The 67,193-nt window shown below is 60.9% G+C and overlaps 3 protein-coding genes across 4 annotated transcripts; 2 read left to right on the top strand and 1 right to left on the bottom strand.

The window, feature by feature from the left end:
- Positions 1-18,217: 18,217 nt before the first annotated feature.
- On the bottom strand, positions 18,218-28,610 carry TACC3 (transforming acidic coiled-coil containing protein 3). Of its 2 annotated transcripts, none has more exons than XM_086404479.1 (16): positions 27,425-28,610; positions 25,747-25,909; positions 25,437-25,579; positions 23,367-24,257; positions 22,839-22,905; positions 22,554-22,707; positions 21,369-21,421; positions 21,051-21,139; positions 20,768-20,960; positions 20,476-20,580; positions 20,056-20,132; positions 19,939-19,982; positions 19,440-19,600; positions 18,845-18,951; positions 18,580-18,700; positions 18,218-18,457 (listed from the first exon to the last, which is right to left on the bottom strand). In XM_086404479.1, the coding sequence occupies exons 2-16, from the start codon at positions 25,906-25,908 to the stop codon at positions 18,392-18,394; spliced, it is 2,433 nt and encodes an 810-aa protein (XP_086260605.1). In that variant the 5' UTR covers position 25,909; positions 27,425-28,610; the 3' UTR covers positions 18,218-18,391. The 2 variants fall into 2 exon arrangements, with proteins under 2 accessions (XP_086260605.1, XP_086260606.1); XM_086404480.1 differs by having other exon boundaries at positions 19,461-19,600; positions 27,425-27,938.
- On the top strand, positions 28,060-32,477 carry TMEM129 (transmembrane protein 129, E3 ubiquitin ligase). Its single transcript, XM_086404489.1, has 4 exons — positions 28,060-28,363; positions 29,701-30,175; positions 30,660-30,819; positions 30,952-32,477. The coding sequence occupies exons 1-4, from the start codon at positions 28,159-28,161 to the stop codon at positions 31,198-31,200; spliced, it is 1,089 nt and encodes a 362-aa protein (XP_086260615.1). The 5' UTR covers positions 28,060-28,158; the 3' UTR covers positions 31,201-32,477.
- A 1,854-nt stretch (positions 32,478-34,331) lies between these two features.
- On the top strand, positions 34,332-49,849 carry SLBP (stem-loop histone mRNA binding protein). The gene is made up of 8 exons (XM_086404490.1): positions 34,332-34,470; positions 34,589-34,705; positions 39,007-39,111; positions 41,555-41,614; positions 41,916-42,053; positions 42,569-42,718; positions 44,126-44,207; positions 48,952-49,849. The coding sequence occupies exons 1-8, from the start codon at positions 34,412-34,414 to the stop codon at positions 49,066-49,068; spliced, it is 828 nt and encodes a 275-aa protein (XP_086260616.1). The 5' UTR covers positions 34,332-34,411; the 3' UTR covers positions 49,069-49,849.
- The last annotated feature ends 17,344 nt before the right edge of the window (positions 49,850-67,193 follow it).

Here is a 67,193-nt window from a genome sequence, read left to right as displayed (position 1 = left end):
GCCCTCACAGGGGGTCTTTTTCACATGCTGTGGTCTGTCGTCACTGGGAGGCTGGCCCCACCCCAGCCCATCCCATTCTTGGGACCCCACTCTAAGTTGCAGGGCAGGTGTGATGAGCGGTCGATGCCCCATGGGGTTGCCATCTGCAAAGGGCTGTGTGACCCCCGGGGAGCCCGTTTCTCCAGCTGGGAACCACCCCCCACCCCACTTCCAGATCCCCAGAGAGGACAGGTGATGCCTGAGTGAGCCCGGCACACAGGTGCTCGCTCAGACTGCCCCGTGCGGGCCTAGGCCTGGACCCCAGGGGCTACACTGTGAGGACCCCACCCAGGCCCACTGTGGGGCATGACTGCGAGGGACCTCCCCTCTGCTGCTGCCCAGAAGGACGGCAGGGGGGCAGGACCCGGAGGGGGACTGTGCTCGGTCTGAGCCTTGGTGACCCATTTCAGCCTAGTCAGTTCCAGGGGGCGTCCTCTGGGCTGGGTGTGAGGCTGGGAGGAGGGAGCAATGTGAACCAAGCCTGGCAGGTGGGCTTGGGGACCCTGGTTGTCCCTGGAGCTTTGCCAGGGCTCCCAGAGACGAGGAGCTGCCTGGGCACAAGTCTGGGTCTCGGCAGGGCACCTTCTTCCAGCTCTTTGTGCCCCTGAGAACCTGCACTCACCTCAGCGCGGGGCTGGGGTCAGGAGGGCGGCAGCTGCCAGGACTGGAGGGGGCGGGGGGCCGGACGGGACCCGGGAGGGGACAGCCCTGGGCCAGTCCGATGGGCATTCTGGAGCGAGGGGGGTGCCAGCTCACAAGGAAGCCCACCGGGCCCTGTGTCCAGCCGAGGTGCCTGGAAAGCCCAGAGGAGCCTTTGCCCCGCTCCAGAGACGAGCCAGGTGCTGTCCTGTGGGCGGCTGTCACCCGGCAGCGTGCAGGCAACGCAGGAGCTCCAGCTGCGGTACCCGCTGTGCCTTTGTGGGGGTCGGAGTGATGAGGGGGGTGCTCTGGAAGAGCTGGGGGGCCCAGGAGCCCGCTCAGGGAGCCCCAGCCGGGTCAAGCAGCTGGGGCGGCAGGGCTAGAGACCGTGAAGGGCCACCCTGGAGGGGTGACTCGTGGGAGCAGCCCGCCCACCGCCCCAGGGTCGCCTCTCGCCCAGCAAGCCTGGGTCTGCAGGGAATGGAGAGGAGCCCACTCACTTCCAGTTAAACCGTCTAAATATTATCCCAGGCCACTCTGCAGCTCTCTCCCCAGAGCTAGAGCAGCCAGGAGCGGGTGGAGGCCTGGCTGGGGTAGGGGACCCCTGAGGGCAGCCCGAGGCTGTGGCCCCGGGTGCCGCTGCTCTGAGGGGTTAGAGGGGTCCGCCCGGGGCAGGAGCCTCCCCGCTCGGCTCTGGGCGCAGACCCCCACGCGCTCTGGGAGCAGCGGGGACCTGGCCGAGTCTCAGGCTCTGGGGGGCTCGGGCGAGGCCTTTGCGTGCCCCCTGGGCTAAGGGCCGGTCCCTCTTGAAGGGGCCTTTCTCCCGGCCCGAGTGCGGCGGAGCCCCCCGCCCGCCCGGTGCCCAGGCTGGCTGCCGGCGCCTCGCGGCCGGCCGGCCACAGCCCTGATGTTGCTTTAATAAAACAAAGTTTTTCTTTCGTGCGCGGCCTCCAGTGGTGAAAGGGCCGATTTACGGAGCGCCGCGCCCCCCTGCCCCTCCCGCGCGGTGGCGCGGCCCGGCCGGGTAATTTATAGCTTCTCCTCCGCGCGCTCGCCGCGGCCGCATGACTGGGGCCATTTATCCCGGCCCCCCCGCCGGCGGCCGCGCGCACGCCCTCCCGCCCGCCCCGGCGCCTTCCCTGTGAGGACGCGTGGAAACCCCGCGGAACCCCGGGTGGAAACAGGCCGCCCGCTGGCGCCCCGGCGGCCCGCGGCCACCGCCCAATGGCCAGCCCTGACAGCTCCATCCCGTCAGCCGGACGTCACGTTCCCCGGCGAGTACCGCCCGCCTGGAGGAGGGGGCCTTGATCACATCCCGGTAACGACGTCCTGCTCCGAGGCTTCTAGGTCCAGGGCGGGCCTGCAGCCAGGACGTGGCTTCACTCATTGAAACCGCCGGTGTGTGCGGGGTGCCCTGCCCACCCGCGGACCCCCAGCCGGAGGACGACGGGGTGAGGGTGCCCGTTCGGGGCCAGGCCTTCTCCAAAAGGCACTGGGGGCCCTGGAGAGAGGCTGAGGCTTAGGACCCCAGGCAGGGGACATGCTATTATGGGCAGGACTCAGGGGGTTCCCGAGGAGGCCCCGGGCTGTGGCCAGTCCTCTTAGAGGGGGCTGCCACACCCGTGTCCGTGGGCGTTTGTAGACCCAGGCCCTGCTCCGGGTCGGCACAGGCAGGTCTGCTGGCGTGAGAGGCGTGAGCGCGGAGGAGCACAGACGGGACATGGGGACGCAGGGACGCACAGGAGCGCGGACACGGACGGCGTGCTCCCTGCGCGTCCGCACGGTGATGGACATCCTGGTTGGTGCCCAGAGACTGCGAGGGTCATGCCGGCTCCTGGTGCCAGCCCCTGGCCCTGCTCTCAGGCCCACCCCCGGAGTCCTCCTTGAGTCTGGTCACCCTGTAAACATCAGGACACCCCCGGATGGACCTCAGCCTCTTCCCCACACTTCTGGGCCGTCACAGGGGCCCCTCACTGGCCTCCTTGCATCCACCTGGCCCCCGTAGTCCATTCAGTGGCCGAGCCCCTGGCAGATGTGGGCAGCACCTCTGCCAAACTCCAGGCCCCACTGGGCAGGACCACACGCAGGATGCTCAGGGTGCCACGAGACCACCCCCCATCGCTCACCGAGCGTGGGAGACACCCACCCACACCTGGCCTCTCCCCCGGGTGCGCCCGTCTTGGAGAGACAGAGGCGAGGTGGTGAAAAGGCCGCTGAATCGTGTGGCGGGAGGCGGCCACTGGCCTTCCGACTGGCTCACACTGTTTCTTGGGCCCACAAGGGCTCCGGTTTCCCTCTGCCTGGGCGTGCCGTGGGGGCCTTGTGTAGGAGGGGGTGGTCCCCCCTCTGTAGGTGACACTCGGCGGGCAGGGTTGCAGGCCAGGCAGTGGGGAAGACCGTCCACAGCGCTGGGCGGACAGGGTCAGGGTCTTGCAGGCGGGGGTCTGGGGCTGTCCAGGCCCTCCGTCTCACCCAGCGCTGCGGGCGGGGAACTGGACATGGGCTGCCCAGGCTAGGGGCATCTGAGACCTGGGTCTCTTTGGAGGAGAGAGTTTGCCCTTCCCTCCCAGCCTGTTGGGGTCAGTGGTGGGGCCTGGCAGCGTGGGCAGCCCCGGGCGAGGGCCCGACGGGGTTAAGCGGCTGCCTGCGGCCCCACCGTTACAGTCAGTCATTAAAACCCCATCTCCTGCCTGTGTCCCAGCCCTCCTGGGGCCTCCCGGGCCTTTGTCTCACTTTCTAAGAGTCTGACAGGACCGGCCGGGTAGGGGCCCAGGAAGTGAGGGGCACGGCACACAAAGCCCCCCAGCCCTGGCGCCTCCTCTGCCAGGGTGCCAGCCCAGAGCCGCTCCCAGGACGCCCTCCCTGGGGGCTGGCACGGGCCAGGCCAGGCGGGCGGCCCCCAGGCCCAGCCTGGGACGGATCCACCCTGGCCGCACCCCCAGGCCACCCCTGGGCTGTTCCCAGGCCCATGGCGGCGAGCCCCCAGCCCCCCGCATTTGCCCACGCTCCACTGAAGGTTGCTAGGAGCCAGGCGGGGGTGGGGGCGTGCGGCGGGCGGAGGACCCAGACAGGGGGCGGACGCCCAGGGACAAAGCCAGCCTGTGATTAAGTCATCTGTCCGTTGGCGCCCCACGCATCCCCCTGGCCAACAGAGGGCCACTCCCGCCACGCCCTGCGGTCACTGTGAACCACCCCCCCTCCGGCCCTGTGCCCCCTGGCCAGGCTCAAAGCCCCCCGCTGAGGTCCAGGGGTCTGCCCCTGCCCACCCTCCCCTGCCGTGGAGCCTCCAGTGCCCAGGTACCCCTGGCACCCTCCTGAGGACGACTGCAGCCAGGACACCCGGCCTGGGGCCTCCAGCGGTTCTGCAGGCAGAAGGCCCCAGGTCGGGGCTGCCCTGGCCCGCTTACCCCCAGCCCTCTTCCAGCCCCACAGTCAGCTCCGCTGTGAGCTGGGGGTGCTGTCACAGGGCCCGAGGAGCTGGCCGGTGTGGGCGGAGGGCCCCTTCACTTAGCGAAGGCCGTGGGGGTCGGTCCACGAGCCCCTCGCTGACCTTTCTGCTGCTCCCAGTGTCTCCCCGCCCCCCACCCCAGGGGCCTCGCCCTCCTCTCGACCTCCTGGGGGGGGGCTGGTCTCTGTCCCACCTCCAGGGAGGGGGCTCTGCCTTCAGGGCCCCGCGCTCTCTCTGCATAGCCCCCCACCACTTCAAAGGAGGAGTCCAGCCTTGGGGAGACCCTGGGAGGGCACCAGGGCAGAGGGGACACAGGAAACCATAAATCAGCATCTTCACTGCCCCTCACCACTGGGCACCTGTGGGGCGCTGACCCTCACCACTGGGCCCCTGTGAGGCACTGACCCTCACCACTGGGCACCTGTGGGGCGCTGACCCTCACCACTGAGCACCTACGGGGTGCTGACCCTCACCACCGGGCACCTGTGGGGTGTTGACCCTCACCGCTGGGCACTTATAGGGCAGTGATCTCTCACCACTGGGCACCTGTGGGGTGCTGACCCTCACCACTGGGCACCTGTGGGACACTGACCTCTCACCACTGGGCACCTATGGGACGCTGACCCTCACCACCAGGCACCTGTGGGGCACTTACGCTCACCACCGGGCACCTGTGGGGTGCTGATCTCTCACCACTGGGCACCTACAGGGCACTGACCTCTCACAACTGGGCACCTATGGGGTGCTGACCTCTCACCACTGGGCACCTATGGGGTGCTGACCTCTCACCACTGGGCACTTACGGGGCACTGACCTCTCACCACTGGGCACCTGTGGGGCACTGCTCCAGCCACATCAGGACCTGGGATCCCCCTTTGGTCTCCAGTTAGCGGGTGCCCCCAGGGAAGCTTTTGCTTTTCCAGAGCCAACTCGGAGTGGGGGTGCCATGGGCTCTGCAGGCACCGCACCCCTGAAGTGGGCACCGTTCCCTCTGGGCCTGCCCCGGATGGGTGGGATCTCCGCCTGGGCTGAGCCTGGTCAGATGGGGTTTCAGGATGGGGCGGGGACTTCCTGGGATTTGCTGCTAATCAGGGCCTTGGGCGGGGAAGCTCATGTGTGGCTCCAACAGGTTATCTCTCCCTGTTGTCAGATGGGGAAGGGGCGGGGGAGGGTGCAGGGGCCAGGAAGGTGGGCACCCAGGGCCTCCGGTGGCCTGCGGGTGAAAAGGCTGGTGGGGTGGGCTCCACAGGTCAGGGACCCCTGGAGGGCCTGCCAGCAGGGAGGGCTCCCGTGTGTGACCCCTTCTCCCCAGGGAGACCCCTGTGCCTGGGGGACGTGTGAGGGTGGGGGCAGGCCTCCTGGCCCTCCTGCCAGTGCTCATGGGGAGACATGGGGCTGGGCTACAGCTGCGCCCCGGGTCTCGCCAGGACCCCACTTCCCATCCCGGGACTCCGGTCGCTCTGCGCTCAGTCCCATCTCTGGCAAAGGTGTGTTTTGGGGTCGGCCTCCTCAGTCCTGGCCTCTTTTTCTGGCTCCATCTTGTGCAGGCCGGGGGTCAGGGAGGCCGAGAAGAGCCTGCCCACCCTGCCTGCCCCCGGCCCAGCACGTGTCCACTCTGCAGCCCCCAGGGTGCCCCGCGGTCCGGGACGGGCGGCCCCTGCCCAGGTGCGCCCTGGGCGGCGGGGGGTGGGGACCCCAGGTGTCCGGCCCTCTCCTGGGCCTCCGAGCGCTCCCGAGAGGAGGGGAGGAGGCAGCCGCCCTCAGCCAGCCCCCTCACAATCCATCTGGGAGGGACACCTTCAAATTGACTCTCTCTCACGGCCTGGCTGGAGCCGGGCGGCAGTGGCGGAGGCCGGAGGCCTGCGGTGCAGGGGGAGCAGGCTGCGGGTGGACGTGTCAGCCCTCAAGCCCCCGGGGTGGGCGGAGCGGGTGGGGGGGGTGCTCTCGAGACGCTCAGCCCGCGCCTGCTGCTGCCTCCATCCTGCCGAGGCCTGTCCCAGCCCGGCCTTCCCGGAACCCCAGGCTGCAGGGCTAGGTGGGGGGGTCTGTGCCCCCTTTATCCTGGCTGGAGCCTTCTGTGAGGTTCCCCCACCCCATGGCCCTGAGGCAGGCCTAGGCCGGATGGGTTCGTTCAGGCCTGCCCCGGGGCCCTGTGACAGAGAGGGATGCGTCTCCATCCCTGACCCAGCCCAGCCGTCCCGAGGCAAGTCTCCCTCCCTCAGCTTCTTCCTCGGGGTCCCAGGCTTTCCCCGTGTGTGTGTGCGTCCCAGGACTGGCTCTCACCACGTTCCCCCCTGGTCTTGGCCCCCAAAATCTGGCCCGACACCTGCCGTCTGCCTGGGGAAGCCCACCGCCCACCTCCCCCCAGGGCTGAAGCGCTGGTCCCCAGCCATGCCTGTGACCCTGTGGTGCAAGGTCAGAGGATGAAAGTGCAAGTCGCTCCATCGTGTCAGCTCCTCCCAGCCCCAGGGACAGCGCAGCGTGCGGTCAGCAGGTGTTTGTCACGTGGACGGAGGGCCCCGGGAAGCCTTCGATGGATGTTGCGTCCCGTGGTGAGGTGGGGTATGGCTGGCAGAGGAGCGGGTGGGGAGCCGGGGGACTCGGTAGGTCCGCGAGGCCACAGTAGGGGCGCAGGGGGGCGGGTGCAGGCGGCTGAGCATGCACTGCAGGCGAGGAGGCAGGAGCGGCTGGTGGGCACTCGGTGCGGCGGGTGGACGGCGGGTGGAGGGCTGAGTCCCTGGAGGACGAGCCCAGAAATGGAAGCGTGTCTCCCAGAATCCTGGAGTCCCACATGGGGCGAGTGCGCTGTTCGGAGCCGCCAGGAAGGCGGCAGGAGTCCCAGGGGAGAGAGCGCTTGGCCTGATCCACCCGCCTGCGGAGAGGGTGGCTGGGCACCTGCCTGGGCCTGGCAGCCTTGGCAGTGGAGCGTGGGGGTCTCGGAGAGGGAAACGCTGGGAGGGGAGAGTTTCCGCGTGCCTGGGGCTTCCGGCCCCGGGATCCTGGAGCAGAGTTGGGGCCATCAGTGGGCAAGCAGCAGGTGGGGAGCGCCTTGCCTGCCTCAGTGGGCCCCGAGGAACCCTCCCCGCTGCCGCTGCTCCCAGCGGGCACAGGGCCGAAGGATGATGTCACGTCTGCGGCAGGGGCCCCAGAGCCTGGCACGGGCCCCCGCCTCAACCTTGCCAGCCTCCGCTCCCCCAGCTCACCCCGAGGTCACTGAGCGGGCGGGCACCATCTCCTGGGCAGCCTCACGTGGTCTTCCTGAGTCCCTGGCCTCCTTACTGGGCAGTGGAGCCTGGCCGGGGCCAAGCCCGCCCACCCTCTGGGGTTTGGGGCAGTTTGTGAGGAGATGGGCCAGGCTAGGGGGCAGAAAGTGGGGGTCAGGGCAGCGCTTCCCCCGGCAGCTGGAGCAGGGGAGGCCGAGGCAGAAGCCCAGGATGCCAGGGTCCCCCGGGACGCCACCAGCCCTCCAAGCCCTGGACGCTCCGGAGGGGACCCTCTGCCTGGTGCCCACCTTGCCGGCAGGCAGGCCACTGAGGCCGGGCGCTGGCAGGGCCAGGGAAGACCTGCGGCACTGGCTCCAGGCCCCCAGGTTTGATGGCCGGCTTGCCTCCTGGCGCCGGCCAGCCTGGCCGTCACCAACGCCCCGGAGGCACAGGGCTGCCCCTCACACCCTCCTCCCACCATCTCCTCCTCAGAGGTGATGGGGTCCCCAGGCGGACACAGAGGCAAACGTGAGATTGTGGCCCCTCAAGGCCCCTTGCCGTCTGGCCCATCCCCGCCTCACCACGCGGGGGCCTGTGGCCGCCCTGCCCTCTGAGCAGGGCTGAGGTGGGTGATGTGCGAGAGGGCAGAGGGGGGTCCCAGGCAGACAGGACTGCTGCATCCGTGGGCAGAGCCAGGGAGGCTGAGCAGGCACACCTCATCAGGGGTGGACTTTGGAAACCACGTTACTGACCGCCCACTGACCTTCCTCATCCGTGGTCCACCCCACGCGTGTGCTGCTCCTGGGGGCTGGGTCTGTGTGTGTGTGTGTAGAGGGGAAACCAGGGCCTCCAGCTGCCCATCAGTGTCCTCGGCCAGGTCCTGACCACCCCAGGCCTTGTCCAGCCCCTGCTGGGTGCGTCCCTGCCTGGCAGGGGCCGGACAGGGTCTGGGAGACGGCTCTCTCCTGGACAGCGTGGTCCAGGCCCCTCCTGATCTGGGCCCTTGGCGAGTGGGCCCCCGGCCCTGACACACGGGCTCCTGCTCGCCCCCTCTGGGGCCTGGGCCAGCCGCCCTCACAGCTTGGAAGGGCCCCCAGGTCAGGTAACTGGCTGTCGTGTCAGGCTTTGCGGCCCAGCAGGTCCAAGCCCCAGCCTCCCCGTCTGCAGAACGGAAGTCATGACCAACGATGGCTGCTCCCAGCTGGGCGGGGAGTGGGCAGCGAGCCCTGGGCTGCAGGGGCCACTGTCACCCAGAGGGGCCTGGCCCCCACCCCCCACCCCAGGCCCAGCGCAGAGCGGCCATCAGCGGGGTCCCCATCTGGAAACGATTGCGCCCGTGGCCCTCAAAGATATAATTAAAATATATTGGGTTTTTCTGCTCCTTCCTTGACTGGGGAGGAATCCAGGCTGGTTATGAAACCAGATTGCTCTGACGTGGGTCCGGGGCATCGCACGCACGGAGGGCAGCTCTGAGCCCGCTGGGTCGCGGCTGCCCCGGGCTGCTGCCCCCGGCCAGAGGGGCCCTGTCCTCCCTGGGGAGGGTGGCCTGCTGAGTGGTGGACATGAGACCCCAACTTCATCCTCCCCAGGAGCACCCCTTCCCTTCTGCTTTTTCATCCTCCAGGCCTCATTCCCCCACCCCGGGGAGCCTCCCTGGCGGGATGGGGCCCTTCTTCCCCAAGTAGCCCACCTGGGAGGTTCTAGGGGCATCTTGGCCCCCAGGGAGGGTGTATGGCCCAGGGTGGGTCTGGGGTGCATGGTGCAGCCCAGGTGCCTCCGCAAACCACAGATTCCAGGCGTCCAGGGCCTGAGACCTGCCCAGCAAAGCCCCCAGAGACGGCGGCCCCTGCTGGTGGAGCCCATGGGGCAGGTGTGCGCTGGGCGAGCCCTGGGGGCCCTTCCTTCTCCAAGGAGCCTCTCTGACCCTCCCTCTGCTGTTCCCCTCGGTGCTGCAAGGGAGCCACAGGTCCCTGCCCCCACTCCCCATCACAGCCCCTCAAGGAGAGGAAGGGGCAGCAGGCTGGCCCCCCAGACCCGACCCAGGACCCCAGGACAGGCCCCAGGCCGGGTGGGCCCCAGAGTGCACCACAGGCTCTGGCCCAAGGGGGCCCCTGCCTGCCCTCCCTGAGGCTGCTCTTCCGTCGGGAGGAGCCCGTGTCCCAGTGGGGCAGGCTGGATGCGAGTGGGACAGTCTGTCCGGGTCTGGCGGGGCCGTGTCACCCCGCTCCTAACCCAGGGCCGTGGGGGTCAGGGGCCCTAGCCCCTGGTATCCACCTTGCGGCCGCCGCCCCTCCCAGCCCAGCGCGGTCACCCGGGGCCTCCCCGCAGGGTCCCCGCAGCCCTGACCTCGTCTTGTGTGGCCTGGCCCGGGGGTCAGCGTCCTGACCAGCACCTGCTGAGAAGTCTCTGCTTCCCCCCACCCCGAGGCTCCCCAGAAAGTGCAGCTGTGGGGGCAGCACTCGGGGGCAGGCTCCCCTGAGAACCACAGCCCTGGGGCAGCGAGGCCTCTGAGCGCTGGGGTCCAGGTTTGAGGGGGTCCACGGCCCGCGTGGCGGAGGGGCCGGCTGGGGAAGCCCTACCCTGGGCCCTGGCACCCTGTCCCCCGCTCCTGCCCCAGCTCAGCCCCAGCGTGGCCTCAGCCCGGCCCTAGCGCGGCCCCCCGCGTGTCCTGGCCCCAGGCCTCCCCCAGGTCTGGCTACCGGCAAGGCCCAAGACGACTTCCTCCAGAAGCTGCCTCCCCAGGCCGTCCCTGGCCGGGGAGGGTGTGTCAGGCTCCGGTGGGGCACCGGGGGGCCAGACAAGCCTGGGCCAGGGCGAGGGTACATTCCTGCTCCCCGAGCCTGCGGGGAGGGGGTTCCCAGAAGCGCGGGGAGGCCTGGCCAGCAGCCCGCGGGGAGAGCCCCCGGCACTTCCTGCTTGGCAAGAGGGCGCAAGGCAGCAACAACTGTGTGTGCCCGCCCTCCTGGGCACCCCCCGACTCCCCCTCCTGGCTCCCCCTCCTGGCTCCCTCTCCTGGCCTCGCTCTGCCCAGGCCCCGCAGCCTCCCCTCCGGGATTCAGACTGGACAAGACCGGTCCCTCCACTCGCCGGCCCTGGCACCACTGGGTGCCCCATCTCTGCTGCCCGCTATGTCCACCCTGGGCTCCCCCGTCGGGCCGGCCTGGTGGTCGCCGTCTGCGTGAGGACACGTGGGCTCGGAGCCCACCCCCCAGGAAGTGGAGGAGGGCGTGTGACCAGCGCGGGTTGGGGCGTGACCGTGAGTGAGTCTCCTCGCCATGGGGTGGGCCCTGTGCAGCCCGCCCTGCAGGGTGGGGGGGGGGGTGAGATCATGCTCCCTGCAGGCGGCTGCGCCAGCACCTGGAGTGGGGAGCACGGTGGGCACGTTGGGACAGGTACCCGGCCTCACCCGCCCGGCCCCGAGGCACTCACCCGGCACGCTGAGACCCTCCTGGCAGGGGCAGGTGGGGCTTCAGGTGCCGCCTTCAGGAGAGAGGCCCCCTCCCGGCACACCCGCTCCTCTAGGAAGCCTGGACCCCCAGGCCGGCCCACGGCGGGGCCCTCACAGAGCGGAGGGGAGAGCAGCCCGAGGATTGGATGCAGGACATAGGAGCACAGGGACACTGAGTTGGCCGGACATGTGTTTCTGGTTCCTTGATGCCTGCCCAGCGTGGAGCTCGTGTGAGAGGCCGCCCTTCTTCGGGGCAGGAGGACCCACTTGGTGATCCCGGCCCATGGCGTGGGGATGGATTATGGTGGGAGGCTGTCTGCCAGGCTCAGAGGAGCCTGTGGGTCGTTGGCCCATGACCTCCCACGGCTGGGAGAGGCTGAGGGACCTGCCTGTGCTTCAAGAAGGGGCAGAGCCTGGCCAGGGTATGGGGCACCAAGGACCCTCTACCCAGCAGGCCTGCATGGACAGTGGGCACCCCAGGCCGGGAAGCCTGGTGGGTGGGGAGCCAGCATGGTGTGCAGGGGTGGGCAGGTCGCTGGGAGGAAGTGGCTGGACCTTGCTGGCTGGAGGGGCCCCGGGAGCCCCCACAGGCAGCTGCAGCCCTGCCTCCCTGCCCACCCCCTGCCGCAGTCACCCCCACCGACGAGCTCTGCGTTTGCCCCTTCATTCCTTCATTCTCCGCTCCCCTACCTGACCCCCAGCCAGAAGGCTGACTCCACCAGGGCAGTGACTAGACGGGTCTGTCCCTGCTGAGCCCAGGGCCAGGAAGAGCGTGTGGAGCCGGGAAGGTGCTCGTGAACTGAAGAGCCAATGGCTGAGCGTGTGGCGCCGGCCTCAGGGTCACACGCCTGCTGATGGCCGGGGACCACGGGCTGAGCGGCGGCGGGTGGGGGTCTGGACGGGGGTCTACCCAGAGTTCACGGCCCCACCATGGCCCCTGGCACCGCTGCTGCCCGCTGGAGCTGTCGGGGACCCGGCCCTGGGCCCTGGGAGGGGTGGTGGGAGGGGGCAGGCGCGGACAGACAGGAGCCCCGGGGCCCCACCCCGTCTGGGGATCACCCCTGGGCCAGGCACACGGGGAGGGGCGCCCCGTCTGGGGGGACCCCTCGGGCCCACTCGCTGTGACTGTGGTGCTCTGGGGACCCTCCCCCTCCCCGCCCCTCCCACCCCCCAGCTTCTGCCCACACCGTGGCTCCTGCCAGGATGGGCCCTCGCTGATGCCCTGTCTTGGCAAAGACCTAGTGGGCACACAGCATGTGAGGTCGGTGGCCCGCCCTGCGCTCATGGTGGCCAGTCTGCCAGGCCTGGCCCGGCTCTGGGTCTCAGGCTCCTGCTCCCTTCATGACCCAGCCGCCCTGCCCCCGTCCCAGCGCTGCAGCCGGGGGCCTGCCAGTGGCCCCGCTCGGGAGTGGGCACATGGTGGGTAGACAGGCAGGAAGCAGGGCATGAGGAAGAAGGACAGGAGGGGGCACCCCCTGTGGGGACTGGGCCACCACACGGGGCGCAGCCTCACCCACCCGCTCACGGAAACGGGAGAGGAGGGCCAGGCCACTGGTCAGAAACAAATGGGTCCAAGATGGCAGAAGAGCGGACTCCCACTAGACCTGAGCCTCAGAATATCAGCAAGCTAAGTGTGACATGGCTGCAGGCACCACGAAGGTCAAAAAGCGGGCAGTGGCCCAATTCCTGGAAATCCCCACCACTTCCCCAAACTGGCCGGAATACTCCTCCCACTCATTAGCCTATCCTCAGTGTGTCTGACTCTCTGCGACCCCACAGACTGTGGCCCGCCAGGCTCCACTGTCCGTGGGATTCGGGTGCCCTCGGTCGTCTTTACCACTGCAGTGCCTGAAATAACCCACCCCTATAAACACTGAGAGCTGAGGTGGTAAAGAATCCACCTGCCTTGCAGGAGACCCCGGTTTGATTCCTGGGTTGGGAAGATCCCCTGGAGAAGGGAAAGGCAGCCCACTCCAGCATTCTGGCCTGGAGAATTCCATGGACTGGATAGTCCATGGGGTCGCAAAGAGTCAGACATGACTGAGCGACTTTCACTTTTACTATAAGCACCGACAAGCCCCGGACCCTAAGGCTGCTCTAGCCCTCTGAGATGACTCGGAGTCTGCAGAGTTTGTTTCTCTCTGAATAAATCCACTTCTTAGCTGTCATCACTTTGTAGCTCACTGAATTCTTTCTGCCATGAAACATCCTGAGCTTCATTAAGCCCTGAGACCAGGTGTGTGATCTTAGTTAAAAGGGGGGCTTCCCTGGGGTCCGGTGGCTAAGACTCCGAGCTCCTAATGCAGGGGCCCAGATTCAAACCCCAGTTGGCAAGCTCGATCCCACGTGCTATGGCAGACACTAGCCGAGGCACCCTGCTGCACCAGCCCTGATCCATCCTGTTCTCTCCACCCGTTTTACCTGCAAATATTTGTCGTCCGACTTTCTTGCTTAACCACACTCTGAAAAGGAGTGCCCTCTAGCTACACCTGGCGTTTACCCTTCTAAGACAACACTCCCTAACTCTCCTTTCCTCTGCGAGCAGCCTTCGTCACAGAAAGAATGTCACAGGGATGGTGACCCCGAGGACCCACAAACCTGTCCTGGAATCACCCGATGCCAGCCCTAATGACCTCAGTGCTGCCTGGAGGAGGAGATGCATGACCACACCAGCAGTACTCCTTGTCTGCAGCCTGTTTGCCATCCTAAACCGTAAGACCTCCTCCAGCTTCCCAGGAACGGGGGCACGGTCCTGGAAGCGTCAGCTTGCTGTGGTCCCCTCTGCCTGGCAAAGCAACAAAGGCACTCCTTTCTGTGAGGCCGGCAAGTCGTGTCCCACTCTCTGCCACCCGGGGACTGCAGCCCACCAGGCTCCCCTGTCCACAGGAGTCTCCAGGCAAGAACATTGCGGTGGGTTGCCATTTCCTCCTCTCTACTCCTCCAGATCTCTGTCTCCATATTTATATTTAGCATCAGAGAACAGAGGTCACTTTTTCAGCAATACACACGCTAAATAGAGCTAAGCGTTTCCATGCTGCACTAAAAATCGCACGTGCCACAGTGGAAATCAAGATCCCGCGGGTCGCAGCGAAGACGGCGCCCAGCCAAGAGAGAGAACGGGCTGGGGGGCAGGGGGCACGCGGGGCGAGCCCCAGGCTGAGCCTCGAGGCTCCACTCCTCCCCAGCCCTGGACTCGCTCACTCGCTCACTCACTTTGCTTCACTCACGCTCTTATTCACTCGCTCACTCACTCACTCACGCAGCAGGTCATCCCAGTCACTGTCCATAGGAACCAGGACTCATCCTCTCTCCCTGCTCTGGATCCAGATAGGCTGCAGGAGGTCTCTGGGTACCTGCCCGCCCATCCATTCGTCCCCCCTATCAACACCCTTGAACTGTCCAGCTGGTGCCCAGCACCAGGTCTGGGACAAGGGCTGTATCTCCACCTAAGCCCGGCCCACTGCTGGGTCTCTATGGACGTGAGGGCCGTGAGTCTAGCATTTGCTGCACCCGTGTGTCAGGCTGGGGGCAGCACCCACCCCACTGAGAGGGCGCTCAGAAGTCACTGGACAAGGATGGGGCTGGGGAGGAAGGCGGGGGGTCCTGCTGCGGACGGGTCCCATGGCCCCGCCCCGGGCTTGCTCAGTGGCGATGGTGCCCGTCAGCTCCCCACCTGCCCTGGGCCTGGGCCTGCCAGCTGGCCCCTGTGTAGTGGGTGGGCCTGCCCTCCACAAACAAGGGGCTGGGCCAGTCACAGGGGTCTGAAGAACAGAGGGGAGTGTGGGAGGGCAGGACCATGCCCCAGACAGCTGGGCAGGGCACCAGGGAGGTGGCCCCTTGACTCCCTGTGGTGAGGGTCCCAGAGACCCCGGGGGGCAGGGGCGGGGGCTGGACCCTGGATGCAGTGCGGACTGCCCACAGGGTCTCAGGCTGGCCCAACAGTGCCCCCTGCAGGTCGCCTGAGCTCCCGACTCCCAAATGGCCACAGCAACCCTGGTGGTGCATGGGGGGCTGGGTACCTGGGGGTCAGGAGAGCTGCGGCCAGAGGGGCACACGGGGGCCCGAGACCCGGGACCGGGTGCCAGGGCGAGGAAGGGCATGCCTGTCCTGACACGGATGGCCCCGCGGGTGTGCCTTCTGCCTGCAGCCCCGGGACACACCCCCACGCAGCACCGAGGACACACCCCCACACAGCCCCCGAGGACACACCCCCACACAGCCCCGGAGACACCCCACGCAGCCCAGGGGACACACCCACGCAGCCCAGGCAGCCCCCAGACAAGCCCCCACTAAGTCAGGAGGGCCCTGCTCTGGCCTTGCCCAGGCGATGGCTCCGGCTGCTCCCCACCAGCTCCTGTCTCCCCATGACCAGGGTGCCGCTGGGCCCTCCCCTCTGGGCCCCCCCACCCCAGACAGGAACGCGAGCCCTGCACCTGCGGCAGCCCAGGGCAGAGAGGGAACTCTGGGTGGCACACCCGGGTCACACGGGCACAGATGCCCCCAGAGGGTTCTTCCCCAGGGCGGGCGGCATGGAGGGCTCGTGGCCCTGCCTGGCTGTGCAGCAGTCCCCACTTGCTTGGACTGTGAGGGGCTGAGGGAGTTTGGGGTTTGGCCTCGGCTGGGGGTCGCTATGCATGGAGGCAGCGCTTGACTTCGGGGGGAGCCCATGGCAGGAGAGGGCTGGGGGGACCCCCGGGAGTGGGTGGCAGGGTGGGGACACAGCAGCTCAGCGGGGAGCCCTGTGGTCAGCCTATTCTGGCCAGCCCCCCGAGTTCCCGGCCCCTTGAGGACTCAGCTGCATGGGTGGAGCCCAGTGAGAGGGCTGAGACTGCCCCGGGTGGCCCAGGCAGACCCTCTTGGGGGGCAAGGGCAGGCGGTGCCCACAGACCTGGGCGTCTCCATGAGGCGGGCGCCAGCTCAGAGTGGGTGCGGCCACAGCTGCCCGGAGGACAGGCAGCAGCTGGCGGGGCGGGGGGGCGCGGTGGGGCCTTGGGTGAGACAGCGCCCTGCGTGGTGGGGTTGTGAACTGCTCCGGCCTCCCCTGCAGGGGACACTGAGGTGGGAGGCTGGAGGGTCACGATCGGGTGGCCATCGCTTGACTTTGGGATGCGGGGCTGCATCCCGCCGGCCTGCAAATGCTGCCTTCTCACCGCGTCCTCGCGGTGGAGGTGGGGAGGCCTCAACGTGAGGACTACAGTGTGTCCCATGAGGGGAACCAGCCCTCAGCTTCCCCCAAAGGGCCCACTGCCTCCTGATTGCATCGCCTTGGCCTTAGGGCTCCTTAGGGCTCCCCCCTGAATCTGGGGGTCACGAATATCCACTCTGTACTGGGGTTCCGGGTCCCACCCCACCACTGGGAGGGGCTCACTGACTGTACGTCTGGAGGCGGCTGCCAGGGCTAGGCCCATGCGGCCTCCGTGGCCTCCTTGCTGGCCGACCCGCTCCCGCCCGGCAGAGGCCCCCGGCCGTGGTGACAGCGTGCCAGGCGCAGGGGTGCGGAAGCCGGGGCTGCGGTGGCGTGCCCAGCTCGGGTCATGTTTACCCTCAGGAGCCCGGTGCCAGGCCCCCGCCCGGCCTCTCGGCCCTGAGCTGACTCGGGCCCCAGGATAAACACCCATTCAGCTGCACAAGGCCCCTTTGTCCAGGGCGAGGCTGCCGGCCTAGGACGCTGTCCGGCGGCCCGTGTCCTCAGCGTGGCCAGCCACCCCTCGTGGCCTTGTCTGGGCAGACGCCGGCTCAGAGGCCCCAGCTGGGGACAGGGCCCTGAGCGGCTCGTGGAGTGGCAAGCAGCAGGGGGCAAACCTGTGGGCCCTCTCGGAGTGAGCCATGTCGCCACAGCTTCGGGGCCCCCGCCCTCGCCAGGCACACTGGGAGGCGTGGGGGGGTCCAGGCGCTGCAGGCGCCCCTTGCTCACCCTGACCCCTGCGGGGGGCCCACAGACCTCCGGACAAGGCGCGGCCAGCGAGGGCAGGGCCTGGTGTCAGGAGGTCCGGCTTGGGCCTTGAGGGCTCAGTTTTGGGGCTGGCCAGGGTGACTCTGGATGGAGCCCCGGGACCCCGCAGCCCTGCACCTGGCTGGGTTCGGATGCCGAGGACACCCCTCCAGGAGTTAAGCGGAAAGCAGCCGGCCTGGGCCAGGGTCCTGCAGGCCCAACCCAGCGGCTTGGCCCTGACGTGGGAGCTGAGACAGCTTCTTGAGCGCAGGAGGGCTGCGTGTGACTCAGGTCAGGAGAGGCCTGCTGGCGGTGTTACTGAGGATGGGGGAGTTGGGGGACCCACAGGGGTGCGTGCAGGCTGGACAGGAAGGACTCAAGTACAGGCCCGGGGGAGCCTGAGGCTGGAAGGAGCGGCCCCCCGTCCCCGTCGCTCTGAGAGTACTGAGAAGAGACGTGCTGTGCAACTGTGGGGGCCACAGGGGTGCCCGGGGAGGTGGGGGGCACGGGCATCACCATGTTCCCATCCTCCTGCAGCGTGTGGCCAGCAGCGACCCCTGGTGGCGGCCAGCGTGCCACTGCGGCCCCCCAGAGGCCTGCCCTCCTGAGGGTGTCGGGGGGCCTGCTGCCTCTCTTTGGGGACCCCTGCTCCCTGTGCTGGTGGCCCCCCGCTCAGGACGGCACCCTGGGCTCGGGGTGGACGTGCAGGCCCTGGGGGTGCCCTCTGGTGGTTCCCAGGTCATGTCATGAGGAGTAACCGCTCCAGAGCTCAAGCTTCCGTGACTGGTGTCCAGCCAGCGGTCCACCTACCCCCTCCACAGTCCCGCTGCCCTGCAGGCTGGGCCTGCTTGGTTCAGAAGGCCCCCGGGGGCCGCCTGGCCCTCACCACCCCCAGGCCAGGGACCCCTGGCCCTGCCCCCGCCCCATGGAAGGGGCCCAGGAGAAAGACGCACTCAGCCTCTCCTGGGGAGGACCCTGGCCCTGGGGGTGCAGACTGAGCCCTCACTGAGACTTGACTTCTGAGCCTTTCATCTATCAGGAGCGTCGGATGTCTGTCTGTCTGGCAGGGCTCTGCAGGGAGACCCCCTGCTCGTGTTTCCACCCACGGCGTCTTCCTGGGTCTCAGGAGACTGGGGGCTTCCAGCCAGGAGGGCGGCAGCTGGGAACTGCTGGTAACCCCCATGAGCGTCCCACTGCGGGGCCTGCAGCCCTCCCCGGACACATAGCCAACCCCTGCTGCGGCTGCCGTGGTCTCCTTTCTTCCACGAAGGCGCTGGTCTGCGAGATCCGTGGTTGATGCAGATCGCGTCCACCCCAGCACCACATGGCTGACCAGGTGGACCGGGGGGACTGGGGCCCACTCAGCCGACGCCCAGGAGGTGCTGGTGGCCGGCCGGGCAGCTGCGAGGAGTGGGGCAAGGACATACTGTAGACATCGAAAGGACAGTGGCTGTGGTCAGGTCAGCCAGAAACTGCCCCTTTAATGAAGACCAGGACAGGTCTATTGCTTAGATTTAAGAGAAACTTTATTTAGTTTTTTCCTAAAGCAACCTAGTTTAAAAACGAATTGAAAAAAGACGTCGATAGAGAAGAAAAACCTAGACAGACAGACAGACAGACAGACACACACACGCGCACACACACACACACACAGGGAAGACGGCAAGATCAGGGCTGCCGCGTCAGATTCTCTTCATCTTGGAAATGAGGTCGTCACAGATCCTGGTCAGCTCATCATTCTCTTTAGTCTGAGGAGGAGAGCCGCGCCCCTGGATTTCTCACAGTGCTTGGAGCCTGGAGCCCCCGAGGCTTCCCGAGCTGTGAGGGCTGCCCGCCCCCGCCCCCTCCGGCCTAGGGACCCTGCGCCCACCTTCTGTTCCACCACCTTCTCCAGGGAGTGGACACGCATCTGCTCCTTCCTCAGGACCGCCTGCAGCGCCAGAGCGTCAGTCTGGGCCTTGCTGCGGACCTGGGCGATCTCCTCACTTGCCCTGGAGCAGCAGAGGGCCCGGCTGAGCCACGGGCAGGGCCAGACCCCCCCAGGCTCCTGCCCCCCATCCTGACCCCCCCAGGCTCCTGCCCCCCAGGCCCCGCCCCCCATCCTGACCCCCTGCCAGCCCCGCCTGCCCACGCACTGCCGGAGCTTCTCCTCCGCCTGGGCCTTCAGTGCCTGGTACTTCTGGGCCTCCTTCTCCACCCTCTCTATGTAATCCTCGACACACTTCTTCAGTGACTCTTCGTTCTGGGAGGAAGATGGACGCTGAGCCCCGAGCTGAGGCCCAGCTCTTTGGGGGTTCGTGGAGCAGTCCGCCTGTTTCCCTGCAGACAGCCCAGGCCTGTCCGCCCCTCAGGGCCCTGCCACGGGGGTTCTGTCCAGGTACTGTGGGGGAACCTAGGTCAGGCACCAGGCCCACGGAACAGCCTGTCCTGTTCCCTGAGCCCCGGGCTCTGGCAGCCAGGTGCCCTGCCGTCTGGCGGTGGGGAACAGTGCAGCGACCAGCACAGACCCGTAGTCTCCACGCAGGCCCACACGGACGCCTCGCGGGCACCCGTGTCCAGTTGCAGGTGACAAGTCAAGAGCCCAGGGTGCAGGCACAGGCAGGGCTGAGGCTGGCCCCACCTGCGGGCCTGCCTCTCCCTCTTGCCAGGCTCCGTACCAGGGCTGTGCTCAGCTCCTCCTCCTACAGGGCCCCCGCCCCTCCCCCGGCCCCAGGCTGGCCCAGCACCCACCGTGCGGTAGCCTTCGATCACCTCCTTCTGTTTCTCAAACCGCTTGAAAAGGTCGGAGAACGACTTTTCCATGGAGTGCAGGTCGGCCGTCAGCTGTGCCTTCTCCTTCAGGACCTTCTGCATTTCGGCCTTGGTGAGCTCCTTCTGTTTCTGAGACTCCTCTGGAGGAGAGACCAGCACCTCAGATCGGTGGGCGTCAGGGTGTCTGCCTCTCTCGGGACCTCCCAGGGCAGACCCTTGGGGCTCCAAACGCCCAGAAAACAGCTGTCTCCTCAATACCAGCTCCACCCAGAAACCGAGGCAGCTGGCAGTAAGCCCAGACCTGTCCCACACTCGGGGCTTCCAGCCCGGACACGGCTAGTGCCCAACATCCACAGAGGCCGCCAGGGGACGCACAGCCCCCAGAGCAGGGTGGACACCGCAGCATCAGGAAGGGACCCAACCTGCCCGCTGCCTCGCCACCCCTGCCCCTGATGCCGGGGCGGGGACTGGCACTCACCCATCACCTGGTAGACAGTCCCCTCAAAGCTGTCCATGATCTTCCTGTGGGAGGAGAGCAGGTGCGTGAGCCGAGTCCCACGTGCACGCGCGCGCACGGCAGGGCGGCTGCACTCACCCCATCTCCAGGAGCCTCTCCTGCAGCGCCGCGCACTTGCCCCGCAGCACCTCGTTCTCCTTCTGCGTGGCCTCCACCTGCGTGGTCACACGCCTGCGTTGGCCCAGGGCCGCCCCCTGTGCTGACATCTCCCACCCCACTTGGTGGACGCCTCCCGACATGGGCGGGGCGGCTTAAGGGGGGTGGGAGGTGCTGGGCACCGCAGGGTCCAGCCTAGGCCTCCACCCCCTTAGACATCGCCCCGGCCTCGTCCTCACCCAGTGAGGAGGCTGGGGGGCGCTCCCCGGGGACGGTGCAGACCCTCCCCCATGGGTTCTGTGACACACGTGGGGGCGGAAACAGGACACCCGGCTGCCGGACCGCCTGGGCACAGTGAGTGGAGCCTGTGACGCCGACCCCCCCAGCCCCGCCCGCGCTCACCGCCGAGTCCAGGTCCTTCTGGCTGTACTGCAGCACGTCCACGATCGGCCCCACAGGCAGCAGTGGAGCCCCGGGCCCAAGGTCACACGGAGCCAGGCCAGGCATCTGCGGGAGAGACCGGCGGGGCCGTGAGCTCCCCCGCGCGGCCCCCCGCCCTCCCGGCTCCTCACACCACAGCCAGAGGCGGCGCCTCGGCCCCCACCCGCCCTGTGAAGCCTGCAGATCCGCAGCACGTGAAAGCTGGGCCCTGAGAACAAGCGAGTCTCTAAAGCAGAGGGGACGAAGCACTTACAGGAATGCCCGGGGCTCCAGGGAAGTCCAGGTCAAGCAGCTGGGCCTCCGGGGGGCTTCCAGAGGAAGGCCTGTCCACACTGCGAGCACGGAGACCAAGAGAGAAGCCACCTGCTGTCTGCATGAGCCCGGGGCTCTCCTCGGAGGCCAGAGGGCCCGCGCTCGGGACAGGTAGGCCCCGCGGCCTGCCGCTGCTGTGGGCACATGGGAGCATGCCCGCTCACTAACTGGGCCCCCAGGTGGGCCCAGCCCCCGCCCTCGCCCCTGCCACCAGCCAGGCGTACCTGCTGGGTGTCAGCCCCTGGGGACTGTCCTGCAGGAGCGGGTCGAAGTTGAGGTACAGCGACTGCTTCCTCAGGGCTGACTCTTTAAACTGCGAGGCGGGGGGCAGGGTCAGCAGTGTCCATAGCGTGCGTGCCCCATCCCTCGGGGGAGCCCAGCCCACAGGAGACGCCTCTGGGGCCTGAGCCAAGTGGTCTGGGGGCCAGGGGCAGGACTGTCCTGGGAAGAGTGGCTGCAGCAATGGGCCTGGGGTGACGCCATCTCCAGGGACACAGAGCCTGCTCCCGGGCAGCGGGGCCGCGACCGTGCTGGGTACTCACCGAGGGCGCCCCGAACTGCTCCAGGTAGTCCAACTCTGCCCCCGCGCCTAGGACTGAGAGGGCGTCAGCAGCCGCCCCCCGCCCGCCACGGGATGCCCGCCCCCCATGGGCCTCAGGTGAGATAAGGCCAGGTCAGCCGTGTGCCCCCCAGCCTGGCGCTTGGCTGTGCCCAGCACAGCACCCCTCCCCGGGCTCCCGGACCAAGCACTTTTTGCTGTAGAGCAGGGTTGCTCAGGGTGCCTGGGGCCAGAGGGTTCGGGGGTGTCACAGAAATGTTCCCTGGGGGCCAGGTCACCCTGGATGAGAACCACCACGGAGAGAGTTCTTTACTATCTGATAATCTGAACTCTGCTTAAAAAAACCCAAAGGTGACTGATGCCACAAAAATTTTAAATTGACACCAAAAGCCCAAGCAGCAATAGAACCAATTGGGTTTGAAAGTAGACATCTGTGCTTCTGAAGACACCATCAAGGAAGTGAAGACAGTTTTTGCAAATCATGTACCTGACAAGCAATTCTTATCTGGATTATATCAGAAATCGGTACAGTGTAATAAAGAAAACAGTTCGATGTAAAACCAGGCAAAGAACCTGAGCAGATGAAGGTCAGGAGCGCGTGCGCTGCTCAACATGAGGGAGCAAACCCACCATGCGACCACTCCCTGGACCTCAGACCCCACGGAGCCGGGCTGGGCCCCCAGGAGCCTCCGCCCAGAGACAGACAGCAGTGCACGCGCTCCAGGCAGCCCGCTCCTGACGGCCAGAGCAGCCGTGGAAGGAGACGAGGCACCATCCACGGCAGGGACGCTGCTCGGCCAGGAGAGAAGCCCTGCCTCACCCTGACCTGAGGCAGAGCGCCGCGACACAAAGTGACCCGTGAGGCCAGGGCCCCTGGGGCAGAGGGAGGCTCCTCCTGGCTCCCAGCCCCACTGGTGCGGTGAGGACCCCACAGAGAGCCCCCCAGAGACCCTCGGCCCATGCCCTGCCTGCCTCAGGCCTGGGCTCTTCACGGGACGGAGACCCTCGAGCCCTCCTGGCCCTGAAAGGCCCCGGCCGCACTAGGGCAGCTCAGCCTGTGCCTCTGGGGGCGGGTGGCTCCTCTCCAGGGGCCTCGGTTCACACAGGCCCTCCCGGCTCGGCGGCCCGCTGCCTCCGGTGCCTGCGCTGAGGACGGACAACCACATACCCTCCGCGGGGTCCCGGAACTGCTCCCCGTTCAGGTCCAGGGTGGGCTCCGGCCCCCTCTCGGTGGGGGGCGTAGGGTTGGTGGGTGCAGTCGGTGGCTCGCTGCTTGGGCTGCTGAGGGGCGCCGAACCCCCCAAAGAGCCTGTGGTCCACCCCTGAAAGGGAGGTGGGATCACTGCAGGGCTGGCTGAGATGAGGGGTGTGGGGGAGCAGGGGCAGCGGCGTGCCCTCCCCACCAGCCTCCCTCTGCCCGTGGCGCCCGCAGACGTGGTGGCTGTGCCCATACCTCGCCCGCCGCTCCTGGGGTCCTCGCTGGGGCCCTCGTCCCGGGTGTGTCATCTGAGCACGCCTGCCTGAAGAGACAGGGTCAGCAGGGCCTGAGCCCACCCCCAGCTCCGAGCTGCCGGGGTCCTGCGACCCCTCCCCTAGAAGCCAGGCTCAGGGCCACATCGGGGGCCCCACAAACCATCCGGCCCAACCTCGCCTGCACAAGAATCGCGCTCCTCAGGAGTGGGCAAAGTGCCCTGAGGTCGTTTCAACTCAAGCAAAAGCAAAAATAAGTGAATGCTATGGTTGCTAGGAAATGGCAACAGAGGCCAGCCCGGGAGGCTGGGGCCCCGCTCAGCACCGAGCACACCCCGGGAGCGGGCAGCGGGAGGCAGACGAGGCGCCAGAGTATTCCTGGACCTTCCAGAGGTGCAGCGGCCCTCCTGGACTACACGAGCACCCCGCCTGTCCCCAGGGCCCCCACCTGGGGGACACGTGGCACCTCTGGTCTCACGTCTGCCCTGGAGGACCACCAGCCCGTGCTCACCGGCTCAGAGACAAGGCCTCTGTGGCCTGGCCGCTCTGCGGGTGCTCCAGGGGCCGGGCCTCGCCACTGTCTGCGGCCGGGTTACAGTCTGGGTCGTCTGGCTTGTCCCAGCTCGGGCCGTCGGACCCACGCAGAGTGAGCTCGCAACCCTTGCCCGCCTCCAGGGTAGCCTTTCCGGGCCTCGCCTCTGGTCTCCTCGAGGGGGGCTTGAGACCCAGGGCCTTCCCTCGCTTCCGCAGTGGGGGCGACCTTTTGCCGGTGGCATCAGAGAAGTCGAACTCCAGCCGGACAGGACCGCTCCTCAGAGAGCTGGCGGCCTGGCCACAGGCCTCCTCCCCCTGAGCACCGGGGTGTGTGGCCCCCGCAGCCTCTCCAGGGCCGGTCAGAGCCGTGTCCTCGCGGCTGGTGGCACCCATGGAGCCCACTGGGGCCGCTCCAGGCAGGTCCACGAGGGGTTTTTCTCCAGGGGGGGCACCACAGGGCGAGGCGGGCCTGGCAGGGGGACCAGGGACCCCCTCTGAGTCCCCTCCCGTAGCGCTGAGTGGGTCCTCTGCTGTGTCCTGGGACACCACCCCAGAGGGCTGTTCTGGAGCCATGGGGCCGAGGGGCATGCTCTCCTCTGAGGGCCAAGGGTGGACGTGCTCTTCCCGGGCACACTCAGGGCTGCCGGGTGCTGGTCCTCGGGAGGCCTCCGGGTTTTCAACACTCTCTGGTATCTGGGAAGAGCTTGAGGGACCCAGGCTGACCAGAGGAGCTGAGGGGGGCCCACCAGGAGGCTGGTCTTCAGAGACTGGTCTCATGTCCTCTGAGGGGGGCTCGGTGTTGACTGGTACTGGCTTCTGGAGAATTCCATGGGTCGTTTTGGTGTCTGTTTCCTTGGTGAACTGTTGACTTTTCAGAAAACAAACTTAGTTAACACTAAGGAACCAGTTAGGACTTTAGTTGGATTTTAGTCCATGTGAAAACATTAACTAAATACAAAAACAAGAAGCGTTCTGTCGACGCTCTCCTTGGGACCCGCTTTCACAAGAACATTCCCACAAGTCAGTGTCGGTGGGCCCTGGAGACCCAGGTGACAAGAGCAGAAACCTCACCGATGACGGTCAGAGTTGAGCTTCCCCACACCAGCCCACGTCCCCCTTCCAGCTGGGGACCACCGCCACGTCATCAGGGAAAGTCAGGCTCCCCACTGGAGCGAGAAAGGCCAGGTGGAGGCCGCGGCCTTTAGGAGAAGCAGGACCCCAGCTCCCCGCAGCTAGAGCGGCTCAAAGCTGGCGCCTCAGCAGCCTGGCCTCCCTCTCTTTGGGCTTTGACAAAACGACAGTATTTGAGTCACTCTAATCTCATTCAGCTGAATTTCAAACAGAAAAGTAAAAGCCTGAAGCTGAAAAGCAGTGAGGAGACCTGGGTAGAGGGGAGTCAGGTGCGAGGAATTTCCACTCTGGATTCAGGGGATCCCTTGGGGGCACTCGCTGGGTAAATTCAGCCTAATCTGGGGTGAAGAGCCGCCACCAGGTCCCCGTCTCTAGACAGAGGCAGGAAAGCCTGGGCGTTCACTGAGCTGACAGCCACATCCAGCCAAACACCTAATGCCAGGTGAGGCTGCAAAGACAAGACGCTCCTCTGGTCAAAGTCAAGTGTTTCCAATCTGATTCGTCAAACTGGATCACACAACAGACAGCTCCTGTGCCTTTAGCAGCAAGGCCGGCCTGTAAGCCCTCTCCCAGGCTTGCTGCTGAGCATAGGAGACTCCTGAAGTGCTAACACAGCAGCAAAGCCACAGAGCACCCCTCTTTGGAGATTCCGCCAGGGCACTTCATGAAGTCAGAGGAACAAAAACCAATGTCAATTTGCTGGCAAGAGCACAACAGAGAAGCAGAATGTAAAGTTTACACTTTTTCTGTTTCATTACTCACTTTTCCAGTAACAAACGGTTTCTGAGGTGCTTTGGGCCACGCAGGACGCACAGCAGAGACCAGAAGCCTAACGGATGTGGCCCTCTGCAAACAGAGCTTTCTGCTGAGTCCCTGAGGCCACGGACGGCAGTGCATCAAACCACCCCACACTTACTTCTCTTTCTGGGTACAGACTTGATGGCAGTTTTCTAATTCAACGGGGTCACCCAAAACAAAACAGGCTTCGAGCTTGCTGCCCACGCTGGGACTTAAGATCCTATATGTCTGTGGGTCCCGTAGAGGTGTCTGAAAAGTCACCTGTTGGGGAGAGAGGAGGGCACCTGCTCAATAATTCAAGTCTTTGACACCCCTCGGGCAGCACCGTGCCCTGCCCGGGCAGCTCAGTAAGTTGCCAGGAAAGCAGGTGGCAGGGCGACCTCCGCGTGACACACAACAGAGCGAACACAGGGGCCTGACGTGCTTACCTTCACAGTTTTGGCTGTGCTCTTCGGCGGCACATTCTCTTTCTGTGACAGACGGAGAACGGACGCCCTTCCGGTAAGTTCCGGGGGTGAAAACAGGAAGTCGCAATTTTCCCTACTTTTGTCACCAGTGACGTTTTCGTCACTGAAGAGATGCAGACTCATTCTGGAAAAGCAGACAGTTGGGTGTCAGGAGGGGGCAGTGGCCCTCTGCTGTCTGGACGCTCATAGGTGCCAGTGACAGGGCTGATCCCACGGTGCTGCAGGGAGATGCCCCCCTTCCGCACAGCTGGGTCAGACTTCAGGCAGTCCCCATCCTGCTCCGGGGGAGCTGCCACCTCCCTGGAGTAAGAGCCGGAGGAGCCTTCAGCTCACAGGGCAGGAGGGAAGGCTCAGGTGATTGAAACAACTTGAACTTTGTGGGTAAAAGTTCAGAGACAGAGAAGGGCTGATCTGTGACGAAACTGAAGCAGCAGAGGAAGCCTGGGCCCTCCATCAGGTGGAGCAGCTGCCAAGTTTGTGGAGAACAGAAACGCAATAGGGCCCAGCAGCATGGCCAAGGAGGAGCTGGAGAAGGTAACAAGCAGCAGGTGTCGAGTCACCTGTGGGGAGTTGAGTGTCTCCATCAGGGGCCTCCAGTCAGGCCCAGGGGGTTCCAGGAAAGTCTCATTCCTCCTTCCCGAGGCCCTCATGATGGTCAGTGCCATGGCATTCCCAATTTAGGAGTCACCAGAGAACTGGGCATTTGCCTCGTGGGGGCACTACAGGTATTCGCTGGCGTTGGGGACCCTGGGGACTGTGGTAGAGGATGCCAGGTGGCTGGGGCAGCAGGAGAAAGGGTGGCTTTAAAAAGAGGTGAGGTCAGGGTGACAAGCCACCTCGAAGGGCTTTGGGGGTAGGGGCTGCCTGTGGAGGACAAGAGGGGTGGGGTGGGGAGAGTCAGAGGCTCTGGCACTGGGCCAGGGGTGGCCTGGTCAGCCCCTCATGGCATCAGGCTCACACACTGCGTGGGGAGACGCGAAAGATGAGCCCGAGCCGGTGGCCACTGTGAGGTTTGGCCTGAACAACTGGGTAAACAGGGGAGGGGGCTGGACGGCTGCAGGACCCAGGACGGAGAGCAGACACAGAGGACGCCTTTCCGGCAGACCCCCTCCTTGCCCTGGGGACGGTGGGAGAACAATGACGACAGCCTTCCGGGGTTCGGCTTCTACTAATGAGAGCTTCTGCTTAAAAGGAGGGGTCTTTGAGGAGGGCTGGCCGGGGAGGCGGGGAGGGACTGGGGACCTAAGGTGAGCGGGGTCTGCGGAATCAGGTGCGGCAGGAGTCGGCGATGGGTCCAGGCGGGACTGGACCCAGAGGGGCGGGGATTGGGAGGCCAGCGCTGGGCGCAGGGCAGCGAGCGCGCGTGTACTCAGGCTCGGAATCACCGGGCGTCTCGGGAGGCGGGGGCGGGAGCACATCTGCTCTGCTCCCGGTTGCGGCCGGGCGGGCGGGATGAGGGACGGCGGGAGAACGGCCCAGACCGCGAGGAGGGCGGAGTCGGAGGCGGTATAGGCCCCGGTCTGGGTTGGGGGGCGGGGGGTCGCCAGCGCGGCAGGCAGACCCAGGCCGGCAAAGCCCCAAGCCCCGGCTACAGGCAGGACCGGAGCCCCGAGCCGGGACCCCGCCGCCGCCCCCTTACCTGTCGGCCGCCGCGCGGAGCCCAGGGTGGGAAGTGCGGAGCTCGGGAGCCCCTCTGCCCGCCGCCGATTCAAATACCGACGGTTGGCGAGCGCGGCCAATCAGCACGCGGCTGGGGCGGGGCGCGAGGTCGACAGCCAATGGGAGGCAGAACGCCAGTCCACGCCCACTAGGAGGTTTCGTTTCCGGGGCGAGGGCACGCTGGACGCGGCGGACGCCGGATTCCTCAGTATAGGCTGCTCGCCTGACGCCCCTAGAGGAGAGGCCGCACGCGGGTGGACGGTGACTGCGGAGCCCGCCGTCGCCCAGGAATCCCGGGCTTTGCTGCGGACGCGCCTGAGCTTTGTGGAAGTGAGGGCCCGAGAGCCTCTCCCCCGAGTTTCAGTTTCCCCAGCTGGGCAATGGGATCGAGTGCAGCGCCACTCCCAAGCGGGTCGTGTGGAAGAGCCAAACCCTCGCGAGAACTGTAGGGGCGGCTCGCGAGGCGAGGGTCGAACGAGGGGCCCGAGAACTTCATTTCCCAAAATACTCTGCGGGACTCCATCTCCCAGAGCGCCCCGCGAGGGCAGGGACTCCGTTTCCCAGAGCGCCCCGCGAGTGCCTCCAGGGCAGGGACTCGGTTTCCCAGAGCGCCCCGCGCCGCCGGGCGCCTACCGGACCTGGACGCTGTGGCCGGTTCGCTACGCTGGGTGGCAGGCCTCGCCGAGCCAGTTTCCCGCCGGCGACGGCGGCGCGATGGACAGTCCCGAGGTCACCTTCACGCTGGCCTACCTGGTGTTCGCCGTGTGCTTCGTGTTCACCCCCACCGAGTTCCACTCGGCCGGGCTCACGGTGCAGAACCTGCTGTCGGGCTGGCTGGGCAGCGAAGACGCCGCCTTCGTGCCGTATCACCTACGCCGCACGGCCGCCACGCTGCTGTGCCACTCGCTGCTGCCCCTCGGTGAGCCCAGGGCCGACCTCCGGGACCCGGAGCGGGAGGGACGAGGGGCGGGCTCCCGTGTTGGAGAGCCGAGGCTGCGGGCGGAGCGCCCGTGTGCTTGGGGAAGTGCTGTCCCTTGCAGGTACCCGGCGGAGAGGCGGGCTCAGAACTCTAGGGAAGGGGGTGAGCTGGCTCTCGGGGTACAGGTCCCTCGAGTCGAGGTATGAGTTAACTGATGCCCGTAGAGGTGGCCTGTCCCAATCTCCTTGGAAGGTGGGTGGGGGAAAGGCAGGCAGAGAGGGTGAGGGCAGTCGAGTGTCATTTCCGCCTCCGGGGAATCTTCCTGACCCAGGGATCGAACCCGCATCTCCTGCATTGGCAGGCTGGATCTTTGCCACTGAACACTAGGGAAGGCCCCCACCCCCACCCTTTTTAAAAAATAAAATTGTATCCATGGCTGCGCTGGGTCGTCATTGTTGCGCGGGGTCTTTCTCTAGTTGTGCAGAGTGGGAGGTGCTCCGCTGCAGGCCGTGAAGCGCGCAGCTCTCAGCAGTGGCAGCACACGGGCTTAGTTGCTCTGCAGCGTGTGGAATCTTCCTGGACCAGAAATCAAATCCATGCGCTCTGCGTTGGCAGGCAGGTTCTTACCCACTGCAGCACCTGGGAAGTCCTAGAGAAGTCCTTTGGAAACCAGAGAAGTGTTACTTATTGCCACATGAGTTACTTATTATGTATCAGTTTGATCAATAGCATTTATTACTATTTTTGCAACTTCAAACCTTTCCTGCAGGTCACTGTCTACTTTATTAATTTTGACATGCAAACTGGCCCCGTCTGGCCACCAGGGGCCTGGAGCTGGCCCCTGTGTCCCTGTGACACGCTCTTGTCGCCTTTGTTGACTGGTCCACGACGTCCCAGTTCTGGGATGGGCCATACTCTGGTCTGCTTCCTCAGAGTAGGTGGGATCCAGAGGCTGAGATCCAGTCCCAAGACGACCTGTGGGCAGCTCTGCATTGGGTGAAACCAGATCCTTGTGCTTAGTTTTGCTTTTCTAGGATTTTCTCATTTTATTTCTTCCACTCATATGTGGTTTGTGCAAAACTAAAGTAATAAGATGAGAGTGTTTTCTGCTCACTGGACAAGTACTCAGTTGAGTCAGCTATGGAGCTGGGCAAGGCCCACCTGCCCTGGGGTACCATGGCCTTGCCCTGGGAGCTGACCATGGCAGAGGGCCAGACCCAAGGCTGGGGATTAAAGGAAGGGGCCTCCCCCAACCCCACCAAGGGACAGGGACAGCACTGGGGAGGCTGGCAGCCTGGCAGTCCCAACCTCTGCTGAAGCTTGCCCGTCCCTTTTAGGCTACTATGTGGGCATGTGCTTCGCAGCCTCGGAAAAGCAGCTCTACTACCCCAGCCAGACCCCGGAGACCTGGCGGGCCTTCCTCCTGCTAGCATTGATGCTGCCCGCCATCGCCTGCACCCTGATCTACTACTGGTCCCGGGACCACTGGGCCCGCCACCCCCTGGCCCGCACCCTGGCCCTCTATGCCCTCCCACGGTCGGGCTGGCAGGCCGTGGCTTCCTCCGTGAACACGGAGTTCCGGCGGATTGACAAGTTTGCCACGGGGGTGCCGGGTGCCCGTGTGATCGTGACGGACACGTGGGTGATGAAGGTGACCACGTACCGCGTGCACGTGGCCCAGCAGCAGGACGTGCGCCTGACTGTGACGGAGGCCCAGCAGCATGAGCTCTCCCCAGACTCGCACCTGCCCGTGCAGCTCCTCACCATCCGCGTGGCCAGCGCCAACCCCGCCGTGCCGGCCTTCCACATCCGGTAGGCGGGCCTGCAGCTGGGGCCGCTGGGGTGGTGCGCCCGTGGTCTGCTCTTTGTGTTGCTCAGGGGGTGGGGTGGGTGGGAGCTGGTCCCTCCGGAGTGCCCCTCCCTCAGGTCCTCTGCGTTTCCCCTTTCTTCCCAGCCTGCCCTGAGCTGTCTTCCCGGCGTCTCGGGAGGAGCACACGGCAGGTGTTTGGGGGCCACTGTATAGGACAGAGGCTCAGTGGCTCCCTCAGCCCTGAGCCTGGGCCGGGGCCGAGGCGCTTCTGTCCAGTTCAGGCTGTGGCGGGCCTGCCCGCCCCCCTGGACCCGTCTTGGGCTTGAACGTGCCGAGGGCCAGGCCCTCTGCCGCAGCTGCAGTTCTCCCACCCTCCGTGCCCCTCTGCACCTCCCAAGGAGAGGCCCGTGGGCAGCAATGGACCAGTGGGCTCTGGCCCTACGGCCATCTCTAGTGCTCCCTGCCCAGCAGCACCCACCTCTACAGGCTCAACTCCACGGAGTACGGTGAGCTGTGTGAGAAGCTCCGGGCGCCCATCCGCAGCGCAGCCAACGTGGTCATCCACCAGAGCCTGGGCGACCTCTTCCTGGAGACCTTCGCCTCCCTGGTGGAGGTCAACCCGGCCTACTCGGTCCCCAGCAGCCAGGTAGGGGGCTGGGCAGGGGAGGTGGGTTCCCACAGCTGGGCCGCCATGGACTGCCTCTCCTGGGGTAGGGCAGGACCCCCATCCCCAGGGTGGCCCGACCGGGCTTCCTCTGACCACCTGGCCTGCCTGCAGGACCTGGAGGCATGCATCGGCTGCATGCAGACTCGGGCCAGCGTGAAGCTGGTGAAGACCTGCCAGGAGGCGGCCGTGGGCGAGTGCCAGCAATGCTACTGCCGCCCCATGTGGTGCCTCACCTGCATGGGCAAGTGGTTCGCCAGCCGCCAGGACCCGCAGCGCCCCGACACCTGGCTGGCCAGCCGCGTGCCCTGCCCCACCTGCCGCGCGCGCTTCTGCGTCCTGGACGTGTGCGCCGTGCGCTGAGCCCCTGGGCCCTGTGGCTGCCTCCAGGGCGGACGGGCCTCTGGGCCCTCCTCGGTGCTGCTGTGGGCAGCTCTTCGTGTGGCGACTCACTGGTGCCCCGACTCACTGGTGCCCCGAGGCTGTGGAAGGGCCTGGCTGCAGTTTTGGCAGAACCTTCCTGCTGAAGTTCTGTCCCTGGCAGTGGGGTGGTCTTCAGCACCTCTGCCTCCTTCCCTCTCTGTTCTTCCGACTAGGGGTCAGTGCTGGGCACGCAGAACGTGGTGTCGGGTCCATCTTCAGAGCATTCTGGGGCCCCTGAGCTGTGTTCTGGGTGACCCCTTGGTCTGCCCCAGATGACCCTAATCTAGCCATTTGCCTTAAGTGTATGGGGCACAAAAGTCTTAACTGCTCCTCAGTTATACGACAGACCTGAATTTGTCTACGACTGCAGTCTGTCATGCTTCTGTTGCCAGGCTGGCCACTGGCCCTGCAGCATGGACGCCCTCCCCACGAGGCCGCTCTGAGGGGTGTGGAGCCTGGCGGTGGAGGGCACGAGCATTGCCCAGGGCCTCCTGGTGACCGCGGCCAGCCGAGGGCGCCCTCCTGGGTGGAGTGGCCCCCATCTGCCCCCTACCCAGGGACTCCTCGGGCTTTCCATCAGGCGCTGTTTTCGCCTGCCTTTCCCTTAGCCGAAGGCATGTGGGGCTGCCCACCCCTTTGAGGGGCCTGTGACCACATGCCTTTTGGTGCTCCCACGAGTCCACGGAATGGGCTGTCTCAGACTCCTGGTTGCCCGGGAACATCTTGTGTTCAGACAGCAAGATTGTGGGGACCTAGCACGAGGCCCCCCACAGGCCCACCTGCTTCAGAAGGGAAGTGCCCAGCAGTCAAGACGATGACAGTCGTCTTCCCCAATCTTGGTGGTGAGGTGGGGGGCAGGGAGGAAAGTGCTGGGCTCCTGGGTACAGCTCTGAATGTGGCTGTTGGAGGGGCCCTAAGCCTCCTAAACTTGGTCCTGCTAAGCAGGTTAGATGGAATCAACTCCACCAAGGCTGCACTGAGCCCAGGGATTTGGAAGTGAGCAAGCCCAGATTCGTGGTCTTCTGGGGTCACCCACAGGGGACAGCCATCAGAAGGGCAGCCAGGAGCCATGCCTGGCCTCAGCCTGAAATTTCAAACTCTGGCAAGGGAGAGCCAGGCCTGGGGTTGTCTTTTCTACAAGAGATGGTTACTTAGTTTTATAAAGATACACCTATTGTAGCAAAGTGGTATGCTATTGAATAAAATGTTAGTATGAAGTTATTAGTATTTTTTTTTCCTGATATTCAAACAGTTGGGGCAAGGCCATCTTAGAAGTGGCCTCTTTAGCGTGCATGTTTTCTTCAGAATAAAGGGAGGCAGACTCTTCAGGAATCTTCCCCTGATATTCTAGCTGGGGTCTCAAAAAGCTCACTTCAGGGAACCTTTGTGGATGGGTCCTGGGGGCTGGGGGTGGGGGGTCAGCATACACATGCTCCAGATGCAGGGGCCCACGTGAGGGACACTGGTGATCCAAGGTGGTGAGCCCTGCTGGGCGAGGCCTCCAGCCCTGTGCTTGCTGCTCGGTCCCACACGGAGCCTGCTGGCACAGCCGCTTGGCTGGGAGAGCTCCTCAGCAGCACAAGCTCCCTGCTCCCTTATGCTGCTGCCGGACCCTGAACATGTTTATAAAGTACACGCAACCCACTGAAAGCCAGTGGACTGGAATTTACCATATCTTGGAGATACTTGATTTTTTTTCACTATAGTCCTTCTCTGATAGTTTAGTCATAAGTCATGTCTGACTCTGTGACTTAATGTGTTACCGAGTCCAAGCTCGCTCTGCTCACTGCATGGTAGGCCAGTGCGCCGGGGACCGGGAGCTGAGGCAGGGAATACTTTACTCTGAGGGCCCGCTGACGGAAGACGGCAAGCTGTCTCAAAACAACCACGTCACTGGGGTCTGGATGCCAGAGTCTTTCATAGGCCATAGGTGGCGGATGTAAGGGAACAGTAAAAAGGCCGTTAGTCTTGCAAATATCTCCTAGAATTGCAAGCCTCAGGCAGGGTATATGTTTCTTCCTGCCTTCTACAGCTGGACAGGGTTCTGAACAAAGGGCACTTTAGAGTCAGGCAGAGAAGCAGGATTCTCTGAGGCAGGGTTTATGTATGATTGTCAAACAGTCCCAGCACAGAGTCAGAATTGCTTTTCCCTAAAACGTGGACTGTAGCCCGCCAGGCTCCTCTGCCCTGGGATTTCCCAGGCATGAATACTGGAGTGGGTTGCCATTTCCTTCTCCAGATCTTCCCAACCCTGGGATTGAACCCAAGTCTTTTATTTAGTTGCACACAAGCATCACCACCTAACGCCTGGAGACTGGACAAAGGCCCAGCCCGGTGAGGGGGGGAGGGAAGGGAAGGGGTGTGTGTGTGTGTGTGTGAAGAACGTGGAGTAGGCTCACAGGTGTGTGTGTTTGTGAAGAACCTGACATAAGCCCACGGGTTGTGTGTGTGTGTGAAGAACGTGACATAGGCCCACAGGTTGTGTGTGTGTGTGTGTGTGTGTGTAAACAATGTGACATAGTTTCAGGGGTCTGGGCATCTGACGCCGGCAGCGAGTTTTCAGGGCGCGAAGCCTGCAGCCTGAGGCTGCCTCCCCTTCCGGGTTCCGGGTTCCCGCCAGCGCGGACAATGTCCCTGCCTTGCCGACCAATCGGAGAGCGCCCCAAACCTGGGCTAGGCCAATCGGCGGCGCGTCCTTTGCCCCCTCGGCGCGCCCAAGTCGCGGGCCTCCGAATCTCCCGCCAATACTCCTACCCCGCCCGCGAAGGCGCGGCCAATCAGCATCGAGCGGCCCGGCGGCCCGGCCGCCTCCATGGCGGAGGGGACGACCTTTTCTGAGGCCTCGCTCAGTGTTCCCGGCGGAGCCCCTTCGCTGCCCGGATGGCAGTGCGCGGGGCAGCGGTTTAACGGCGGCCGCCCCGGCCTGGGCAGCCTGCGCGGCGCGCGCTGCCGAGGGACTCCCCCGGGTCCCGGCCCGATGGTCTCGCCCGGCGCGGCGCGCGCGGGAGCCGGGGGGGGGGGGGGGGGGGCGGGGCGGCGCCTATAAATGCGGTTGGGGGCGGGGCGCGCGCGTCAGTCGGCGCCGCGCTGAGAGGAGCTCGCGTCTGCTTCCCGCGCCGCCGGACCCCGGAGCCCCGCTCGCCGCGTCGCCATGGCCTACAGGCCGCGAAGCCCCGCCGGCTACGAGAACCGTCGCGACAGCGACGCCAGGTGAGGTCGGGCCGCGCGCCGGGTCCTCCCGGGCGGGCGCGCGGCGGGCGGGGTCCGGACGGGGGTCCCGGGCGGGACCCCCAGGCCACCTCGCTCTGACGCGGTCTCTCGTCGCCAGCCCTCCGCCCCCCGCGCGTTGGAGCCTCGGACGCAAGCGCACGGCCGACGGGAGGCGCCGGAAGCCCGAAGACGCCGAGGGCCTCGCAAGGCCGCCCAGCGGTCACAGACCCGAGAGGTGGGCCCTTGCGGCGGCTCCGGGGGCCTGGGCGGAGGTTCCCCGCACATGACTGACTGACTGGGGGGCGCCGGTGGGTCACCAGCAGCACCCGGGGCGCCCCTGGGGCAGCACCCCTGAATAGTCCTGGCCCCTGGGCATCCCAGCAGGACTGGGAGGTCCCTGAGGATCCGAGGAGGTGTCTCAGTGACGGGTGTCAACAAAACTGGCTCAGTCTCAGTCAGCGAGCCCTGCTAGGTTCCAGGGATGGCATTGAGGGCCACCCCAAACTTCCTAGAACGTTCCAACAAGGCGAGTCAGGCTCACCCGTGAAAGAGTCGGGAAAGTTGGGTGTTGCAGCAGTCACAGAAGGTGGGCGCCAGGAGGCAAACCAGGACTTAGGCTCCAGGACCCTCTCTGCACCCTGACGCTCCTGAGGCGTTTCCGGCTGAGGAGCCTTGGCCGTACCTCTGCAGATGGCAGTTTACCTAAGTGTTTTCTAGGCTGGGCAGCGTGTTGGGGAGGTCAAGACACCCTGCCAACCATGGTTCCTTTTTTTGTTTTGCTTATACTCTGATACAGGTGGGTCAGCAAGTCAGACAAGGTATTTCAGGGAAACAGGAGTGGCTGAAGAGTGCACGCGGGGGTGTCCGGTGGTGAAGGCCGGCGTGCTCTTCAGATCCGTGGCCTCTGTCGGGATGAGATGGGAGGTGGTCCCTTGAGGATCCACACACCGGGGCCCTCAGGTGGGGATGCATTAGCTAGTATGAGGACTGGCTAGAGGAGGACAAGGGCGGGGGATGGGGGCCGCTGCCAAGTCAGGTGAAAGGGGTGCTGAAGACTGAGCAGTGGAGATGGTGTAAGGAGTGTGTAGGGGTAGGCTTTTAAGGCAGGACTCTCAATACCTGCTGATGGGTTAAGGGCTGGTGCAGGGAGGAGTCAAAGACGACTCTAGCTTTGAGACCTGGATGAAGAGGATGGTGTGGACCAGACCTGGTCTGGGAAGGGAGTCAGTGATTAGGCTTTAAGTTTTTCAGATGACTAAAGAAAAGATAGTGAGAAAGCAGCATCTAACAGTCTGGGTTGGGAGGCACAAATTACAAATTGAGTTATTAGCATACATGTGACTTTTAAAGATTTGAGGTTACTTGGGGAAAGACGTGAGAGGAGAGGCTCTAACAGCCCTGGGGCTAGATGTGAGGAATAGGTTACTATTCAGTTGCTAAGTAGAGTTCAGCTCTTTGTGACCCCATGGACTGCAGCACTCCAGGGTTCCCCGTCCTTCACCGTTTTCTGGAGTTTGCTCAAACTCATGTCCTTTGAGTTAGTGATGCCGTTCAACCATCTCATCCTCTGTCGCCCCTTTCTCCTCCTGCCTTCAATCTTTCCCAGTGTTGGAGTCTTTACCAATAAGTTGGCTCTTCACATCAGGTGGCTAAAGTATTGGAGCTTCAGCATCAGTCCTTGAAATGAATATTCAGGTTTGATTTCCTTGTTGTCCAAGGGACTCTCAAGACTCTTCTCTAGCATCACAATTTGAAAGCATCAGTTCTTTGGTGCTCAGCCTTCTTTATGGTTCAACTCTAACATCTGTGCATGATTACTGGAAAAACCGCAGCTTTGACCATATGGACCTTTGTTGGCAAAGTGATGTCTCTGAATTTTAATACAGTGTTTAGGTTTGTCATAGCTTTCCTTCCCAGGAGCAAGTGTCTATTAATTTCATGGCTGCAGTAACCATCTTCAGTGATTTTGGAACCCAAGAAAATTGTTTCCCCATCTATTTGCCATAAAGTGTTGGGACCGGTTGCCATGATCTTAGTTTTTTGAACGTTGAGTTTCAAGCCAGCTTTTTCACTCTCCTCTTTCATCCTCATCAAGAGGCTCTTTAGTTCCTTCCTGTTCACTTTTTGCGATTTAAGTGGTGTCATCTGCATATCTGAGGTTATTGATATTTTCCTGGCGGTTGATTCCAGCTTGTGATTCATCCAGCCCTGCATTTCGCATAATGTACTGTGCATATAAGTTAAATAAGCAGAGTGATGATACACAGCTTTATTGTACTCCTGTCCCAGTTTGGAACCAGTCTGTTGTTCTATATCTGGTTCTAACTGTTGCTTCTTGACCTGCATACAGGTTTCTCAGGAGGCAGGTAAGGTGGTCTGGTATTCCCATCTCTTAAGAATTTTCCACACAAGGTCTTTCAGGTAGTCAATGAAGCAGAAGTAGATGTTTTTCTGGAATTCCATTGCTTTCTCCGTGAGCCAGTCAGTGTTGACAATTTGACCTTTGGTTCTTCTGCCTTTTTTAAATTTAGCTTATACATCTGGAAGATCTTGATTTATATACTTCTTAGGCTTAGCTTGAAGGATTTGAGCGTTACCTTGCCAGCATGTGAAGTGAGCACAATTGTACGGTACTTTGAACATTTTTTGGCATTATCACAAAGCTATCTTTGAGATCAAGCTTTGACCCCTGCAGTGATCTCCCTTTTAACTGAAGACAAAATGTTAAATCCTTAACTGCTTAATTGCTCTGAAATCCCTCTGTACCCTGGGATTCCGCCTGGCTCACATTGACACAGGCCTGCTTGCTCCTGTGCCAGCAGTGTTCCTGTCCTGGGGGCGTTGCCCCTGGCGTTTGTGCTGTGTGCTTTTATTCCCACAATCCCCTGTGATGGCAGTGGAGAATGCATGTAGGTTCTTGGAGAGTGGAGCCATCCACATCTCCATGGGTGTAAGAACTGATCCCTTTGGAGGGATGTTAGCTCAGTGTGTAAATAAAGCTTTATCTTCCCTTTGAGCACTTTCCCCACAAGTACTCTCATCCCAAGCTAGGGTGAGGTGGTGAATGTAATTTGCCTAATCTAAAACATGAGTTTCAGTTCCACAAAAGGTAGTTTCTGTTGAGCTACCAAAATGTGAGATGGAGGAAAAGGGCATTGTTCAGTTGCCGAGTTGTGTCTGACTTTGCATCCCCACGGACTGCAGCACGCCAGATTTCCCTGTCCTTCATTATCTCCGAGTTTGCTCAAGCTCATGTCCGTTGAGTCAGTGATGTCAACCAACCATCTCATCCTCTGTTGCCCCCTTCTCTTGCCCTCAATCTCTCCCAGCATCAGAGTCTTTTCCAATGAATGTTCAGGGTTGATTTCCTTTAGGATTGATGGTTTGATTTCCTTGCTGTCCAAGGGACTCTCAGTATTTTCAGCACCTTTAAAAAGTTGAGGCACCTGTTACGGCTTGAAATGCAGACCTGAACCTCTTGACACACTATTGAGAGTGTTGATGTCTAACCCTCCGCACACTCTGTGTCTGTGATACAATCTTGAGTCATTTTAACTTGTTTATTAATTTGATTTCAGACCCTGGCAACCATATTTATACTGTGGAAATTTGTTTTTAGGATTTGAGTTTTTCTGGTTGGGGTAACTAAGGGAAGAAGTGATAATTACGTAAGGGGATTATTCTTTGGTTATTGCTGTTGCATTTTCAAAGCATGCCATTGAGTTTTCAGCTAGAATGTATAAAATTGCTTATTGTTGCAGTTGAAGTTAGTTTTTCTTTTTGATGTACGAGTAGTGACCAACAGAAAGTTGAGGAAGAAAGATAAAAACGTGAGTTTACATCTTATCTATAAGTAACAGACATACCAACAATTCTAGCTGCCAGAATTCTTGGCATCAAGCCCCGTGCTTTCAAATTGCCTGAACCTGACTGAAGATTTCCTTGAGTTCTAGATAGACCTGAGCTCCTAGATTAAATGTATCCAACTCTAGGGGTGCCTTATCAGACCAGCCCTGATGTGGTGAGAGCGCTGAAGGATGTTTTTATTCCCCACATTTTAATTATGATGTGATATGTTCTGAACCGTTATTGCATGCATCTGGAAATAAATAGTAGCCACATTTACTAGGTGTGGGTCACTCTGCTTAGCACTGAAAATGTAGTAGCTGCACTCTTTCTTTAAAATCCTTTTAAAAAAATGAAACTTTTTACAGAAAAAGTTGTGTTAGATAAGTGCACTTCTTGGTGCTGATGAAAACTGTTGACTTGGTCTGCCTTTCCCTGCATGGACTGTGTCCTCATGATCTAGCTGACAGTGGCACATAGGGAGTGCACGGTTGTTTAACAGACAGAGCCCAGAGAGGCTTGGAGTGAATTGCTGGAACCCGGTGATCTAGGGAGTTAGTGGAGCTGATTACTCTGGAGCCCATTTTGTTGGCACTCTCCAAACAACCTCAGAAAATTTCCTGATGTATGATTTGAAAGGAAACTGAAAGTTGTGTCATGGTTCGAATGTGCCTTTTCGTTGTTTTGCAGCTTTACCACTCCCGAAGGCCCCAAGCCCCGTTCCAGATGCTCCGACTGGGCGAGTGCAGTGGAAGAAGATGAAATGAGGACGAGAGTCAACAAAGAAATCGCAAGGTACGCACTATAGACCACCGTGAAGTGTCACCTGTGGTGCTTTGAGGTGTATATGAAACTTGAGGCGTGTCCTGAAGTGGTGGTGGGCCCCCAGCCAGCCGCATCTCAGCTCCTGGGGACTTGGGAGAAATGTGGGTTTTCAGGCCCCACCCCAGGCCTGCTGGATGGGAAGCTGGATGCGAAGCTGGGTGGGCTCCAGCCACACCTTAAGCCTGTCAGTTGAGCCTGCCCACTGACGTTTATGGACCAATGTCTTAGGGCTGTCCTGAGGTGGCTGTGGGTGGGCAGTGGCTGGCTGGGCTGCAGACAGCTGTGGCCGTGTGCTCTGACCTGCCACGCTGGCTGTTCCACTCCACTGGGGCGTGCGCTCTTGACTGCCACCTGCCTCAGGTAACAGCTCAGAAGTGCCAGAGTGCAGGGGGTCCCTGACTCGGGGCCTGTGAGCCCTTTGCAGGCCGGCCCTAAGTTGTGTGTGTGCAAGTTCAGTTTCAAGCTACTTCCTCTTCCTCAGCTCCTCACAGTTCAGAAGATGATGGCGTTCTCACCCCTGCTTATCTCAGGATTACATTCTCCCTGGTGTTCCGGGGCCTTTCTTCCTTTGATAGATGCCATCCAATCCACTGAAGGAGCCTTGAGTTAAAATGCTGTGGCTTGAGATTAACTGAAGGATACTGAGCCAAGAGTCTGTTGGTTCTTAATTCAGAGGAGAAGGCCTGTCCTTACCGTAAGCAGGGACGTGGGGCCAGGCTGCTTCCTCTCTGTCTGCAGTGGGCAGTGGTGTTCAGAGCTGCCTCCACTGGAAAGGACACAGGCACACTTGGGATTGGTTATGACCACTTAATTTCTTTCGGACATTAAGACGTATGTGGGCAGATAATCTGCCTGGGTAGGAGAGTGAACTGGGAGTTGACAGGCTCCAGTATTTTGAATGAGTTGTATTTATATAGATGCTGGTTTTTCTCAGCTGTGAAAAGTTAGGCTGTTTAACTTGGTCTGTGCAGTTTTGTGTTTGCTCACAAGGTTTATAACAGTTCTGATCATGTGCTTGTGTATTTTTTTTTTTTTTTTTTCCTTTTGACTGTGCTTGGCATGCAGAATCTTAGTTCCCTGACCAAGGATTGAACCTGTGCTTCCTGCATTGGGAGTGTAGAGTCCTAACCACTGGACTGTGGAGCCCCAGTGCTGTGTGTCTTGATACCCACTGTCGCCCCTTGCTGGGGACCGTCTCCAGCACCTGTTTGATTCAAGGAGACCCTGTCTGTCTTGACTCTCCTATTGTTGGACTCCTCTTTGTTCTTCTCTGGATCACACCGTTTCTGATGGAAAGCTGCTGCTTTTGAGCAGACTAGGTGATGGAGCTATCATGGTCTGCCTTACTTCCCACCAGGAGGTGAGGGGTGAGCACTGAGCTCGCTGTATGTCAAGGCAGCTGGCTCATGCTACACACCAACAGCCTGAAAATTGGAAAATGGGCTTTAGTTATACCTGAAAGCGAAAGTGAAGTCGCTCAGTCATGTCTGACTCTTTGCAACCCTATGGGCTGCAGCCCACCAGGCTCCTCTGTCCGTGGGATTTTCCAGGCAAGAATACTGGAGTGGGTTGCCATTTTCTCAAGAGGATCTTCCCAACCCAGGGATTGAACTCCAGTCTCTCGCGTTGCAGGCAGACTCTACCCTCTGAGCCAGCAGGGAATCCCTTAGTCATACCTGAAAGGGTTCCAGAAAGAATGAGATCCTACAGAAAATGATCTCATGGCCTAATGTTCCAGTTCTCACGCGATGGCTCCAGACACACATAGCCTCCTGGTATCCAGATTCACTGGGGCCCCCGCACACCTGGGACAGGGTGAGGCACCGCAGCACGTGGCGTCCTTTGGAGCCTAGCGTGAACATCTAGCGAGAGGCAGTTTCCAGGTCAGATTGTTGTGTGTTTTTTGGTTGATGACATACCTTTGCAAAGTTGGGTGTTGGTTGTTGCTGTGCTAGAAAGCAAATTCCCAGTGCATCCACAAGGAAGGAGGGTGGGGTGGGACGGTGTGCAGTCTTCCCAAGGTGAGCGGTGCCCAACAGGCATGTGTCTCATTAATGAGTGACTGTGGTATTAGAAGTAAAGACTTCATTTCAGCTCACATTGAGTTTTTCCTGAAGGTTTCAGGGTTAAGAGAGATGTAAATTTCCATGGTCTCACTACTTAACTGGAGGCAGTAGTTTGCTTTCAGAACTGGTTGCTTTAAGTATCCTGTATGGTCTTGGCAAGTAGCCTTATCTTCTCACCAGAGAATGGTGATTGAGGGAGGTTGAAAATAAAAGAAGCCACCTTACTGTGACTGTTGCTTAATCCACTTACCAGACCACATCCTCAGAGAGGCTTTGTGGCTCTAGAAGCACTGTGTTGATTTCTGTACCTTTGTAAAAACAGCAACATTTATTTACTTTGCTCTCAGATATAAAAGGAAACTCCTCATCAATGACTTTGGAAGAGAGAGAAAGTCATCATCAGGAAGGTAAATGCTGTGTAATCATTTCTTTTCTAATTAGTAACCCTGTGACTTATTCATGAAAAATAATGTGAACGTGTGAACGTGAAATGCTGACTCTTAGTAGTAGTTTCTATTTTTTCTGTTCTTCACTGATTTGAAATACGTATCCTGTACTAAATCTCCATATATTCAGAGATTCTAGACTGTTCTGGAGTTAATACAGTTTGGAAACCCAGCGGGCGAGTGCTCTGTTACTGTGCTTACACGTTTTCTTATGGAATGATCTTATTTGTGAGGTTTGCTGTGTGAATTTCATTTTGTTTAGTTCGGATTCGAAGGAGTCTGTGTCTGCGTTACCAGCCGACTTGGAGACGGATGAAAGTGTCCTGATGCGGAGACAGAAGCAGATCAACTATGGGAAGAACACCATCGCCTACGACCGCTACATTAAAGAAGTCCCCAGGTAGTCCTGCGCTGCCGGCGTGGGCTGGCCAGGTCACGTGCGTAGGTGGTGAACCTGATTCTGGGTGTAGTTCACCTGCTAAGAGCTGCATTATTAATGACCTTCAGGCACTTACATAAAGAGGAACACGTTGGTGACTGCGAGACCAAGGACACGAAGACAAGTAACATTTTCGTGATTTAGAGTGTTAGGTAACGTTTGTCAGGAATCACAGCTGTCTTGTAAATGTGAGACTGTTACGTACGTGACGGGGAAAGTTCAGTTCAGGTTGCAGGTTGTAAAGCTTTTACTAGAGAAGAACGCGAGCCTTACCCAGTCTGCGTCAGCAGCTGCTTCCTGCTTCCCGCACAAGGGTGCACGGGAGCTTCACAGGGCACGGGAGCTGCTGGACTGAGTGCAGGTGTCCTTTGCTGGAGCGTGCATTGCGAGCGAAGAGCAGCCGGCGAGGCAGCGCTCTTCAGCGTGTTCACACGTGGGTCTAGGTGTGCCCCAGGCTCACCCCTCTCTCCCTGTAGGCACCTTCGACAGCCCGGCGTTCATCCCAAAACCCCCAACAAATTCAAGAAGTACAGTCGGCGGTCGTGGGACCAGCAGATCAGACTCTGGAAGGTGGCTCTGCATTTTTGGGATCCCCCCGCTGAAGAAGGATGCGATTTGCAAGAAATGTACGTCTCTGTTGGCGTCCTGTCCTCCCTCTCTGGTGATGGCAGCGGCTCTGTTGCTGTGTGGCCGTCATCCTGTGTCCTGTCTGTTCTCTCTCTGCTGTGTCTGAAGCGGGCGGTGTGGGCTCCGGGAGAGGCTGGAGGGAGCGGTGTGCTTCCTGGGTTGGACTTACTGTTTGTAGCTACAACAAACTGATCTTAGTAGAGGTACATGACGTTTTGTTTGTTTTTTAAGATAAAACATTTTGAAAAGCTTGAGTAGTTTATGTTGAGCTAGGCAGCTCAGTGAAACTCGAGCTTGATCCCCTGGTTTGGGAAGATCCCCTGGAAAAGGCAACCCACTCCAGTATTGCCTGGGAAATCCCACAGACAGAGGAGCCTGGCAGGCTACAGTCCATGGGGCACAAAGAGTTGAAGGTGACTCAGGGACTAAACACGACAAGTAGGCATGCTGTGTAGTTACTTCACTTTGCTACACGGTAGAGACTAACACGAGCTCATAAAGTAGCTATGCTCCAGTGAAAACGGGCTTCCCAGTTGGCTCAGTGGTAAAGAGTCCGCCTGCCAGTGCAGGAGATGCGGGTTCAGTTCCTGGATCGGGAAGATCCCTGGAGAAGGAAAAACTCCAGTGTTCTTGCCTGGAGAACCCCATGGACAGAGGACAGTCCACAGGGTTGCAAAAGGGTCAGATATGACTTAGTGACTGAACAGCAGTGTAAAAGTGAGAGGCTTTCTCTTTTTTACCTATGGAAGGTTTTTCTTTTTCAATTCTTTGTCCGTGGAGAAGGCCTCGGGTTGAGCTGCTGCCATGTGGTCAGGATGCTGGCTGGGCAGGGAGACGGAGGCTGGTCTGGTTGTCTCCTCAGCTCCCTCATCTGAACCTCTCCCTCCCTCAGAGACCCAGTTAGTCTTCCAGATGTCTGAGTTTCTGCTCTGAGTCAGGGACATTTATTAGAAACTGTCAGGTTTGAAATGATGTCTAATACGCATCTTTATGAAGTTGGCCTCACCTTCACAGACGCACCCGTTCTCTCTGAGCAGGAAATTGGAAACATGAGTGGTGATGTGTCGTTTGGTTGGTCAGCGTGTGTCCCCCCAAACTGGGCTTTACTGTCGTCATGTCTGTGTAGAGGGTGCTTGTGGGCGTGTATAGACAGTTGGCTTCGCGCAGGAGTGGGCAGCTTGTTGTGTGCTCTGAGCGCGGTGGGCATTGTGCCCGTGGTTGCTGCTGCCAGCGTTCCTCGGGGAGGAGTGGGGGGCTTCCCCTCCTCAGGGCGGAGGAGGTGCTGGGACCGTGCGTGCGGCATGGCACTGGCGGTGTCTCACTGAACCAGCCTGGCATGCTCATCTGCACTGCGTGCCTCCTGGTCCCCTCACGTGGTGGCTGACGCGCGTGTGTTCACTGCACAGACATCCTGTGGACCTCGGGGAGATGGAGACTGAGTCCGCAGAAAGCAGCTCTGAGTCCCAGACGAGCTCTCAGGACAACTTCGTAAGTACCTTTCCCCGGGTGACTCTCCCATGAGTGTTCCAGGTTAATTGTCTATGACACATGCCCCTTGATAAACCAAAGTTTAGAATGAAATTTGATCTTGATGCTTAGAAGAAGGGGCCCTTATTTCTTTCTCTGACTTTATTGAAATATCAGATTTGATGGATCCTTATTTTAGATTTTGGGTTCAGTCTGACTAATCGATACCACCATCTTCATTTAAAAGTAAAAGGTCTTTTCTGGTCTTGTCATTAGCGTTAATTTCAGGCTGTATAGTTCGTGCTGGTGAATTGCTGGTACAGGATCACCGGCTAGTTGTCATAAGTGGAGAGATGCTTTGGCCTAGGGGTTTCCCCACATTTGCCAATTTTTTAAAAGTACATGTTTTGGAAGTGCACTCGGCGGCCCCGCGGATCTGTCTCTTGCTTCAACAGTGCTTGGACGGAACAGACCCAGGGACGCCCCTTGCTCCAGCCTCCAACCACCCTCCAACCTTTTTTCCAGTCGCAACCTTCGGAGTCAGCCACTCAGCTGTCCGCGATCACCGGGACCAGCCACCATTTTTTAACTCCTTATTATTACCGACCAATCATGAGCTCCCAGATTCGTCAGAATTATTCTACCGAGGTGGAGGCCGCCGTCAACCGCCTGGTTAACATGCAACTGCGGGCCTCCTACACCTACCTCTCTCTGGGCTTCTATTTCGACCGCGACGATGTGGCCCTGGAGGGTGTGGGTCACTTTTTTTCGCGAATTGGCCAAGGAGAAGCGCGAGGGCGCGGAGCGTCTCTTGAAACTGCAAAACCAGTGTGGTGGCCGTGCCCTCTTCCTGGACGTGCAGAAGCCATCTCAAGATGAGTGGGGTAAAACCCAGGACGCTATGGAGGCCTCCCTGCTCGTAGAGAAGAACCTGAATCAAGCCCTGTTGGATCTGCATGGCCTGGCTTCTGCCCGCGGAGACTCCCACATCTGTGACCTCCTGGAGAACCACTTCCTAGATGAGGAAGTGAAACTCATCAAGAAGATGGGTGACCACCTGACCAACCTCCGCAGGCTGGCTGGTCCCCAGGCTGGGTTGGGCGAGTATCTCTTCGAAAGGCTCACCCTCAAGCACGACTAGGAGCTTCTGGAGACCAGTGGCCATTGAAGAACCCACCTAACATCAGGGCTGCCTGAAGCCCCTCTCTGCAGCTACTAGGCAGCTTTTTTAACACCCTGGAGCCCTCTCTCAAGCCTTGGACCATATGGAAACAATAACGCTTTTTGCAGCATATAAAAAATAAATAAATAAAAGTACATGTTTTGGAGTAGGAAAAAAAAAACCTCGAAAGATGAAAAGCAGTGTGCAGAATCCTTCTCTGATTCCTTGGTTACTGATTGAGTGCAAGTTCTTCTCTGCGTGTGTACAAGCCACACACGCAACAGCACTTCACAGCAAAGATGCCTTTGTTATCGCCCGCCGCCCCCCTTCCCCCCCGGAGGCTCAGCAGTGAAGAGTCTGCCTGCAGTGCAAGCTCCATCCCTGGGTCGGGCAGATCCCTGGAGGAGGAAATGGCAACACTAGTATTCTTGCCTGGGAAATCCCATGGACAGAGGAGCCTGGTGGGCTGCAGTGTTTCGGGTCTCAAAAAGTCAGACATGACTGAAGTGACTGAGCTCTCACTTGTTAGGGAGCCTGCAACAGTACTTGCATGTATAAATATCCTGCCCACTGAATGGAAAAACAGGTTAAAAACTAGAAGTAGTAGATGTTTTCTTGAAAAATTCAGGGTTTATATAAGACCAGCTTATACTGTGAAGAGCTGAGGAGCAGGTAAAATCAAAGTGCACGGCTGCCTTCCTGCCTGCCATCTGCCAGCCTGGTAAACAGGCACCTGTCCTTCCAGTCGTGGGGCCACCTGCAGCCCCCCGTCCTGTGACCGCGCGAGATGTTGGAAGTGACGCAGACACAGACATATGAGGAGGACAGAGGTCCCGAGAGGAACACAGTTACCGCGGACGCTTTTTGAGGACTAGTAACCTGGAAACTCTTCATACTGTTCATGGGGTTCTCAAGGCAAGAATACTGAAGTGGTTTGCCATTCCCTTCGCCAGTGGACCGCGTTCTGTCAGATCTCTCCACCATGACCCGCCCATCTTGGGTTGCCCCACGGGCATGGCTTAGTTTCATTGAGTTAGACACGGCTGTGGTCCTAGTGTGATTAGATTGACTAGTTTTCTCTGAGTATGGTTTCAGTGTGTTTGCCCTCTGATGCCCTCTTGCAACACCTACCGTCTTACTTGGGTTTCTCTTACCTTGGGCGTGGGGTATCTCTTCACGGCTGCTCCAGCAAAGCACAGCCATTGCTCCTTACCTTGGACGAGGGGTATCTCCTCACCGCCACCCTTCCTGATCTTCAGTGTGGGATAGCTCCTCTAGGCCCTCCTGCGCCCGCGCAGCCACGGCTCCTTGGATGTGGGGTTGCTCCTCTCCGCCGCCGCCCTTGGCCTCGGGCTTAGGGGCGTGGGGTAGCTCCTCCTGCCTGTCGCCCCTGGCCTCAGGCTTGGGGCGTGGGGTATCTCCTCCTGGCCGCCGCCCCTGACCTCGGACGCGGGGTAACTCCTCTCGTTGCCACCCCAACTTCGGACACGGGGTAGCTCCTCTCGGCCGTTCGTGTGCTGTCGCAGTCTGGTACTCTCGGCCGCTGCCCCTGACCTCGGACGTGGGGTAACTCCTCTTGGCCGCCGCCCTTCGGGCATGGGGTCCTCCCGGCTTCTGCCCCTGACCTCGGACATGGGGTGGCTCCTCTCGGCCGCGCTATGGCGTGCCCATCACGCGCTGTTTATTTAACTTATATGCAGAGTACATCATGAGAAACGCTGGACTGGAAGAAACACAAGCTGGAATCAAGATTGCCGGGAGAAATATCAATAATCTCAGATATGCAGATGACACCACCCTTGTGGCAGAAAGTGAAGAGGAACTCAAAGGCCTCTTGATGAAAGTGAAAGTGGAGAGTGAAAAAGTTGGCTTAAAGCTCAACGTTCAGAAAACGAAGATCATGGCATCCGGTCCCACCACTTCATGGGAAATAGATGGGGAAACAGTGGCAGACTTTATTTTTCTGGGCTCCAAAATCACTACAGATGGTGACTGCAGCCATGAAATTAAAAGACGCATACTCCTTGGAAGGAAGGTTATGACCAACCTAGATAGCATATTCAAAAGCAGAGACATTACTTTGCCAACAAAGGTTCGTCTAGTCAAGGCTATGGGTTTTCCTGTGGTCATGTATGGATGTGAGAGTTGGACTGTAAAGAAAGCTGAGCGCCGATGAATTGATGCTTTTGAACTGTGGTGTTGGAGAAGACTCGAGAGTCCCTTGGACTGCAAGGAGATCCAACCAGTCCATTCTGAAGGAGATCAGCCCTGGGATTTCTTTGGAAGGAATGATGCTAAAGCTGAAACTCCAGTACTTTGGCCACCTCATGCGAAGAGTTGACTCATTGGAAAAGACTGATGCTGGGAGGGATTGGGGGCAGGAGAAGGGGACGACAGAGGATGAGATGGCTGGATGGCATCACTGACTCGATGGATTTGAGTCTGAGTGAACTCCGGGAGTTGGTGATGGACAGGGAGGCCTGGTGTGCTGCGGTTCATGGGGTCGCAAAGAGTTGGACACGACTGAGTGACTGATCTGATCTGATCTGAACCTGGAAACTTGTCAAATGAAAACAGGATATTTAACCACAGGAGGATCCCAGTTTAGTGGGTATTCAGATGCAGGCAGGACTACGGAGAAACCCATGCCAGAGGATCTCAGCAAGTGGTGTCCTTGATCTGGATTAAGAGTGACCTTTGTCCCAGCTCAGCAAACAGATTCTGACCGGATTCTGACCATGCGCTTGTGATCAGACAAGTTGGGAGGGGCGGCCGTGCAGATAGAGGCGGGAGTCCCGGGGCTCCCAGGGAGAAGTGGAGGTGGGGGATGTGGGAGGCGAGAGAGCAGGCTGGGTGGGAGCAGGTGAGCCAGCAGTTTCCCCTCGGGAGCGGGAGCCGGGGGGAGCGCTGCTCAGCTGAGCACAGACGCCGCTGTGTCACTGCTGTGCACAGAAGGCCCGCTTGTTAGGACGCCACTGCCGTGCAAACAGGCTGTTCCGGCTGCCCATTTGTCCCAGTGATACTCTTTTCACAGGTCTTTTTCTCTCTTTTGATCTGGAGTTTAATCAGCGATTACATGTTTAATAGCCACATCTCTCTAATTCCCTGTAGTTTAGAGGAGTCTTCCTGCTTTCCCCCACGAGATGACTTCCTAGAGGGGTTCAGGCTCCTCGGTGGGGGGCTGTCATGTTGGCCCCTTAGATTAGGTTCAGGTTGAACACCTTGGCCCCTGTTTCGGGGTGGAGTGAGGCCGTGTCAGTCCAGGGCCAGAGCTGAGGGGGAGTCCCTATCTGGTTTCGGGCGCTTGCTGGTGGTTCTGAGCCATGGCATCGCGGCTCGTCCACATCGGCTCCCGTCACCTTGAGCATCTGCGGCTCAGAGGCCTTAAAGTGTCACTCGGTTTCTCATGGGGGAGGGTTGGGGGTTTAGGTCAGCTAAAGTTTGACATTATCTGCGAATGTTAATTAACTAACTTCTGGATTCTCTCCCGGGAGTTTGCTGCATTCCTGGGGAGTCCCCAGAGGTTGAGCGGCCCTGCTCAGCGCCCTCCAGCAGCAAGTCCGGTGCCCCAGGGCCTGCTGAGACTGTGCTTCTGTCTTCCAGGACATGTTCTGCGGCACCCCCACTAAAGTCAGGCACGTGGACCACCAGGCGGAGGACGAGTTCGATTTGGAGGCCTGTTTAACCGAGCCCCTGAGAGACTTCTCAGCCATGAGCTAACTGGCGCCACCTGGAGGCCGACTGCCCAGCATGCATCCTCGTTTGTAACTGGAGGTTCCTGTTAATAGCTTGCTGTCCTCATGGTGAAGTGTTCTCGCCCCGTTTTCTTAAGAAATGTTAATTTTATGTATAGGGAGTGTACTTTGCATGTTTTAAATTGTAAATGGAACTAAATTCAAGGAAACTAACTTGAAGCAGTCTTGCCACAACTTTAATCGCTCCATCTCCAGCATCCTTGATGTTAACCTGGGAAGTGTAGCCTAACTCTTTCCTGCTAAACATTGCAGATGTGAAACTGCTGCTCGTCAGATGGCTGGTTTGGGTTTAACTGCGTTCTTGGGACCAGTCTAGCGTCGACTTTCTTTACTGATTGTGAGAATGAGTGTCTCACAATCGGCTCCATTACTCTCTCTATGGAAAGCGTTAGGTTCCTGGCTTTTTGTCAGTATATCAAGATGGGATTTTTCCTCATACAGAGCACTGAATAGTCAAAGATATTGAGCTGATAAGTTAATGGGTTTTATGTAAGTTATACAGTCTTGGTACTTGTAAATAGCACTAAGTGGGCCTTCTATCTATAATACTCCAAAAGTTAAGGCAGCAGAGGAATTAGAAAGAATTTTTTTTTTATAATCAGTTAATTCACTTTGTAAAATGGCTGTAAATGATAATGTGTACAGATTTTCTGTTCATATATTCAGTTGTAAACTTCTTAAGACTGTTATGTTTCTATTGCTTTTGTATGGAATGACATTGCAAAAATAAAAAGAACCTTCTTTAACTGACTGTCGCCAGACAGTCTGGCTGCTGGGTGCTGGCTGTGCTGAGAGGAGCCGCGTCAGCGTCGGTCCTGGGTGCATGCACGGCGAGGGTGGACACGGAGACAGTGAACGACCTCCTTTTAGTCTGTTTGCAGCTCTGCCCTGGGGTCCTGGTCACCCTGAAGCCGGGTCCAGACCTTGGGTGTGGAGCCAGCCAGGTCTTGTGTGCGCCTCTCTTGGCCCCAGTCTGCTCCTGAAGGGAGTGTGTACCCCGCGGGCACTGGGAGGCCAGGGCTTTTCCATGTCTGGGGACCAGGGCTGTACAGTCCACCCTGCAGCCCAAGGGGCTGCCCGCCACAATGCGTCTCTGCAGCCTGCAGCTCTGCCCGCAGCTGTGCCCACCTCCTTGGAAGTGACACAGCTCCCTTTAAGCAAGGGGTGGGCTCTCACCACTGTGTTCAAAGTGCTTTGCGGGGGCAGAAGCCCTTCCTGGTCTCGTCACTCGTGCGGACCTCGCGCTGTCCAGCAGCCTCACGGACAGGGGGACACAGACTGGCGCTGTAAGCCTGCGCTCAGGTACTTGGGGCCAGAGAGTGAATGTGGCATCAGGTCACAGGGCAGGAGGGCTGCCAGGCAGGGTGGAGGTTGAGAGACGCCTGAGTGCCCTGGGAGCCAGATGTGCCACGGGAGCTGGGAGCATTGGCCCCAGGGTGCGACCAGCACAGAGGCCCAGATGTGGGAGGGCGGTGACCAGACTGTCCGCGCCCCCGAGGGGCTCGGCTGGGGGTGCAGGGTGGGGGTCCCTCAGGGCCTGGGAGGGGAGGGGGCGCTGGGAACCGAAGCAAAGCGGACCCATGCTCCATAGTGACCACTGGCAACCCTGTGCACACAGGGGTGGAAGACGGACCTATGGGCTGGACAGGGTTTCTAGGCAGAGCCGCAGAGGTGCCTCTGCTAGCCCGGCTCCTGGGGGGGCGGGGGCGCTGTCTAGCTGGGGGCGGGCCCTTCCTGGTCCCGGCCCGTCTTCCCCAGAGGTGGCAGAGGGAGGTCCTTAGTGAAGCAGAGCAGGCTGTCAGCACCGTGGAACTGGAGAGCCTTCCCATCTGAGACACACAGGACCCTGTTCCAAGGCAGAGAGGGCTTATTCCGAGGAGCCCTCCTGCGTGCCCACTCTGGGGTCCCCCAGACGGGAGTGGTTGCAGCAGTGGCCACAGGCTCGGCCCATCGCGTGTCGGAGTGTGTGTGACGGGGCCTGGGGACAGTGCAGGTAAGTTGTCTCTCGTTCAGGTGTCCTCAGACCCTGAGGACCTTCACCTTGGGGCCTGTATTTAGGGGACTCCGTCCATCAGAGCCTGTTCCCATGATGGGAACCAGGACTTTGGGCCGGTGCTGACAGAGAGGGAGACTTGGGGGCCTTGGGAGGACTGATCTGCGGCTGTAGCGTGGATTGTGCTGGCCGTAAGTAGGGGGGAAGGAGGCAGGCTGGCTGGAGCAGAGGGTGAGGGGTATGGTCTGGGCTGGGGGTCTTGGGCAGGAGGCATGATACCTGACTCAGGTTCTAGAAGAGTCACCCCAGCTACGGCTTTGGTGTCACATCTATATTTTTAGAATGCTCTTAAGTGCCAAGGAAATCTGTCTTCAGACTTTAGTTCCTGCCTGTTAGTGCTGTTAACATAATCTGGTCTTTCCATGTGAGTGTAACAAGTAACCGATCGGCTGGGACTGACTGGTCTTTATTCTTGACTCTTGTACTTCGAACCCAGAGGTGTCAGAACTCAATTGCATTTGGCGAGCATGATTAATTCTTCACCATACCAGGCTGATTGTGATCTTGTCGCCAGCGGAGATTCATTTTCCTGTCTCCGTGTATAGCCGTGGCCGGCTTATCGGGGCTGTCATCCGCAGCCCGTGCTGCTCCTGCGCCAGGATGTCGTCTCTTCCTGCTGGCCCGTTGGGACCCTGCCATCAAGTTGCTGACCCTCTGCCTCTCTGGGAGGAAGATGCTGATGGCGCCTCCTGCATGCGTAGGCAGCCTGCCTGAGCCAAGGGCTGCGCCTCCAGCGTGTGGTGGCTCTTCTGGTAACGGAGGGGCTACAGGAGCGTTTTTGTCCCAGGCAGGCCGACTCGAAAGCCCTCCCGGGTGAAGTCACAGGACGGCAGTAGGTGGACTGGGAGGACCTTGACATGAGCGGTTTTCTGGAACCTGGTTCGGCGAGGGGTGTGTGCCTTTTTAATCACCAGTCTGTATATTTTATGTTTAAGAATCTTGAAGGGGGGCTTCCCTGGTGGCTCAGTGGTGAGGAAATCTGCCTGCCAATGCAGGACACACTGGTTCCATCTCTGGTGTGGGAAGATCCCACATGCTGGGGAGCAGGCAACCCTGAGAGCCACAGCTGCTGAGCCTGAGCTCTGGAGCCCGGGAGCCACGGCTGCTGAGCCTGAGCTCTGGAGCCACAGCTGCTGAGCCTGAGCTCTGGAGCCCGGGAGCCACAGCTGCTGAGCCCGAGCTCTAGAGCCACAGCTGCTGAGCCTGAGCTCTGGAGCCTGGGAGCCACGGCTGCTGAGCCTGAGCTCGGAGCCTGGGAGCCACGGCTGCTGAGCCTCAGCTCTGGAGCCCAGGAGCCACAGCTGCTGAGCCCGAGCTCTAGAGCCACAGCTGCTGAGCCTGAGCTCTGGAGCCCGGGAGCCGCGGCTGTTGAAGCCCGCAAGACCCGGCCGGCGCCCGTGCTCAGCAACAGGAGGAGCCCCGCAATGAGAAGCCTGCGCACCGCCTGCTCAGTGCAACTAGAGCAGGGCCTGAGCAGCGAGGAAATAAACACATCCATGAAACAGTATTTTTTTAAGAAAGGGAAGAATCCTGGGGACCCCCCTGGTGGTCCAGTGGTTAAGACTGAGCTCCCAATGCAGGTGGCCTGGGTTCAACCCTTCACTGGGGAACTAGATCCCATATCCCACAACTGAGACCCAGCACAGCCAAATAAATAATTTTTTTTTAAAGGAAGAGTCTTGAAGGGGACTTCCCTGGTGGTTCCGTAGCTAAGACTCTGCCCACAATACAGGGGACCTGGGTTCAATCCCTGGTCAAAGAACTAGATCCCGCATGCTGCAACTGAGACCCAGCACAGCCAAATAAAAAAAAAGAGTCTTGAGGATTTTTTTTGTTTCAGACTTTTGTTGCTTTCTTGTCAATGTTTGCTTTGTAATTAAAAAAAAATATGGTTTTACTGGAGTCTAAGCCACTTTGTAAAACTCACACTTCAGAGATGCCTGTGGAGTTTTCCTGGAAAACCCTCAGTGCAGGGTGCAGGAAGCACAGGCTCTGGCACCGGCACTGCAGCTGACCTCCCAGAAGGCGCTGACTATGTACGGGGTCCGCAGAGCCCGCCGCCTGGTGCTTGCAGGCACGTCAGCTGGCAGCATGTGGAATGCGGCCCTGTGTCGGTGCCAGCTCCACCTTCTCTAGCCGTGTGATGGGGCCTCCACGTCCCCGTGGACAAGACCAGGTAGTAGCACCTACCAGCAGGCCAGCCCTGAGGATCACAGGAGAGAGAGCATGCAGGACCTTAACAATGTCATGACGGCAGCTGTCGTGGTGGCCGAGGGCCCCATTTAAGATGTCGGCAAAAGCCCCACATCTGTTAACTCTCACCGATGGGTAGGGCGGGGTGGTCCTCGAATGAAAGTAACAATGCAGACCTTTAGGAAGTGGGCGCCTGACACACGGGCACAAAGCTGCCTCCCGGAGGCTGAGACATGGTCAGTCTACCTGGGGAGGGGGTGCCCCTGGAGCCCAGGGCTTGCTGCTCCCCTGAGTGAGCACCAAGCCACGTGAGGGGCACACAGGAGGTGCGATTTCCAGGGGTTTCCGGGTGTGACGGCCATCGGCGAGCTTGCTGTGCTCTTTAGTAAAAGGGTGGAGAAACCGCCTTCCCTCCTTCGGGCGGGAGTGGCGAGCGAGGCCCTGCCACCGACATGGGCCGGCATGTGAGGCCAGGACAGCTGCCTGCTGCTGTGGGACAAGTTGCCACAGGCTGGCTGGCTTAGCAGACGGTCTTAATCGTCCCTGGCTTTCGCGGCTTGGTTGGGTCCTTGCCTCTTGGCCGGGATGTCATCCGAAGGCTTGACCCGGGAGGACCCACGCCCACAGCTGTGGTCAGGGGCCTCACAGTCCAGAGGTCGCCCTCGCCCCTCACAGGGTGGACTGGCTTCACCAGAGTGAGTGGACGTGGCGTGGTGGGGGCCCGTTGCTGACGGCTTGTCACTCCGGTTGGGCAGGAGCAGGTTGCGTCCAGCCTGCCCACAAGAAGCGGGGCTGTTGGAACCACAGCCAGACCCCGCTGTGAGAGGCCCTGGCGGGGCAGCGCACGCCTGCTGGCACCTCAGCTGCATGGTACACAGAACCCTGCGTGAAACAGGCCCCAGGGCTTCCTTAGTGGCCCACTGCCTGTGAGACTCCTCTCTCCCAGCGCAGGGGGTCTGGGTTTGACCCCTGGTCAGGGAACTAAGATCCTGCATGCCCGACACAAATAAATAGTGGGAAAAAAATGGATCTCAGACTTGAGCGTAAAGTGCAAAAGTACAGAACTTGTAGAAAACGGGTTTCTAGGTCCAGGCAGTGCTTAGGTTGGGCACCAAGAGCATGCCCCGTTAAAGGGAAATTGTTAAACGGGACCCCATGAGGATGAAAACTTGCTCTGGACAAAACCCTGCTGAGACACGAAAGGCCCAGACGCACACTCGGAAAAGATGACTGCCAAGCGCGGACCTGATAGGCTTGCCTCTGGGATGGGCAGAGACTCCCCAAACTCACAGTAAGGAGCAGTCCAGCTGGAGGACAGGCCAGGGCGTGAGGAGGGAGGCACCGCGCTGGACAGGCACCGGTGGCAGCGGAAGGCGCCCAGCGTGGCTGGCTGGCTGCCCACGGCAGGAGTCAACCAGCCAACCAGCCGTAGGTGCCTGAGGTCAGCGCCGGGACGCTCGGAGGGCTGGAGGCGGGGAGATGGTACAGCTGCTCTGGAAAGCACTCAGACTCCCCTCAAACCCAGCAGCTACCCCTGGAGCCAGCACGGTACTCCTGGAGAACACCTGTTCTCTAGGACCCTGCGTGCAAACACTCCTGGAGGACGGCAGAGGTCCTGCTGCAGGCAGCGCCGGGCCCCAGGGCACCCACAGCACAGACGGATCCCTGGGCACCACCCAGCGCTGGGGTTCTGCAAGACGTTCCCCTGGGGCGGTGAGCACTCATGGCGGTTTTCCTGGAACACGAGAGAGCTGAAACATCCTGGAAGGGCACGCCATGCTCCCAGGTGTGTTGGCTCAGAGTGACAGACACGGAGACGCCTCTGCTGAAATGACTGGACTTTAAAAGAAAAAAGGGGTCCTTTGGGCATCTTGAAAAAAGCACATTATATCAGAAAGCATATTAGACTATCATACCTTTACATTTTTTAATTGTTTTAGTTTTTTACATATTTTTTGTTTTGACTTTGGAGCAAACCCCCAGGGTCGGGATGTGCGGGCCTGCTCCTCCTGCTGGGCTGCTCCAGCATTCAGATCAGCACGGCCGCATCCTTCACTCCTCCTGCGTTCTGGGATGCACCCGTAGCGGAGGACGAGTTGGTGTGCAGGCCGGGAGATCCCCGAACCGCAAGTGCCCCTTTGAAGGCTTCAAGGAGAGGAGGTGAGGCTGTGGGTCTCCCAGGCCAGGCTCTGTGGTCCAGGGCCACCGTCGCTCAGGCAGGCACCCCTCCAGGTGGCAGGCAGCGGGCAGCCCAGCCCTGTGGTCACAGCCTCAGGACGGCCAGCGCCGGGTGGGGGTGGGGGTGTCCTCCTTCCTGGTCCTTGATTCAAGGACTCAAACTAGCCTGAGTGCTGGGACTACTACCATGGAGGCTGGGTGACCACGGCTTCCTTGTGGGTCAGTGCTGGTGGGCAGCCCCATCTAGAACGCGACCCGCTGTCCCTGTCTCCGATGTGGCCTGCTGTTGTCTAGATGCGACCCGCTGTCCCCGTCTAGGACACGGCCCGTTGCTCAGCCTTCTCTTTCTCCCCAGGTGACTGAATTTTTAGCTCAGGCCACATTTCCTCAGTAGCTGTGGCCATGTGACTCGGTCCAGCCCAGTGACCTATGACCCAGTTCAGGTTCTGCCGTGAAGGGAAGGGGTGCCCTCCACTTCCCTATGGCTGGAATGCAGAGGAGATGAGGGGAGCTGGGCAGCTGCCTTGTAGCAGGAGGTAGCCTTCCGCTGAACAGGCGCAGGGTGGGAGGAACCTGGTCCTGACAAACCCACTCTGCTGGCCAGGGCTCCCAGACAGACAGTGATCTCAGAGCCAACAGTGCACTCGGGGGGGGGGTGTGCCTGTGTGTGGGGTGTGTGTGCACCCCTGTGTGTGCACGTGTGTGCTTGCTTGACTGTGCCTAAAGTCCACCCGTTTGAATGTCCCTGTCATCTAAAAACGCTCCCCGCAATCCTAAGGGCACAGTGTTTGACCAAATGTCTGGGCACCCAGTGACCCAGTGAGCTGACACGGACAGTCACCTCTACACCAGCCTCGAGCGGTGACAGGGGGACCTCCCGTTCGGGGCAGGTGGGCCGTGTCCTGAGGGGTCCGGGGTGCTGCCCTGGGTTGCTGGGGGGTGACCAGTGCAGCGTGGCTGAAGCAGCAGAGGCCCCCTCAGACGCTGGCTCCTCACTCCCCCGGATGCCGTGTTAACGCGCAGGCCAGCCTGAAGCCACCTCCATGAGCCGAGCCCCTCCCAGGTGGGACTCTGCTCCTGCCCAAGGCCCTGGCGGGCCTGTCTCTGCACCCTCGCCTGACGGTTCAGCTGGCCGTCTTGAGGCAGGCTCCCCCGGCTGGGTTCCCCGGGGCTCTGCGGTCCCCCTCAGCCGTGACTCTCAGCCCTGCTCCCTGGGCCTCATCGGCCAGAGCAGAGCCCTGCAGGCTGCCCAGTGGGGTCCAGACCAAGTCCAGGCTCCTGCTGTTCCCCGGGTGGTCACCCCCACTGCCAGTCCACTGTGACAGCGCTCACCCACCGGCCTGTGGACCCTCCTGCCCTGGAAAAAGGATCTTTCCCCAAGAGCACTGCCCCACAACTGTGGTCCCCAAGTTCCCAGGCCCACCCCGCCCCCGGAGCACAGGGCACTTTCTGCCTGGAGCCCTGAGCTCAAAGGGCGGCGTGTCCGGGAGGGAGGCCCCAGGTTGCCAGGTGCCCGAGGGCATGAGCGGCACCCAGAACTGACGCTGGGCTTGAGTCCAGTGCATCCAGACCTCCACCCACCTCCTACCTGGCCCCAGAGGCTGTCAAGGCTAGTGCTGGGCCCAAGGAGGACTTGGACCCTGGCTCTGAGTGGCGGGTTTCCAGATCCACCTCCAGCTTGAGTTTCACAACCTCCCCCGGGTGTCTATGCTGTGAAGTGGGACCTTGGTGACTTGAGGTGGTCATTACAGGTCCAGATGGACTAGAAAAAAGACCCAGCTTCCATCCTCTGCACAGGTACCCCCAGGGGTCTGTGTTTTGCTCTGGCCTGGATCACAGAGCTACTGGTCCTGGGGAACCTGGCCAGCACCGTCTGACTCTTGGATTAGAGAATGGTGGTGTGGACAACTACAGCTTTGCCAGCCTGCTGTGGACAGCCTGGGCACCTGCATCACAGTGCCTGTCCCCCACCCCCATCCAGCCCCCTGGTCCTGTCTAAAAGAGCTTCCACCCCATCTCTGTCATGCATCGTCTGGCCTCAGGGCCCACAGCGGGGCCTGGTCAGCTGGAGCCCCCTCTTCAATTTCTCCCTGCCCCCAGGCTGAGTTAGCACATAGGTGGAAGGGGGCTCTTTCCCATCAGACCCCTTCTCACCACCCGCAGGAAGCTCAGAGCCTGGGAACTCAGATGGGAGGCCTCTGGACCACACGGTCCCTAAGGCCTCTCTAGGCCCAGTGACCCCTCTCCTGGGGGAGGAGCCTTCTCCTGTCTGCACCCTTTAGTGAGCCATTTCATTTGACTTCCCTTGCGGCTCAGCTGGTAAAGAATCTGCCTGCAATGTGGGAGACCTGGGTTTCATCCCTGGGTTGGGAAGACCCCTGGAGAAGGGAAAGGCTACCCACTCCAGTCTTCTGGCCTGCAGAATTCCATGGACTGTATATAGAGTCCATGGGGTCACAAAAAGTCGGATACGACTGAGTGACTTTCACTTTCATGAAGAGTCCTGGCCTCAGAGCTGCTCCTGAGCTGGGGTGCCAGGGCCCTGTCTGCTGCTGGGTCCAGGGGGCCTGTGGGCCTGGGTCAGTATCCCAGCCACCCCCTAGGTTGGAAGGCTAGAGGTGGAGCAGGGCCCCTTCTAAGGGCAGGACCGCTGACCGCCAGCCTCATGTGGAGACCCCTCCAAGGTCCGACCATAGCTGCCTCCGGGTTCAGATGGACGAGTGCCCAGCCTTCTCTCTAGCCAGGAGCCTGGGGGCCTCCGCCCCTCTACTGCGCACAGGGCGGAGCCGCAGAGAGACCCGAGAGAGCAGGAGGCCTGCCCAAGGCCACGCAGCCAGCCCCAGGCAGGGCAGCAAGAGTGGCGACGGCGGGCCAGCGCTCCGGGCCAGTGGGGACCCTGAACGGCCGGCCGGGCCGCCAGCGGGACAGGGCCCTTCGCGCTGGACAGATCGCCGACCCCGAGCCAAGCAGGCCCCGCGCCGCCTCAAGTCGCCGTCACTGGCGGGCCTCGCGGTCCGGGAGGGGGACCGACACCCACCGCTCGCAGCCGCGTAGGCCGGTGGGGCTCCGACTCTGCAGACGGGGCCAGGGCTGCGCGAGCGCCGTTCGCCGGCTGGCTGCGGAAACGCGCCGGGGCTGCTCGGGCCCCGCCCATCGGCACAAACCCCGCCCACCAAACACACCCCTCGGGTCTGCAAGTCCCGCCCATCCAACAACACTTGCTCCCACGAGCCCCGCCCGCCCGCAGACGGAGGTCCCGCCCCCAACACAAGCCTCGCCCCCCAGGAGCTTGTAGCAGCGCGGCCGCCGGTCGACCGTCCCGTGGGCGCTGAGGCGCCACATTCTTGGAGGGAAGAGCTCAGCCTGAGGGCCGAAGCCTCCCGCCCTTCTCCCGCCCGGCCGCGCTCAGGTGCCGGGCTCGGCGTGGCCCGGGAGCGCCGGCGCAGGGCCGCGCGTGAGCCTGGGCCGGATGGTGTCCGTTCCTTCAGCGCGCCGAGCCCGGCCCCCTGCGTGTCCGCCCGCGTCGGTGCCGGGCGTTTTCCGCGGATGTTCCCTGGGGGCGCCGGGACTGGGGGCTTGCGGCCCGAGGTTGGGACTCCCGCTGCGCGCACCGCCCCCGAATCAGTCCGGACCCCGGGACCCCCCAAGCCCCAGGCCCCCTGCACCCCAAGACCTCGCTCACCCTGGGGCCCCCCGCGCGCCCCACAAGTCTTGTGACACTTGTGCCCCGAGAGCTCTGTGCACCCCGGGATCCCTGCGTGCCCCAGGAGTCCCTGGCCTTGGGGATCCTGAGCCCCAGGACCCCCCACCAAGCCCCAGGTGCCCCTGCACCCCAAGACCTCGCTCACCCTGGGTCCCCTGCGCCCCACAAATATCGGGACCCTTGTACCCCAAGAGGTCTGCGCACCCTGGTGTCTCTGCGCGCCCCGGGACCCCTGCTGCCCAGGAGTCCGGCGCCCCGAGAGCCTGTGGGCCCCGGGCAGTCCACCCGAGCTTCAGCTGTAAAGGGCCCCGCCTGGGGCACCCTGCCACTCGCCAAAGCGACTTTGGGTGCCGCCCTTGTGAGCTGCCTCTTCCCAGCGCCCAGACACGCAGCCTAAGCGGCTCCCAGGGCCCCTCCCGCCCCTGTCCTCTGGCTCTGAGGGAAGCAGGAAGTTGGTCGCCGTCGTCGACTGTGCCTTATGGGAGCCCAAAGGTGGGCCCGCTGGCTGGACCTGGGAGGCCAGACCCTCCCGGGGACCTGTGGAAGGCGACTGACTGGAGGTGGATTCCCACGCCACTTTCTCTGCCAAGAACGAGGGTTCTAAGTCTCTTTAGGACTTTTCCTGGGAGTGCAGACATGTGTTAGGGGGATGGAGTTTTTCCTAATTTCTGCTTCATTTCCCCCTTGCTCTAAGTGCTCTCGCAGGTCTGAAGTGTGTTAGTCTGTTCAGTTGAGCAGTCGTTTGCCTTTGATCGTGGGCTACCTCTTCTTGACTCTTAAGTGCCCACAATTTTACTTTTCTCTTTAACTGTGTTACTCAGTACTTGGTTGAGTTTATGATGATCTCTCAGTGTTGAGAGCTTTGCAAGAGAAGTTAGTTTGACTTCAAGAATGGCTTCGGCTTCACAGTATTTAAGAAATTTAATTGAGCTTTAGATGTGGCTTCTTCCTCTGACCGTCTGGAGTGTGTCCTCACTGAAGCAGGGCAGAGAAGCGCAGACTTGCCCACTGGTAGTAGAAGGCAGGCAAACAGCTTGATTTTGAAGTTCTAGAATATTCCCCCCGCTCCCAATTGAAATTGAAATACACTTGTTTAGGAACAGTGGCCTTTCTTTAAGCCGGTGTCCCTCCCTTGGTTCAACTGCCGGGTGAACTGAGACCTCTGTTCTGGCGCTGTGGCCCCCTGCCCTGCTCTGCAGTGCCCTTCTCAGGATCTCCGTGGGGTGGGGCGGCCACGTGTGGTGTGAATGGTTTGCCCTTTGGATGGATCCCTACGTTGTCTTGTCTTACTTTGGATTTGGGGACCACGGAGAGGGGGCTGTTACCGGAGCCCCTGGGAATGTGTAACTGGGAGGCAGCCATCATTCACGTTTTTTTTTTTCTTTTTTAAGTGGGTGCATCAGGACCTGGCATTTGCTCATACGCACCTGCGTACACAGGGAGCAGGCTCATAGGAGACCTGTTTGTTTGCTGGTGGATAAAGGAACCGGTGCAACTGTCAGCTTTTTTTTTTTTTTTTTTAAGGGTGGATTGCAAACATTCAAAATTGGCTTTTTCTTTTTTTATAAAAAGCAAATTAAAAATTTTATATACACCTTTTTTCTGCTGTAATATTTTTCAAAGGCACGTGGACTTGCACAGTCTTTGGAGTATTTGTTATAAGTGGTCATAATGCCTGTGCCGCAGGCCCAGCTTTTTCCTGCCAGTTCCTTAACTGGATCCCTTGCAGCCTCGTGATGTGGCTGGTTCTTCCCCAGAGTGAAGTCACGGGCCTGGGGAGAGCCCAGCTCTGAGTGAGCCAGCGGGTCTGACCCTGGATCTTCTGTCCAGCTGAGCAGAGTCCACCTCATATCCTTTCCCAAAGCCAGCTTCCTGGGTGTGGTCCTTCTTTAGCCTGTGTGCTCTGCACTCTCTAGCAGAGAGCTAATGACCACAGTCTTCTTTTTAAGATGTGAGTTTTTTCTTGTTTTCTTGCAAAGGTCACAGTTCAAACATGGTTTCAGGGCAACGTTAAAGCTCCCGTTGTCTAAGCTCTCCAGTGGTGGGTTTTAATATTGGCAAGATGTTGGTTAGTTAGGGCAGGTGATTTTTGTCTTCTTTGGTTGTCACGAGCACGGCACTGAAAGTGCCCTGTTAAGGAAGGCTCTGAAACGTCAAGGTCAGGCAATCTTGGCGGCTGCAGCAGCTTCTCTGCATGGCTCGTAGGGAGCACATGGACGCTCCCCTTCCTTCCCAGCCCCCGGGCGACGCAGGAGCAGCGACAGACTGGCTCCTGCGGTGCGAGGGGTGCGCGTGGCTCTGTTCACGTCACTACGTGCCACTGCTTTGGTTTCTACGGCAGCACAATGAATTCACCCCACAACTGGTGGGTTCAAGCAGCAGCATCTGTCACCACGCAGGGTTTCAGGGCCCAGAATTGGGAGCAGCGTGCTGGTTCTCGTTGGGCAGCTTGGCCGCCTGGGGGCAGGGCTGAGCGCCCCCTCAGGGACCTCCCGGCTCCAGAGCTGGGGAGACGTGGACAGCAGGGCTGCCGGCCTCTCTGTGGCTGTGGCTGCCCCCCGCGTGACGCCCCCGGGGGTGTTCCTAAAGGAACCAGGCCTCTGCGGCTCCTGGAAGTCGCCGTGCTCCCCTCCGGTCCGGGGGCCTTCGGCTCCATCTCTTCTGGGGAGGCGAGGAGAGCAGCTCAAGAACGGGGAGCTTCCCTGCTCGTCCAGTGGTGAAGGATCCGCCTTCCAACGCAGGGGACGCGGGTTTGATCCCAGGTCAGGGAATGGGGATCTCACGTGCGGAGGGACGACTAAGCCACAGGTACTGAGCCTGCACTCTGGAGCCTGTGCTCCCCAATGAGGAGAGCCCATGCACTGCAATGAAAACGCATCAAAGCCAGCATACCATAAACAAATAAAACCTTTAGGAAAAAAGAGACTCAGCCGGGTTCCGGGTTTCACTTGAGCACTCCTGGAGAGAAAGCAAAGTAGGAGCTCAGAGACGCTGGAGGAGGCGCCGGCTGCTGGCCGCTGGCTGGCGACTGCTCGGGGGGCAGGTCCTGTGGTGCGCTGCTGGGTCTGGGGCACCGGGGCCTTAGTGCTGCCTCTTCCGTGAAAACCCCAACACTTTAGGACCCGATGCGGGCGGGCTCTGGCCTCCTGGCTCCGACTGATACAACGGCCCAAGCAGGTCCTGGGCATTTTCCTCCCCGTTTAGGGCTTCAGGAGCCGGCTGGGGAGCTGGAGCGACCTGTCTGGAGCCCAGCGTTGGGCCTAGCATCTGGGTTGCAGCCCAGGCCGGGGTCCCGCTTAAGGGCTGGAGGGGCTGCATGTCCGGTGCCCGTCCCCCTTGCGCCCGTCTATAGCCTGCTGACCCACCCGTTGCTGACCTCCCCGAACACCGGGTGGCCCTGCGCTGGAGACGCTGTGCACGCTCCTCCCGGTGTGAATGGGGAGCCAGGGGACCAGGCACAGGGGACCCCTCTGGCCGGAAGCTGAGCAGAGGAGGCCAAGGGAACCAGACAGGACAGCAGGGAGTGGACGAGAATGGTTAGAGGGAGCGCTGTGCCGGGCAGATGGAGGCTCGCAGTGCTCAGTTAGGTGGGGCCCTGGTGGTTAGACCAGGAGCAGGAATTGACATGTCATCGGAAGGCGTGGAAGATGAGGTCGTTGGACAATTGTGGAAACAGATGGCAGCAGCAAAAAGGGAGGCAGAGACGGACAGGCAGGGAGGCCCAGGCCAGGCCCGGCCAGGCACCCAACCCCGAGCGCTGGCTGTCCCAGGAACAGGGGTAGGGGGCAGGAAGGGCTCAGCAGTGACCCGGGGCAGACCTCAGAGGCCCTGACGGCTCAGGTTCCTGGTTGAGAAGACCCTTCTCAAGGCTCGTGCACATCTCCTGACCCTGGGAGATGCGGAAAGCTGGCAGGCATCCAGGGAGGAGAGGAGGGGCGCTGGGCACCCTGCCCAGGAAGCACCGAGGTGTGGGGGGCCCAGGGCCCAGCTGGACAGAGCCCCTTGGACCTGAGCTGAGGCCGCAGGTCAAGGAGAATGAGGGCTAACGGCCATCCTGGTGTCTGACCAAATGACGCCTTTTTTTTTAAATGCCAACTTTTTGACTACGCCCTGTGGCACGTGGAATCTTAGTGCCTGACTACCGTTTGAACCTTGTATTGGAAGCATAGGGTCTTAACCACCGGGCCGCCAGGGAAGTCCCAAGCTTACTTGTCGAGTTTATAATTCTTTGGGGCAGTTTGGGGGAAGAATTTGCCTTGTGTAGAAACTTTGCATAGGAGGAAAAGGAGGCAGTTATAAACTTCGGGAAACAGACTCCCCGTGTGGCCCCACTGGGGACATGATTTATAGTGACGGAATGATGTCGTGAGGACTTAACGAGGATTCGGTGGAGCTTGGAGACGGGGAGGTGGGGTGGGGGCCATGGCGGCAAGACCTCAGCCCTGATGCTCCCCGAGTCAGAAACAGCCAGGAAGAGCCATGCGTGGGGCTGTTCGCTGTGGACGCAGCAGAGGCCATGGCGGAGCTTCAGGCCAGGTGCCCAGCCTCTCGTCACAGGAACGGGGCAGTGCCGGTCTTTGAAACGATGTGTGGAGTGATACGTCGGGCTTGGCTTGTCGTCAGCTGAGTTGTGCTGAAATCCTAAACCCAGTGCCTTAGGAATAGACTTGTGTGCGGAATGCATTAAGATGCCTTCACACTGGAGGAGGGTGGCCCTAATCCAGATGACCAGTGCCCTTATGAAAAGTGGGGGGGGTTTGGACACACACGAGCCAAGGGGCTGCCGGGAGCTGCACAGCCCAGAGCAGGCTCTCCTCGGCGCCTTTGGGAAGCCTGGCCTCCGGAGAGGGAGACAGTAAGAGTCTGTCGTTTAAGCCCCCAGCATGTGGCACCTTGTCATGGCCGCCCCAGACACTCATATGTTGTCGATCGGTCGCCCAGTCGTGTCCGGCTCCTTGCGACCCCGTGGACTGCAGCACAGTGGCCTCTCTGTCCCTCACAGCTCCCAGAGTTCGCCCCAGTCCATGTTCACTGTGTCAGTGATGCTGTCCAGACACTCCCATGTGTGCTTAGCCGCTCAATCGTGTCCGGCTCTCTGTGACCCCATGGACCATAGCCCACCAGGCTCCTCTGTCCGTGGAATTCTCCAGGCAAGAGTGCTGGAGTGAGGTGCCGTGCCCTCCTCCACAGACACTTCCATGGCACTCTGCAAACACTGTCTGACTCTCTGCATCAGCTGAGATGGAAACAGACCAGAGCCCACTCTGGCCCCTGTGGGGAGGATCCGGAGGCCGAGGGGCCAGAGTGGCCACGAGAGGGCCTCCCGGCCAGCTGGGCCCATGCGCAGGGCGGTCTGTGGAGCCCCCGCTGTGTGCGGGCCACCCCTGGGCCTGGAGCATGCCGGCATCGCCAGGATGCGAGTGGGGACAGGGTGGGCAGGGAGGGCAAGCCTGAGGGTTTTGGCCTCTGTCCTGTGGCCATGCGGGGTGCTCTGGGGTTGGAGCCTTGTGGCTGCTTCTGGTTGAGGCTGGCTGGGGGCTGCTGATGGACAGGAAGGGTTCGCTTAGGGGCTGCAGCCGCCCAGGCTCACTGGGGTGGTGGGTGGGGAGAGGGGAGTCGGGAGGTGGGCCGCTGAGTCCCTGGTTTGGTTGCAAGAATGGACCAGGGCCTTTGGAGGTGGGGACGTGAGATTGGGTTTCTCACTGTAGGAGAAGTGGAGACTGTCCTTGAGGGTGTGTCCTCTCCCATGGGTGTGCCTGGCGCGGGGAGAGGGTGCCCTGGTTAAGGGGGTGCTCTGGGGTCTCTGGGCTTCCTGACCCTCCCGTCTCCGCGTCTGCCATCAGCTGGCCTGTCCCCAACGAGAGCACATGTCCCCCAGGGCCAGGGCTCTGAGCTGCTGCAGCCCCGCTCGGCATGCTGACCACGGGCAGGGGTGAGCAGGGCATCATGCGCTGTGACGGTGATGCTCCATCCCGCTTGCTGGGTTTCTTGTGAGGGGAACTGTCTCGGCCTCATGGGCCAAACTATGTCCCCACAAAAAGTTACTCAGGTGAGCCCTGACCTCTGACCCCTGAGGCCCCGCCCCCCAGCACCTGTGCACGCACCCCGTTTGGAAACGGGGTCCTTTCAGGTGTAACTGAGATGTGAGCTAAGAGGCAGTCACGCCGGATCAGGGTGGACCTCAGACCAGTCCCTGGGGTGGAGAGATGCAGAGATACAGGACCGGGGGAGGCCGTGGGAGGAGGGGGTGGAGGTGGGCGTGATGCAGGCCCAGCCGGGGCCGCACGGACCACCGGCCTCCTCCAGCGGGAGCCAACCCTGCGGATGGCTGGGTCTCTGGCTCTGCGCCTCAGAACTGTCCTAACCCCACCTTGTCGTGGCGCTTCGTGGGGGTGGCCCCGGGAGCGGGGATTTGAGTCCGCGTGTTGGTAACCTGGGGGGCACGAGTTCCTTCCCAACAGGACAATGAGAGCGTCATCAGGATGGCTGTGCTCTTCACCCAGTGCTGACCTGTACCCTGACGCCCAGCGTGCCGCTCAGCGTCCCCACCAGGCATCCCTGGCTTTGCCTGTGGCTGCTGCACCTTGGGTGATGCCCGACTGCCCCAGGAGACATGGTTGCCTGGACACGCCGAGGGGCTGCCTTTCCCTGCATGTCTGTGGTGGCGGAGGACCCCTCCACGTGTGCCCCCTTTGGGCTGCGTGGCTCCCAGCATCCACATCCTGTGTGGCTCCTGCGTCCACGTCCCACATGGCTCCCATATCCATGTCCCATGCGGCTCCCATGTCCATGTCCTGCGTGGCTCTTGGAGTCCACGTCCTGCTTGTCTCCCAGCATCCATGTCCCACGTGGCTCCCACGTCCATGTCCCGCATGGCTCCCACATCCATGTCCCACGTGGCTCCCGCATCCATGTCCCGCATGGCTCCCACATCCATGTCCGCGTGGCTCCTGCGTCCATGTCCCACGGGGCTCCCACGTCCACGTCCCTCATGGCTCCCGCATCCATGTCCCACATGGCTCCCACGTCCACGTCCCGCGTGGCTCCTGCGTCCATGTCCCATGTGGCTCCCACGTCCACATCCCGCGTGGCTCCCGTGTCCATGTCCCACATGGCTCCCACGTCCACGCCCCGCGTGGCTCCCGTGTCCATGTCCCATGCGGCTCCCACGTCCACGTCCCGCGTGGCTCCCGCGTCCATGTCCCGTGCGGCTCCCACGTCCACATCCCGCGTGGCTCCTGCGTCCACGTCCTGCTTGTCTCTCAGTACCCATGTCCAGTGTGGCTCCCGGTGTCCACGCACCGTGTGGCTCCCGTGTCCACGTCCGGTGTGGCTCCTGCGTCCACATCCTGCGTGGCTCCCGGTGTCCACGCCCCGTGTGGCTCCCACGCCCATGTCTGGCGCAGCACAAGGTTGGATCGGGACCTGGAGTGTGGGCTCTGACTGTTGTCTGACACACGAGTTGGACATTGTCCCTGGAGCCCTCTCTCTGACCCAGGACCGGAGTGCCCCCAGGGTGGTCTGTGGGGCAGGCCCCTCGCGTCCACCTTTCACGGCTCTGATGCTGCTGATCACTGCCTGCCCCTTTGCACAGTTCACCTCCTCAGGTTTGTCTGATTTTTCTCACCAGTAAATCCAGGTCCTACGTTCTGGCAGGAACCCCGTGTCCCACGCTGTCATTTGTCCCGTGACCGGCCATGCGTGCCTTGCGGCTGGCTTCCGTGGTGGTGTCCAGGCTTCTCCGCTGTGTGCTTTCTGGTGAGGAAGTGCCTCACGGGGGAGCCTCTGGGGCAATGTGACACCCTGTTCTCCTCATGGTCCCACTGACCGCTTTTAGTTGCTCAGTCGCTCAGTTGCATCGGACTCTTTGCTACCTCATGGACTGCACTGCACCAGGCTTCCCTATCCATCACCAACTCCAGGAGCTTGCTCACACTCATGTCCATGGAGTCAGTGATGCCAT

The sequence above is a fragment of the Bos grunniens genome, chromosome 6, assembly GCF_055505025.1.
Source record: "Bos grunniens cultivar Pamir isolate PY7600 chromosome 6, Bosgru_T2T1.0, whole genome shotgun sequence".
Taxonomy (NCBI): domain Eukaryota; kingdom Metazoa; phylum Chordata; class Mammalia; order Artiodactyla; family Bovidae; genus Bos; species Bos grunniens.
The sequence above is the reverse complement of the archived record's forward strand: the minus strand, read 5'-3'. Positions and strand labels throughout refer to the sequence as shown.

Excerpts from the sequence above, each read along its gene's own strand:
- TACC3 (XM_086404479.1), bottom strand. The coding sequence starts at position 25,908 with ATGAGTCTGCATCTCTTCAGTGACGAAAACGTCACTGGTGACAAAAGT. Across the intron at positions 24,258-25,436 it reads GTCTGTACCCAGAAAGAGAA|TCAACAGTTCACCAAGGAAA; the intron begins GTAAGTGTGGGG and ends TTTTCTGAAAAG. Across the intron at positions 22,906-23,366 it reads GAGGCCTTGTCTCTGAGCCG|GCAGGCGTGCTCAGATGACA; the intron begins GTGAGCACGGGC and ends CTGTCTCTTCAG.
- TMEM129 (XM_086404489.1), top strand. The coding sequence starts at position 28,159 with ATGGACAGTCCCGAGGTCACCTTCACGCTGGCCTACCTGGTGTTCGCC. Across the intron at positions 28,364-29,700 it reads CCACTCGCTGCTGCCCCTCG|GCTACTATGTGGGCATGTGC; the intron begins GTGAGCCCAGGG and ends CGTCCCTTTTAG. Across the intron at positions 30,820-30,951 it reads ACTCGGTCCCCAGCAGCCAG|GACCTGGAGGCATGCATCGG; the intron begins GTAGGGGGCTGG and ends GCCTGCCTGCAG.
- SLBP (XM_086404490.1), top strand. The coding sequence starts at position 34,412 with ATGGCCTACAGGCCGCGAAGCCCCGCCGGCTACGAGAACCGTCGCGAC. Across the intron at positions 39,112-41,554 it reads GTCAACAAAGAAATCGCAAG|ATATAAAAGGAAACTCCTCA; the intron begins GTACGCACTATA and ends CTTTGCTCTCAG. Across the intron at positions 42,054-42,568 it reads TACATTAAAGAAGTCCCCAG|GCACCTTCGACAGCCCGGCG; the intron begins GTAGTCCTGCGC and ends CTCTCCCTGTAG.